The 69,921-nt window shown below is 39.0% G+C and overlaps 6 protein-coding genes, 3 long non-coding RNA genes and 1 other non-coding gene across 14 annotated transcripts in view; 3 read left to right on the forward strand and 7 right to left on the reverse strand.

Annotated features, from left to right (window-relative positions):
• The window catches only part of LOC114160768 (ankyrin repeat and SOCS box protein 13-like), a 6,444-nt gene extending 2,472 nt beyond the window's left edge, over positions 1-3,972 (reverse strand). Inside the window, exons 1-4 of one of the 2 annotated variants that reach the window (XM_028043532.1) lie at positions 3,383-3,547; positions 1,907-2,094; positions 305-461; positions 76-210 (exon numbers count right to left, since the gene is read on the reverse strand). In XM_028043532.1, coding sequence (XP_027899333.1) covers positions 76-210; positions 305-461; positions 1,907-2,094; positions 3,383-3,425 — 523 coding nt within the window. In that variant the 5' untranslated portion in view covers positions 3,426-3,547. Of the gene's footprint in view, positions 1-75; positions 211-304; positions 462-1,906; positions 2,095-3,382; positions 3,548-3,882 lie in introns of those variants that run through there. The other variant, XM_028043533.1, reaches the window with a different exon arrangement.
• A 4,772-nt stretch (positions 3,973-8,744) lies between these two features.
• On the reverse strand, positions 8,745-11,742 carry asb13a.1 (ankyrin repeat and SOCS box containing 13a, tandem duplicate 1). Its single transcript, XM_028043537.1, has 6 exons — positions 11,311-11,742; positions 10,460-10,647; positions 10,226-10,382; positions 10,023-10,157; positions 9,209-9,400; positions 8,745-9,105 (listed from the first exon to the last, which is right to left on the reverse strand). The coding sequence occupies exons 1-6, from the start codon at positions 11,351-11,353 to the stop codon at positions 8,969-8,971; spliced, it is 852 nt and encodes a 283-aa protein (XP_027899338.1). The 5' UTR covers positions 11,354-11,742; the 3' UTR covers positions 8,745-8,968.
• A 2,149-nt stretch (positions 11,743-13,891) lies between these two features.
• On the reverse strand, positions 13,892-25,556 carry gdi2 (GDP dissociation inhibitor 2). The gene is made up of 10 exons (XM_028043534.1): positions 25,401-25,556; positions 21,312-21,419; positions 20,959-21,058; positions 20,692-20,826; positions 20,411-20,609; positions 20,199-20,330; positions 18,336-18,435; positions 17,131-17,302; positions 16,818-17,017; positions 13,892-14,959 (listed from the first exon to the last, which is right to left on the reverse strand). Exons 1-10 carry the CDS (start codon positions 25,443-25,445, stop codon positions 14,807-14,809), a joined length of 1,344 nt encoding a protein of 447 aa, XP_027899335.1. The 5' UTR covers positions 25,446-25,556; the 3' UTR covers positions 13,892-14,806.
• Positions 25,557-26,845: 1,289 nt separating this feature from the next.
• ankrd16 (ankyrin repeat domain 16) lies at positions 26,846-33,303 on the reverse strand. The gene is made up of 7 exons (XM_028043535.1): positions 32,869-33,303; positions 31,409-31,629; positions 30,850-30,892; positions 30,347-30,455; positions 29,836-29,997; positions 27,696-27,774; positions 26,846-27,585 (listed from the first exon to the last, which is right to left on the reverse strand). Exons 1-7 carry the CDS (start codon positions 33,204-33,206, stop codon positions 27,410-27,412), a joined length of 1,128 nt encoding a protein of 375 aa, XP_027899336.1. The 5' UTR covers positions 33,207-33,303; the 3' UTR covers positions 26,846-27,409.
• trnay-gua (transfer RNA tyrosine (anticodon GUA)) lies at positions 32,686-32,773 on the reverse strand. The gene is given in 2 exon segments: positions 32,686-32,721; positions 32,737-32,773. It is a non-coding gene; the product is annotated as a tRNA-Tyr (tRNA).
• A 580-nt stretch (positions 33,304-33,883) lies between the features above and the next one.
• Positions 33,884-45,613, forward strand: glt8d2 (glycosyltransferase 8 domain containing 2). Of its 4 annotated transcripts, XM_028044433.1 has the most exons (10): positions 33,884-34,090; positions 37,233-37,276; positions 40,340-40,426; positions 41,063-41,261; positions 41,350-41,467; positions 41,578-41,662; positions 42,256-42,368; positions 42,980-43,146; positions 44,390-44,502; positions 44,723-45,613. In XM_028044433.1, exons 2-10 carry the CDS (start codon positions 37,258-37,260, stop codon positions 44,899-44,901), a joined length of 1,080 nt encoding a protein of 359 aa, XP_027900234.1. In that variant the 5' UTR covers positions 33,884-34,090; positions 37,233-37,257; the 3' UTR covers positions 44,902-45,613. The 4 variants fall into 4 exon arrangements, with proteins under 4 accessions (XP_027900234.1, XP_027900233.1, XP_027900231.1 ...); XM_028044432.1 differs by lacking the exons at positions 33,884-34,090; positions 37,233-37,276 and adding an exon at positions 39,592-40,158 and having other exon boundaries at positions 42,968-43,146; XM_028044430.1 differs by lacking the exons at positions 33,884-34,090; positions 37,233-37,276 and having other exon boundaries at positions 39,592-40,426; positions 42,968-43,146.
• A 932-nt stretch (positions 45,614-46,545) lies between these two features.
• LOC114161240 (uncharacterized) lies at positions 46,546-49,036 on the forward strand. Its single transcript, XR_003598968.1, has 2 exons — positions 46,546-47,453; positions 47,961-49,036. It is a non-coding gene; the product is annotated as an uncharacterized LOC114161240 (long non-coding RNA).
• LOC114161241 (uncharacterized) lies at positions 48,740-49,259 on the reverse strand. The gene is made up of 2 exons (XR_003598969.1): positions 49,059-49,259; positions 48,740-48,976 (listed from the first exon to the last, which is right to left on the reverse strand). It is a non-coding gene; the product is annotated as an uncharacterized LOC114161241 (long non-coding RNA).
• A 13,588-nt stretch (positions 49,260-62,847) lies between these two features.
• The window catches only part of adm2a (adrenomedullin 2a), an 8,749-nt gene continuing 1,675 nt past the window's right edge, over positions 62,848-69,921 (reverse strand). Inside the window, exon 2 of the mRNA XM_028044354.1 lies at positions 62,848-66,040. Coding sequence (XP_027900155.1) covers positions 65,629-66,040 — 412 coding nt within the window. The 3' untranslated portion in view covers positions 62,848-65,628. The remainder of the gene's footprint in view (positions 66,041-69,921) is intronic.
• Positions 66,047-69,921, forward strand: part of LOC114161192 (uncharacterized) — a 5,848-nt gene continuing 1,973 nt past the window's right edge. The window contains exon 1 of the long non-coding RNA XR_003598957.1: positions 66,047-69,921. This exon is cut by the window's right edge and continues 1,399 nt beyond it. This is a non-coding gene — a long non-coding RNA (uncharacterized LOC114161192).

The raw sequence follows: 69,921 nt of genomic DNA on the forward strand, positions 1-69,921 counted from the left end.
TTTTGAACATTGGCAAACATCCTAATTTGATTTTGTCCATCCCATTTAAAGAATCTGCTTTGTGGTGACACACACCTGCATTAAGCATAACTTTAACACACTCTGTGTGTGCATTAACACAGGCCACATGTAGCGGAGTTCCGTAGTAAAGATCATACGCTTCCAGGCAAGCACCCATGGCAATCAGCAGCTTCACACAGTCTGAGTTACCTGTTAGAAATATAACATTCCCCAGTTTAAAAACATCCTTCATCTGGGTTCATAAAAAAGTCTGCATTGTAAAGATTGAGAATGAAGTGCTTGCCTCCCATGCAGGCCTCATGAAGTGGGGAGGCGGTGCGGGAGGTGAGGGCCGGGTTGGCCATGGCTCCACGCTCCAGCAGCAGCTTCACACACTCCAGACTACCAGCTGAACAGGCGTCACACAGCGGCGTGCTTCCATCCACGTTCCTGGCATCCACCTGGAATCAAACATGGGACGCACAATGTCACAATCTAAAAACCTATCTTTTTCTAGAAGAACTCTAATTATTATGGCTTCAATTTTGGGGATTAGTATTTACTGTAATGGTGTGCTGACAACATTTTCACTTCAGATATGATACCGATATTCTAGCTTTGAGTATTGGACAATACCAATACAATATCAGCACCAATCATACATATTTTTATTAAATATCTTCTAGTGTGCAATGTTAGAAAAGGTTTGTTCAAGTGATGTTACTGAGCGAACAACAGTCGGCAACAATAGCAATAAGAAAAACAAATTAGTTTATTATTAACCAATGGGTCTTCACAAGCACTGCTGGATAGAAATACTGGGACAGACTAAATCCTGGAGCAGAGTGCTTCCATCAGCATGCTTATATCAGAGAATTTAGATGCAGGCCGATATAATTTGATACTTGTTTTTAGACTGATATTGAACCAATTTTCGATATCAATATCTGATCGGGACACCCTAATTTACTGTGCAAGTAAATTGTTTAAAATATATACATTAAAACACACAGGGAACGACAGCAAAAGCTTTCCACAACAGTAGACAGCAACAAAAGTTTGAAAGATTGAAATTTCACATGTATAAAATACGTCGGCCGCTCGGCTGGATGAGGACAAACTGTCGCCTCATCGGACAAGTTCCATAGGAAATTAAAGGAGAGGGACATGTCTAAACAGACTTTCAAAACAAAATGACTTCCTTTTAATCCTCCTGGAAAAATTAGAATCTGTATACATGTTTGGTTTGAGACAATGATCCATTTCATAGACATGTTTTGAAAATGTGCATACAGTAGTGGTTTTTGATACGGGTTATATGGGCATTTGCCCAGGGCGGCATCAGAAAGGGCACAAAGAATTAAAAAATAAAGTGTACCTTATCTGTCAGTTGTCCCCAGAACTAGTTCGCTGCTACTTGTAGCGTGTGCAGTAGTCTCCCTTAGTTACCTTTGAGTACAGGGAGACTACATAACCTCTTTCTGCTACCAAAAAAAAAAGAAAAATCTGATAATTGCTGGCATTTTAATTGGTTGGCATGCAGCAGAAGGAGAAGTTTGCCCTGGCCACCATTCCTGCAAGAACCACAACAATGTGCATATTTTTACTTCAAGCTTACAACGATAGTCAGAGTGACTAGTTATGATTGACCACAGCGCTGGAGTGTGACTAATCTGATTACATGTTTTAATCAACTGACAGGACTCATTAAACATATTTTTATCATTTCAATTTTTTTACGATTCTGCCCCGTTCTAATTTTGGTCTGATCTGACCAGAGCACAGATTAAAGTTTGTGGCTGTAGCATAAAAGAATCTGAAGAAACTCAAATGGTGTGAATACTGTTTTTACCTGTCATAAGATAATTGTTGTGGATATGGTTTAATGTCATTGAGGAGAGCTCACCTGGGCTCCAGCGTCCAGCAGCAGCTGCACACAGCGGGCCTGTCCCCGGAGGCAGGCCTCGTGCAGCGGAGTGATGGAGTCCACCGCCACCATGTTGACCGAAGCTCCGCCCTCTATGAGGTGCTGCAAGTGGGAGGCGTGGCCGAGAGACGCTGCCTTATGCACCTCCGTTCTCTCCGCCCAGCAGCCTGAGGGGCAGAGGTGGCAGGTGGAAGGCTCACCATGTATCCAACCGCAGGCTGCTGTCATCCATACCGAGTTAAAACTAATTCATGTAATCCAGAAACAGTCATCCATCCTACTGCTGAATTTCAATCCAAGAAGACGTCCTAAAAATCTATTATCCCTTTCATTTGACATCATAACTCTGGATGCAGTCAGCTGCTTTTCTATAGCTGATTTTCCAAAATTTAAATCTTCAGAAAATGTAAACTCTAATTGATCAAATCAATGCATCCCCAACCCTAGAGGAGCCTACATCATTTCAATATTATAACTCAACAATCTAAAGCAGAACTCTGCAACTTTTCAATCCAAGGAACTATTTTTCATCCTTCCTCCAAAAATACACATTTGGTAGTGGAACAAAATTTATTTTGCCAGCAGAAAAACACATATCAAGTTTAATAAATACACTGTTATTTTTGAAGAAAAATACGAAAAATACTATTTGTTTAGTTTGAAGAAAGCTATCTTATGTAGAATCAGGCCAATAGGGTCCTTTTCATGTTTACAAAGGAATAAAAACAAAACAAAATTTAAAAAAAAAACAAAAAAAAAACAGGTAGCTCACCTAAAAGAATATGCAAGCTCTGTAGAAAACTGGAGCCAACTAGTATAAAAGAATTTAAAAAAAAACAAACACTGAATTCATCTTGTTAAAATGATTCACTGATATTGCATAAAGCATGTAGAGAAACTTCTATATCCATGATTGTTTTTATCTTTTAATAAGATAAATTGCTTCTGTTCAGACCTGAGTGGTTCTAAGCTGCCCTGCATGTTGTAGGGCTCCCTGCTGCAGAACAGCTGATTTCAACTGATGGCTGATTAACAGGCCCAAGTCACACGGACAGCTGGATCAGGTGAGTCAAAGCAGAGAAACAACGAAACACGCAGGGACGGCGAGCTGTAGCTCGGTCTCTATTTACACTGTGCGCGTGCTCTACCACTGAGCCATGCGGCGCCCCGCTCGCGCACCCGGGTTAGGAAACACTGGGTTAAAGACTCTGATGCCTCCTACAGAGAGCTGCTGATAACAGCGATACCCAAGACGTCTGACCCAGTGTTCCTGATGTTTATGCGCTTAGCCGCCAGAGAAGGCAGCTTTGGCAGCCTACTAGCGGTGCACAACCTGACACAGTATTCCCGAGCTAGCTAGCTAGTTGGCAGCCGTGCCAAACACGTCGACGTCAAACCGGGTCGGGACTAAACAAGCGAAAGTCTCCCCGGAGCTTCTGCGTGTCTCGTACTCACCAATGTCCCCAACGTAATACGGCTGAGAAATCTCTATTTCCATCCTGGTTGTTCTCTTCCTTTCACCAGTGAAGCGGTGTTAAAAGGAGACCCAGTTATGGTTGTTTGTAAACAGCCGCGTCTTCACTGCTTGCGTGCTTCTACAGTCACGTGACATGACTGAACGCCGACGAGGAGCCTGGTACTTGTAGTTTTTGTGAATATTTCCGAAAATTAGGTATTGACGTCGGACAAAGCTATATCCAGGCGTATCGATTTAATAATTCAGATATCGGCCTTGTTACGTTGCGCCCTTTTTCAGGAGTGGACGGATCATAGCATGAATGATCCATCCATGAGAAAACAATCATTTAAGGATTAAATGATTGCTGAGCAAGTCAAATTTACTGCTGATATGACAATAAATAACAGTGTACATGTAGAGATTTCTGATCTTGGTTGGCTGGATGTAGGAAATCAGATGCATTCAAAAAGAACACAAACTCAAAAATGAGACTCACCCAATTTTTCAAGGTGTCTCATCCAGAGGTGGTCAAGCTATATAAAAAGCAGCCGCTGGTAATCATCAGATCAACTTGTCAGTCTGTACCAAATGGGCAATAAAACTTAAAGTCTACAAATATCTTAAAAGAAATTTTGACGAGTCAAAATTAAAGGTCCAGATATCTCTTATTTAGTTTTACCTAATAGTTATTTACTTTCAAGATATTTGAAATTTAATTTCCACTTGTCAGATCTATCTCCATCCTACCTAAAAGTACATTTAAGATATCTAGAATGTACTTTTAGATATCTACAGCTTTCAAGATAGCTGTAGAATTATAACTAGCAGAACAAAAAGTGAAATATTATATATGTACATTATGACTAGCGATAGTCAATTGTTGATACCTAAAATATATGCTTCAGATAGTTTGTAATTAATTGTGAATATGTTGAATTTCAGCCAACATACAAAATATTGGTAAATTTGAATAGATTTGAATATACTTTAATGATCTCCAAGGGGAAATAGCTTTCTTTTAATCACAAGCTACTCCATTAAAAATGTGTTAGTAAACACAAATATAACCATAAGGGAAACAAAATGTAGTATCAAAGATTCAAATAGGGACTTTGACTAGTTAAAATATAATCAGTGATATCTTGATTTACTAATACGTCTACTCATAAACCAATTTCAGATAACTGGAATGCAAGTGTGATGAAACCAATTTTCATGTTGAAACTGTCTGCCATTAGCTGGGTGTATGAGACATCATACATCACCAATGATGTCACATATCCCTTTGATATTTGACATATTATACATCATCAGAATTTTCTGCATTCTGCTAGTATTCCGTTCGCTCTGACATTTTGCTTCATTTTTAAACGGCAAGGAAAATTGTAAACAATTTTTAAGTTTTAGACAACAAGAACAGTTTCAAAATGTTTTCCTTTTTCAAGAGAACACAGAAGTCTGTCTCTACTGATTTTGAACAAATGCGCAAAAGGAATAATGAGGCAATCCAAGAACTCTTGGAAAAGAACCAGAAGCTTCAAAAAAAGAGAGATCTCCGAAATCCAAAAAAAGTGATGAAAGCTGAGATGGAGTTGAGCAACGAATGTGAAAGACGGATTAGGAAGTTGAATCTGGAAGCTGACAAATGGAATGCAAAGGAAGAAAAACTGATGTGTTTAGACAGAAGGAGGAATGAACTTTTCCGGACTTTGGAAAGGACGAATGAACAATTAATTGAGAAACCTGTGTTAAAATCTTACTTAAGTGGGGCTAAAGAACAGCAGAAAAGCCTCAAACGTCTTAACACTAGGTTAGCAAATCATGTTAACATCTTGACAGACCAACTTTCATATCAAACTAAAGTATTTGATAAGTACACAAAGTTTGCAGACAGTAACAAAAATTTGATGAAGATTCAAGAAAACTGCATAACAGAGATTATGGACAAGTTGGAAATATTCAACTTGGCGGCTTTGAATGACAAAAACATGGCAAAAGATGAAAACCTGGATCATTTAGACAAAAGGAACAATAGTCTTTTGCAAAAGCTCGAAAGTTTGAAACAACAACTAGTTGATGTGCCTATCAAGAGATACCACTACAGGTGTGCAACAAAAGAGTGCCAAAGGCTCGCACAACTGAACCCTAAGTTAGAAAAACTGGTCCAGGACCTGACAAACGAACTGTTATATCAAACTGCACTGGAACGTAATTACAAAGAGGCAGACGATATGATCAAAGAGCTGGAGGAGACCCAGCAAAATTACCTATACAAAATAGAGGATTTAAAATCAACGATAAAACTTGGGACCAAATCAAAGAAAAAGGACAAAGACAACATGGCAAAACGCTTAACTTCCCTTGTACGTAAACTCAATGATCTCAAGAAGGAATTTGTTTCCTTCCAACTAGACATTGAGAACATTCTTGGAAATATTCAGTCTTCTATTGCTGTGAATATACAAGATAAAATTCGTCCAGCAAAAGATCAGAAGCTTACCAAAGACCGTTGTAACTTAACAGGAGAATGGAAACAAATTTCGTTGGATTCAATATTATCTGAAGGGGAATGTGTGCCTCCTACTCGAGAAAACCAGGAACAAAATGATTTTTCAGAGTCAGAGGATGAGGCAAGTGATGAGTTGGAAGACAGCTCTTTAGAAGAAACGACAACTGAAGATGACTTATCAGGTTTAAACAACACAACTGTGAATGAGCCAGACCCTCGAGACCACCAAAGGGTAAGAATAAACAAGAAACAAGTTAATATTTCAGAGTCAGAGAACGAGACAAGTGACGAAGAGTCAGAAGACAGTACTTCGGAAGATACAACGTCTGAAGATGACTTAATAGAATCATACAGCACAGCTATAAATGAGTCATTTCCTCAAGACCTCCAAAGGCAGAGAGAAAACCAGAAAGTAGAGAAGATTTCAGAGTCGGAGGATGAAACAAGTGATGAGTTCAAAGACACAACATCTGAAGATGACTCAACAGATTTATGCAAGACTGTGACTGTGAAAGAGTCACACTCTCAAGACCTCCAAGGGTTGAGAAAAAACAAGAAACAAGAAGACTTTTCAGAGTCAGTGAACAAAGCAAGTGATAAAGAGTTAGAAGAAAGGACAATGGAAAACACAACATCTGAAAATAACTTAACAGAATCATGCAATGCAACTGTGAAAGACTCAGACCCTCAAAACCTGCAAGGGCAGAGAGAAAATGAGAAGCAATTAGATTTTTCAGAGTCGGTGGACAAGACATGTGAAAAAGAGTTTGAAGATAGAACTCTGGAAAATACAACTCAAGATAATTCAACAGATTCACGCAACCCAACTGTGAAAGAGTCAGACCCTCAAGACCTCCAATGGCTGAGAGGAAATGGGAAACAAGAAGATTTTTCAGAGTCAGAGGATAAGATGTGTGATACAGCGATAAAATATAGGACTTTGGAAAACACAACATCTGAAGATAACTTAACAAATTCATACAACACAACTGTGAAAAAGTCAGACTGTCCAGACCTTTCAACCCTGAGAGGAAATGAAAAACAGGAGGATTTTTCAGAGTCAGTTGACAAGATACATGATAAAGAGTTAGAAGACAGGACTTTGGAAGACACAAGATTTGAAGATGACTTAACAGATTCACACAACACAACTGTTAAAGAGTCAGGCTCTCCAAACCTCCAAAAGCTGGAAATGAAAGGGAAACAGGAGGACTTTGCAAAGTCAGAGGACAAGACAAGTGATAAAGAGCTAGAGGAAAGTCCTTTGGAAGACATGACATCTGAAGACAACTTAACAGATTCACACGACACAAGTTCGAAAGAGTCAGACTGTTAAGACTTCCAAAGGCTGAGACATCAAGAATCCACTTCAGAAGAGGACAACACATCTGAAGAGCGAGACCATTCAGATTAGTGGTACAACAGAGACAGACAGATGGTGGGCAGCGCATGTAAAACCCAGAAACAAGCCAGGGAAAACGATCTGGAGAGAGACTGGATCAGATTAACTTTAACGCTTGAGGTAGGAGATATATTTTCCAGCCCTGGCTGGGCTCAGCCAGAAGAGGAAACATGCGTGGAACATGTGGGAAGGGGGGATGGATGGAATTTGGGCCTGCAACTTAACAAACCAGGCAAAATAAGTCCCTGGTCTAAATTACTTGAACGTACATAAAACTAAACAATGAGTAATTTCACATACTGACAGTTCAGATTAGATTAGATTGGATTAGATTGATTGTGCTTAGTAGATTGTATTATTATTGTTTTTATGTTGTTAATGATTATGTATTTCACAGGTCTTCCTTGTAGATTAAACAAATGAGTCTCAAAATATTTTCCTGTATTGTGATTGCACATTATTTTTAGCAATATGTCATTCAACGCTTCTTGCATAGTAATTAGCACAGCAGCATCCATGCAGTCCAGGGTTCAAACCTCATGTGGGAATTGTTGTGATGTTTGCATGTGGTAACTATGCATATGTGGGTTTTCTCCAGGTGCTCTGGTTTGCCTAAAAAATCATCCAAAAATATTGATACTATATTTGCTATGGTATCAAATAAGCACATTACACTCAAAATAAAGCGTACATTATAAATAACACTTGTACATCACTATTAGTTAAAGGAGATACTAAATAATAAGGACACATTAAGCAACATTATAAAAATTTGATGTACACATGTCAAAACTATACGGAAGAGGAATAGAATCACTGAAAAAAATAGATTAAAGTCAGAATTCTTTATTTTTTTCAGAGGCCCTAATTCTCTTCCGTAACTTTCCAAACTTTATATTTCAATGATGATGTGAGTTCCTCATAACATCAACTTAAGTGGTAGTTGCAGTTTGAGAGTAAAAATAGGCTTTCACGTTTTCATGGCTGTGCTAAGTTTTCCCAGTTCCACTCTGTAAATTAAAAATGATAAATAATAGAGTAGTCTCTGTCAGGACAAAGTATATCCTCCTTAGTCTTCACAGTCACGTGATTATCTATGGAAGCCCGTTTCCGCCACTCTGTAAAAAAAAAAAAAATTATCTCATTATAATGAGATACTATCTCAAAATGAGATAATTTTTTTTTTTTTTTTTTACAGAGTGGCGGAAACGGGCTTCCATAATTATCCTTCTGCAGCCATCATTTAAATAAAGAGAGCAAACATGTTGTCATTGCTACTTCTTCATATTGAGATGAAGTCTTTTGTATACATTAAGTACTTAAAATTAAGTAATATTTAAAACTGATCTAATGAGACATCTTTAAAAAAAAGTGTTTACGTCACATTTCTAAGTTCCTAGAAACTCCCTGCACCCACCTAGAAAAGGGAATTAAAAAATCACAAAAAGCCTTCAGAACATTTTTTTTAATTGTCTCACCCAATGAATAAATTTGATTAAAATTTTGAGTTTTTAAAAATGTTTCTAGAGAGAGAAATATTGATATAAATGGTGCATTTATATTAAGTTTCTTTTGTCACACGTCTTTAACAAGAATCCCAATAAATGTACATAACACAATACAGTTATTTAAGACAATTTCTTTTTAAGTCTTTCAGTGGGTAGGAGAGATTCAGCAGTTGTCAGAGAACTGGAGGTAGTCGTAGATGCGTCGAGAGATGTTCAGCTGGTCCATGACCTCTGAGGCGTTGGTACTCAGCATCCTCCTCAACACAATCCTGCAGAGCTGCTGAAGGTTCAGAGGATTACCTGTCAGGAAGACGACGTCTCTGTTAATCCACTTTTTAGTTTTTCAGCAGACTGTAGCCAATCGAGCCTGCTGGTGCTTCTGGCAGAATTCAGTTGAAATTACTTTCATAAAACTGGAGGCAGGCGTAAGAGGGAGAGGCCGGCATCGTGTAGTCGAATGGCTTCTTTCCGAGATTGTCACTGGCGTACACGTTGGCTCCAAATTCCACCAACAGCTCGATCATGTCCACCATGTGGGATCGAGCGGCGTGGTGCAAAGCCGTCTCATGAAAATTCACTGAATTCACATTGGCACCTGCACAAAGGATGAAAACCAACCTATTCAAATCCTGGAATTAATGAGCTCACATTATTTACAATCATGAAAAAGTATTAATACTATGTTTAATGTGTTCACAAATGGAGATGACTTTGTTTTTGAGAACGTTGCAATGACTGATGCAGTTTTTGACATAATGTAACATGCCTTTATTTGAGGGTGAATAAAAGATGTGCACTGAATGATTTTAGAGGCACACTTAGGTGTTTTATGCAGAAAAGAGATAAAAGCTGTTTATTTTCCATTCACTTTACAGTTGAAGGTAATCTCTTCGGTTTCAACTATCAGCATTTCATCTCAAGGCTCATGCTAATTATTAAAACTAACAGACTAGACTCAGTTGGTTGTTTGGAGTGAGAAATCCTGGATAGCAGAACAAAGAAGGTGCAGTTGCATTCAATGGAAACTAAATGCTACTTTTTTACTTGTATTTACAAAAAATAATTGAGTACTATATATTACATGCCTTCCAATTCACTTTTCTACACTACATTGTTATGGTGGATCACATACAACCTCGATAAAGATGAGTGAAGTTTGTGGTTGCAGCTGATTCATGCATCTGTTGTAAGGCGCTGGCCTGGACTTGGTTAACAACCTGCTTTCAGCAGCACCTTGACACACTCCACTTGACCTTTAACACACGCTATGTGAAGCGGAGGACCGAAGTGGACATCGAAGGCTTCCAGCTTGGCGCCGCTGGTTATCATCAGCTTCACCACCTCAGCATTACCTGGGAGGAGACTGGAACGTTACTGAATGAACACGTTAGTTCTCCCGGTCTGTTCCCAGAGGGCGCACCCTGGATGCAGGCCTCATGGAGCGGAGATGCAGTCAGAGCCGTGAGCGATGGGTTCACTGAGGCACCATACTCTAAGAGCAGCAGGGCACACTCCAGGCTGCCAGCAGCACAGGCGTTGCAGAGAGGCGTGCTGCCATGGATGGTCCGGATGTCTACCTGGAACAGCCACACACACACCAAGCGCCGTCTCACCCCCACCTCTGCATCTTTGGTGCTGCTGAGCCTGAACTCACCTGAGCTCCGGCCTCCAGCAGGAGGCGGGCGCAGTTGGGACGGGCCTGAATGCAGGCTTCGTGGAGCGGTGTGATGTTATCCGTGGTCACGGTGTTGACAGAGGCTCCGCTCTCTATGAGCTGCTTCAACTGGAGGGCCCGGCCCTGGGACGCGGCTTCATGCAACACCGTACGGTCTGCCCAGGAACCTGACGCACACACCAGCAGAGTAACACACAGGACAACCTGACAGTACACTGGACCCAAATAATACCACAGATAGGCCATTTATCATTAACTGTGAGAAGCTTCTCACTCATCTTGATAAGAATTTTGATTTATTGTTGTCATGATAAATTCCTAATTGTGATATCAAAAAGAAAAAAACTGTATTGTCAGGATTGTTATTTTTACAATTATCTCCACTGTTTGTTCAATGAAAGTATCAATAAATATCAAGAAATTTAAAATATATGATTAAATGCAGTTACTGGGTACAGTTAAGTGATATAAATCACATTTCATTAAGTGGCTGGAGTCATAAAGAAGCGCATCACACCTGGATATGTTTTTCAAAAACAGGATTTGACAGCTGTCAACTCAGCAGTATTTCGTATGACTGTGTGGACGGTGGCATAAAATATATGTATTGAAAATTCATTTTGTTGGTCTTATGTAGCACATTTTCTGACAAAATTTTATTTTGAGAGAGATATTCAAACCCATGTGGAAAATAAAACATTTTTACTGCGTTTGTGTAGGTCCAGATTTGCAGCACTTGAACCTGACTTGCTCTGTCCACTTTTAGCCTGTATGAATCGCGCCACTGTTAAACATGCCGCAGTTTTCCGCTCATAAACAGTTTTGCTCACCAATGTCGCAAAGAAACGAGCGACGCGCCGCAGTCACCTCCATGATGATCCGGATGGCTAAATCAATCCGACCAGAACTCGCACAGCAACGTTTTGGGAGATGACGGTCCAGCAGGGAAATGTGGGAAGTGTAGTCCGCAGGTAGTTACTGTCTAGCTAGCTAGGTGCTAGCGTAATTCTCTACTCAGCAATGGTCCTAGAAAACTACCTTTACTCTAGGTAGTTTTCTAGGACCATTGCTGTCCACTGTATAAAAACAACAATATGCCCCGGGCCCCGTTTCAGAAAGCAGGGTTAACAAGCTCTGAGTAGAAGGTACTCTGAATAGACCTACCCAGCTCTAATACTCCGGGTTTTTGGTTTCAGAATATCAACTAAGTAACTCGATTCTGAGTCAAGTTACATGAGATGTTAAGCTTGAGCGCGAGAAACCGTCATCAATGGGACGGAAATAACGCTATTCATCATGGCAACGGGGGAAAAATGCGCATTTGTCGTTAATGGAATTAGAAATTTTACCATAACTAAGCTATTTGTGCTTGATACCAATAATATAGAAGATAAAAAGAATATCTTTTATCGAGAACACCTGCTGGGAATTGAACCCTAATGTCCTGTCCGACAAGTAGACATGCGCCACTCTATGAAGGGGAAGAACATTCACTCTCCTCAACGGCGCCCCCTGCTGTAAATCATCAGTGCTGCTACAGCAGGGGTGTCCAAACTTTTTGCAAAGAGGGCCAGATTTGATAAAGTCAAGATGCCTGGGGGCCAATAGTTTGTTCGGACATTTTTTAACCACAAAAGTGTCATGCAAATACACACTGTTATAAAACAATTTTCATTGTCACAATTATCTTTATTTTTCAAATGACAAAATAACCAAATATAAGCCACTCAGGCAACTCTAAAAGCAGAAATTCTACTTTTCTTTCATATCTGGAGAGTCAGATAACATTGAACAAACTGTATAAAATACCTTAAATTTACATGAGTTTAAAAATCTTTGCCTCAAGAAAATTTTAAACAGGAGTTATAAGTAATACAAAATTGTCTGTTATTAAATTTTAAAACAAGTGAATTTTGCTCTTGTCATTTACAATATCTTTCAGAAAGTAATAGTTTGTATCACATCTACAGGTTCATAACCAAATCTTACTCAAGAGTTTAATAAAAATAAGTGCCATAAATCCAAGTGCATAAATGTTCTTTTGGCTTTTCACTGCTGATAGTGACAGACGTTGCCGTTCAAAACACTCAGTTTTATGTCCTCAACTCTCAGTGCCACACTGTTACTGCCAGGCAAACATTCGCAAATTCTTGCTTCTTCTCAGGGCAAAATGTTCTCCACCATTTTCATAACACAGTTTTGATAAATGTATCTTCAGTAAAAGGTTTGCCATGTTTAGCTATTAACATTAACATCGTAACTTGCTTTGGTGGTATTTTCTTTTGACTCACAGGCCCAAAGAAATCGCTGTTGTGATGCCAGTGCAGCTTGGAGCTGCTTCACTTTTTCAGCACGGTCACTTCCTGTTAGCTTGTTGTATGTGTTAGCATGTTTAGTCTGATAGTGTCTCTTTACGTTGAAATCCTTAAACAAGGCAACAATCTCACAAATTAGACAAGCACAATTGCCTTGATTTTCAGTGAAGAAGTATTGTAATTCCCATCTCTCTTGAAAGCGGCTGCCCTCACTGTAAACTCGTTTTCTTTGCAGTGGCCATGGCAGAAATGAGTGGAGAGCGGTTCGCTGCACGGAGGCAGAGACTGATAGTATTAAAGTGGTGCTGCCACCATTTGGTGAAAGGAGGAATTACAGTTTCAAGTTTTATGATTTATTTATTCTGTTTCACAGTGCAGGCGGGCCATAAATAATACATTATAAAACCAAAGCTTTTATAATGTGATTGGCCCCCGGGCCGGACTTTGGACATGCCTGTGCTACAGTAACATTCCAGTTGGCATTAAGTCGAAGTACAACAGAAAAATACTGTAAGTCCTCGTTGTGTCATATGAATGACGTGCGGGCTAAAATGTCATTGAGATCAATTGACTGTGACGAAAAACAGTAAAGGTCGAAAACATAATCCGGGAATCAAAGGATCTAGTCGCGGTGTGATCACCATATTCACCCTGGAGAGGACACGTCATTCTGACACTTTCCTTGCGCCAGGTTTCAGCTAAGAAGTAGGAGAAACACTGGATTTGGATTGCATCTGCAGCTAAAAAAAAAAAATTAACATGTGAAAATCTGAGCCCTTTCTGCTCCATGTAAGACAGAGTAGGGCTGATCAGTTAGCTACTTTTTGGATTAATAATTGGATAGCAAAAGGTATGCATGCATGTTTCTGTGTTACATGTACAGTAATTTTGGCTTAGTTACTTCGGCGTTTGTATACTCCAGTTAATAATTGATCAAATGCTAAACTAGTTGACGATTATTTCAATAACCAACTCATCACCGTTAATCAGGTAAATCCTTTCAGTCCTAGTTGGAACACTTGATAATAATCCTCCTGTGTTAGAACACTTAAAAAAACTCAAACTAAAAATATATATTTCCATAAAAATGAACAAATACAAGTCATTTGTTTTATTTTTTTTTACTTTGCAGTACAGAAATCATTTGAGCCCAGGCCAAGTGTTTTTCTTTTACAGTTGTTCAAAACACAGACCAGGCTCTCATCAGTTCAATACTGCAGCAGTATACATTTGGTCCTTCTTAAGTAATTACAGTGAACCATATTTGCCATCCGGCATCAATGTTTGGATCGTTTTACCAGGCATAGATCCAAATGTCTGCTGCTTTCTAGGAACTCCAGCTGTTGGTAGTTTCTTCTTGAGTATGGTCATCAGCGTGACTTTGTTTACAGTAAAGCATACTGTCTTGGCAGTGTGTCAGAAGTGAGACCCCGTCTTTCGCAGGTCTTTATTTGCTGAAATTACGACACCCTGCAAAGAACAAAGTTGCTCACAAGATTTAATACAAAAAGGACAAAGCCACCTCTCTTTCAGTCAGACATGGAAAACAAACACCTGCAGAAACAACGTGGTGTTGGAGATATTGTACATCTTTTAGAACCTCAATAATGACAACAAAAAAAAAAACTTGGACCCCACCCACCCCAGAATTCATTTTTTAAGATACTGATCAATTCTCTTTTTGATTTAGGGTCTTTGGATTATGCTTCATCTAAACATGATGACTCACAATAGTATAAAGTACTGACTAATAGGCATAAACTGTATTTAGTGCAACATCCACCTGAATGAGATCTGAAAAAGCAATGCTCCCTTTCTGAACCCTATCCAACAACACTATTTCATATCTTTCTATAGATCATAAACTTCCACTTAGGGCAAACCGTATACCTGGATATCTGGTTAGCCCACCCATGAATACATATTTCTGTAGTTTATCTATTTGTTTTGTTTTTTAAGAATTCCGTAATTGCCATCTTTGATAATCTGGAGTACTGTGGATGTGTCGCCTCTACTCTGCGGCGTCGCCAAAGATGTCCTGCTTTTTGCGCTCCATTTCAGCAAAGTCAAAGTCTGAACCAGTCATTCGCTTGTAGATATCCTTGATGTCAGCACAGGTGGTCTCGAAGTGAGTCGTGGCATCATAAGAGCGGGAGATGAAGATCTGGGAGGGACAAAAGGATGAGACGATAAATATTTCTGTCTGAGCCCAGAGAGGTTATGAGAACAAAATGCCTTAATGCAATAAACTAAATCTACAATAAAACAGATGGTTTGTTTCAAGAAAATTGAATGTCTAATTCACACTTGAACATATTCTTATATTTTAAGTTATTGTGATAAACTATAATATTGTTGTTTTGAGACCATTTTCAATTAAAATAATGGTAATGGCATAATAATGCAATAATACATTCCCTGAGATCAATAAACTTTAAATTCTAATGAATATTTAACACTGGAACTGGAAGACATTATTAATATGCAAAATAAATAAAACAGAAATAAATAAAATGAATTAGAGAATCTCTCTAAACAAAATTGTCCTTTGAAAAAAGGTCTAGTTAAAACCAAAGTACCAGACTGAAGACTTCAGTCATCCAGTTTTTGGGAGAAAAAAAATAAATAAATCATTCAAATAGAAATTGAGTTTGATTTAATATTTATTGCAGCAGGCCTACTGACAGGTATTTCCAAAAAAACAAATTTCGGAGTGTGTGCACTGGATTTAAGCAGACATTAAAAATACAGAAATAGGGAAACAGTCCAACGCTAGCTGGAGGTCATTTAGGTTCTGCCACAAAAACAGCAATGAGGAAAACCACAGCCAGGAGATCAGAGCAATGTTTTCAAAGACTTTCTGGAGCTGTAGTGGTAGATTGATGACCAATAAGATTGAGCTGACTGAGCAGCCAACCCACCGGGGGACCCAAACATTTGTGTTTCTTTTCCTTTGTGGTAATCTTGTCTATGATGCAAGTTCTGTATTTTGCAGGTGATGATCAGAGTGGTGTGTCTGAATAAAATGCTAATAAAATCTCAAACTACAATTTTTACTGAAGCATGGTAACGTAAACAGACAGAATGGGGACTCCCACAGCAGAGAAGATCATGACAGTCATTGTAGGTGTTCACAGTTAATGTTATTGATTTCTGTCCCTATGTGGTCGCTTGGCTACTTGACACATTGAACTGAGTGCAACAGTGCACGCAACAACGCACCAAAGCTAATGTAGACAAAACTGGATACAAACACACACTTCTACTCTGTTACAGACGCTCACGCGCTGAGTCAGGTGCGCTTGAATGCAGACGAAAGCATTTTCCCGCCAGCAAACAAAAAAACAATTGCAACTTGCAAAACAGGCAAGGATATCAATGATTTTTAAAAAGTGCAGAATTTTGCTATAATGGCCACAGCTTGTTCTCCTCCAAGTAGCAAGAGGAGTAACTATTATTGCTGTTAGAAAGTAGGGGTGCATCGTTGTGGTTTTCTGTACAATCACAGTATTTAAAAATCCTGACTCATTTTGGCCTACACCGATTTGTTTCTGCAACAAATATAGCAAAAAAATTGCAAAGTTGACAGCAGTAGGCAGACTATTGAACACAGCACTCTCTCAGACCTTTGAGGTGGGAGAAAAGATTGGTGGATGAGATCAGTTTCACATGCAAGTATCCATAGGTCATCAATCACCCTGCCTGTCATCAATCTGCCTGCCTGCTTCTCCCCCTACCCCTCAAGCCATGTTCCTACTAGGGAAACACAATTTGGAATACACTCTCACAAGGTGATGCTGGATCAATGCTGCAACTGCACACTTGCGGACTAGAAAGCTATAACAGACTAGTCCTGCTCTGGCTTCTGTTCTACCAAATAAAAGCCTCAACAGCTTTAACCTCTCCTACTTAAAACAATACCTTATCTCATACCAACACAGTGTTTTTAATTGTCGCCTGTTTTTCCAGGACCACAATGGGAAGAAGAGTCTTCAGCAGTAGATTCACAATACTGAGCCTACCTGGCTTTCAGTGCCCATGTCAGTGGGTTCATACAGATCACTGATGCTGACAAACTTCTGCTCAATGGGCTCCAGGAGGTCCATGGCCGGCTTAATTTCTTTCTCGGGTTCGTTCGTCTCCACTGTGGTGCTGGCGATTGCGATGTATTTACCCGCTGCGGCCACGTTGTGAGCAAAAGAGATCATACAAACGTAGATGTCTGTAAAGAGAAAATCGGAAGTTAACGTTTGACAGTTTCACTGTGGAAATTAAATATTTCCTGCATTTCTGTTTTAATCTAAGTAAGTCTTTCCTCTTCACATTTGAACTCACCGTGCTTCCTGTTAACCTGATTCTGTGGGATGATGATCTGGCAAGAGTTGATGTCACCGGTGTTGGCGATGGGATGACTCAGGATGCAGATGACTCTGATCACCTGGCCAACTTTCTTCACACGATCCATGACGTAGCTGGGGTCGCAGATCAGCTGTTTGCACCTTGCAATCTGGGAGGTGGAGAGAAAATTAATAAAAAGAGCAGCTGGATTTTAGAAATAAAAATGTAGGTTTGAAAATATAAAGTTTGTAGTGGCGCTTAATTTTATTCCAAGTTTTAAGACATCTGCACTGACTGAACAGTTGCAGTCAGAATTAATGGATCCAAGACGTTTGAGCTGCACCTAGTTGTGGGTTTGACTGCTGCCAACTATTGCTTTTAATGCTGTATTAATATTAATCAGCTAGCCAACAGAACAGGCCCATTTTCCGCATGGCTGTTTTCTCCAACATGCTGACAGTCCTGCACTTTTTTCAAGAAAGCATTACCATAATCAGAGACACACTAATCATTTTTTATGTTTTTGGAAAACTGACAAGCAGATGACATTTTTTTCCCTGCTATTGTTAGCAAAATAGCAAAAAATATATGCTAAATATTTCTAATATCTTGTTTGATACATTTTTTTTTGTTAATTGTAAGTAATGTCCACCACATATCTGAGTAGAAGTTTTTCTACAAATAAAATAAAGCGGACTCACTGAACATCTGCGTCACAAGCTTGTTTACTTTGTCACCCAGAAGCATTCCTCATGTTCTCAGGCAAGATATTCAAAACATAAGTGTTACATTTAGTGTTGAAGCATATTTGAATGAATACAAATATGCTTTATAAACAGTGCAGGTTTTTTTGTTTTTATTACATAAACCATTGAGCTGTTAAGTGTCATGTGTAACTATAACAACTCTCCACACTCTACGAGTCCAAGCAGGTGGTGGTTCCAAATCAGACATGAGTGAACTGATGTATTTAAGAAAACATAGTTAATAATTCTGCATTAATGTCATTCCATGGGAAAATGACAAATGTTGGTTTTATGAAAAGAAAAGCAGGACGAGAAAACATAAATAGTAGAAGAATTCCTAACTAAGGTTAAGATTTTTATATAACATAAATACTTTTATTCCATTTCTCTGCCCAACAGTGTTTAGGCTGAAGTCACTGTGAGTAAAGACTATGATATTGATAACTGTGAGCTCACCTCTCCCTCAGACTTGACTCCCACCACCTTCCCGTTCTCCATCACGATCTCCTCTATGGGCTTGTTCAACATGTACGTCCCACCAAAGATGGCACTCAACCTGTGATAGAACCAAACAAGAAACACTGCAACACAAATTAAAGTTTCACAAAAGCTTTCACTGACATTCTGCCAGCAGGGCTAACAAACATTTTTTAGCTCTTCTTTTATTGCCTTAAGGAAGAAGCATTTTTCTCTTCGTCATGTCAGTGAAGTAACACTGACATTACTTTATGATAGTCAGTGTTTCATAGACAATTAGGACCCCGCCATCGAGACCAGCCCCTCAACTCCAATAAGATGGCTATATGTAGTAATAGAAGGTGGTCATGGTTACAGATACTACTATTGATTTTATTAGCCTAAGTAAAACCAGATCACGTCATGAGCCATTTCTGTCCCTATGTGGTCGCTCGTCTACTTTCACCTCTCAAACTCAGTTTATAGTTGATGCACTGAACTAGGTGTGACAATGAGCGCACCAAGCCACACTGCTTGCATGAGCTCATTGACAAAGCTCTCCTACTCAAGAGCTCAGTTAGGTTTCATGTTATTTTCTTTTACCTCTCCGACTGAAAGTGCTGAAACACAAAGAAAGTCAACCAGAGTGCAACCAGTAGAGGTCTGAACAATAAAGTCATTCAAGTGACTGGTGTATCTTTGATGTCAGAGAAACATCTGCAGGCCTCAGCTGATGCGCCGAATCACTGGTTAAATCGTCATGGCAGCACGCCTGTGATGAGGCTGTAGGAATTTAAATCAACAGAGGTTGATTGTTTTTGACAGACGTCACACGATGCCATTTGTTTCACAATTTCACACACTATGTGACTGCATCAAGTTTCAAGAAGTCATTTGCTTCTGAAAAAAATCACACTTGCACTGGCAATAGCTAGTTCCAATCGGGCTTTATGAGGGCAAAGGCAGCTTAAAGAGGGGCGGGGCATTACAGCCATGACAGAACTGTCTTATGATTGTTGTGCTACTTGGTACAAACAGGAAAGTTAGAGATGCACCAATCAATCGGCCAGAAATGGGAAATAATTTTCAGCTCTGATGTGACATCAGCAGACCAGTGCTGAATACTGAAAATGTTTTTTCCCCCCCTAGTTGGTCATTAAATGCAACAAAACTAAAAACTCTTGTCATTTAGGTATATAAATGCGTGTAGTGTGTTACACTTTAGACTTAGTGAAGATAAGACATACTGGTGTTTATGTAATTCCATCTTTACTATCAGATTCCAAATTCTTTTTCTATCTATGAGCTTACAGCACACTAAGCTGTGTGTCATAGCAGTTAAAAAATACTAATTAAAACCAAGTCAAAATCAAAATTGCTATCAAGACTTTAAGGAAAATCAGAAATGTATGTTGGCCAGAAAAAGGCATCTCTAGCTATGAATTCTGCTCTGCAGGAGAAAGCTCCCTCTGCTCTCACTCCTCTGCAATTATCTGGATTCGTTTCACTAACGGAATGAATAGCTGATGTATAACAGACTGCAAACAGAGTGAACTTAAAACTCATAAAGATGCCCCAAGATTCATGAAGGATTCAGATCAACTCACAGAAGGGATGATTGAAATAAAAGCCAATTCTTAATTATATAAGAATTAAGCAAATTGCAATTTAAGAAAAACAAAAAGAAAAACACAATTACAGTCAGAAATCGAATTTTGTATAATTTATGCAGAATCTCAAATAGAAAACGTGACTAAAACCCAATGTCACATTCTAAATTGCAGTTTCCCTACATACATACACACCACATACACAAATACACACATACATACACACACAGTGAACCCAGAAGGAGTGTGGTACCTGGCGAAGCCCTGCGGCAGCTCTCCCAGGCCGTACAGAGGATAGAGGTATGGGCTCTTGCCATATCTGGCCAGAGACTCGCTGTAAAGCTTTATTCTGTTTATCGAGTCCATGCAGGGTTGATCCAGGTACCTGAGGGAGGACGACGACACGTTAAGTCTCCAGAACAGTGCATAGAAGACCAGAAAATATTAACCAGAGGCAGAACTGACTCGTCTGTGCGATAGAGCGCCAGGGAGTGGCCGGTGAAGTCGATGACTTCCTGTCCCAAGCTAAACTTCTGGAAAATGGCCCTCATTGTGGTCTTTTTGGGATCCACGCCTTCCATGGTTTTAGGGTCGTTCTCGTCAAAGTTGGCGACAAAGACCAAGAACTTCCGGAAGCGTCGCTTCTCAAACAATCCCATCAGGCCTTTAGCAGAAGAGAACGAGCTGTGAGTGAAGGAGCTGCTTTAATGAGAGTAGAGATCACATCCCGAACAGGCACTACTTACTGGATGCCAGGGCCTCAGTCTCAGTGGAGGGCACTTTGTAGATCTTCCCTCCCTTGTACACATAACTGCCTTCAATCACCTTGAAATCCAGGTAGCGAGTCACCTGTGTGATCAGCAGCATGCGGACCAGCTGGCCTACAAACACACCAGCATTAAATCTGCACAATGTGCCTTTTTTTTTATCTGATTCATCGAGTAATCATCAGAATTGATAGAATACTCTATTGCTAAGACAATCGTTAGCTGCAGCCCCAGAACAACTGTTACCATTAGCCATGAGGAACTTTGGGACAAGGTCCACATTCCAGTCCCGTCCCTTTCCCATCGACTCTGGAGGGGTGCCAGGCAGGTGGAAACGCTGGTAGAGCTGCAGGGAGGAAGCAGAACCCAATGAGACCCCCAGCTTACAGGCCTGACTTCTGAAACCAACACCGTCTCTAACGATGCTGACAAAGACAAAGAACTGTCTGTCTCAATACTCTGCAGGAGAACTCACAGAAGGGATGATTGAAATAAAAGCCAATTCTTAATTATATAAAATATCATTTGCAATTTAAATGACATTTAAATGACATTTAAATTGCAAATGGGAGGTTGACACTGGTTTTAGGGCGACTTACATCTTCCAGTGGTGTGATAGAAGCGCTATCAGCTCCGTAGTATGAGTTGCGGTCCATGTGAAGAACCTTCTTCCCCTTTACTGACATGATGCCTGATAAAATGCATTCCTGAAAAACAAAATAAAAGCACACAATTAAACAACTAAAAGTCAAATGTCTTCATAAAGGTTTATTCTAATGTATCAATAAAGCTCACAGAGGCTCCATAATGAAGGAAAGTATGCATGTTCCTTTATTCTGGAATTTATGTGATTATAGAAGCACGTTTGCAGAACTAAGTGGGTGTAATGTGCATCATGTGACCAGAGACTTAAAACAAGTTTCCTACTGAGCGTGAGGTCACTTTCTACAACTTCCTGCATCATCATCATCATCATCACACAGAAAGTGGCAGGCTCTGCATGTTTCCTGTTTGTCAGGGAAAAGCTGCCCTGAAGGAAGTAGAGCAGCAAACACCTTTCTCATGTAGAAACAGGACAACTTTAAGACTCAACTGAACAGCAGCAAAACAGAAGACGGGTCAATTTGTGGATTTAAATTATTTTAAAAACTGGTGGGAAAAAAGCTGTAACAACTAACATTTGTCTCACAAACATACCGTCTGCGTTAGCTAAGATGTTACGATTTCAAACCCTGCAACCCCTAGTGACACTTTCAGCATTATAGCACAATGTTTAAAGCAGGACTGCCCCTCCTGCACCTGTTGCTACACATTGAAGGTCTCCTGGCAGGTTGCACCTTTGCTGAAAACTAGTCTGCTGCTCTGAAATAGCTTAGATCAAGAAAAACCAGCTTTCCTCTGCAGTGATCTGCAGTTGAATCCAGCCTGCCACATGAATAAAAGCAAACATGAACAGAGTGCTCATCACAGTAAATGCCACGCTGACACAGGAAAAACACACATACAGTATGCAAACATCAAAGCTAACAAAATTCACTGGAAGCACAAAGTCCATGTTCACATCTTAGCCCATTTTAGCCATTAAGCCTTGAAGCATTGACTCATTGATGTAAATGAAAATCAAACAAGCCCAATATGTGGTCTGAATAAGACAAAAGCTTTCTAAGAAATGGACACTTGGAAAAAATAAAAATCATGGACTACATATGCAGTATTTATTAGGACCGAGCAATGAAAGTACTGCTAAGTCCATTGGAATAAAACTAATTCTTCTTATTTTATTTTTTCTACCCCAAAAACCCAAACAGGTGGCCTAAGCATATTCAAAAACTCAAACTTCACCCAAAATTGTCCTCTGCGTGAAATCAAATAATTTTAATTTAATCAAAAGTGAGCATGGCCTAACGGCAGCCAATACCTTTTAGTGAATTTTGTAGAGTTCTCCTTCTACAGAATCATCAGATGGCTGGGAGGCCCAGACCCAGAGGAACGACTTCATACATCACTCTTACCGGTGAAGATGACTGATTCAGTCCATTTTTTGGGAATCTCATACATATGCATCCTGTTTAAAAGCATCATTTTTCCACAGAAACATGCTGCAGCCACTATAAGAAATGGCAACTCTACATATGTAAATCCAACCATACTCTTGCATTTTCTGGCCATCATTTTTATTGTCACTTTTTACTCACTGTATCTTTCTTTGATCCCAGTATAAGAGCCACAACTGAATGTGAAGAGCTAAAACCAACAAATCCTTGACACCTCCTCTAAAAACACTTATAATCAAACTATTTTAATTGTACAAACAATTTACCTTGATGCACATTAATACATGCAGTGGAGACTGTATCAGCACTACTGCAGTAGCTAATTTCCATGGTCTTCCTCATCTCCACTATTGGGGATACAGACAACCATGGTCAAAGGAAAAAAGACCGCTCCTGGATTGGCTGCTTTGCAAACACCAATCAAATAATAAATATATAGCAAATAATATATTTAACTAGTTGGCTGGACTTTACTGCTGATTATTTCTGTACCTAAAGACCTTAGTGATCTAGATTAAAAGCCCAGGGAGAGTGGTGGTAAGGATAAGCAGAAAAACAGCTTAGATGCAGCTGATAATCACAATATCCTACAATAATATCACTATGTGCAGCCATATTATTTTACTTTAGCACCAAGTCAAAGCTTGAATAACAATAAAAACAAAAGTGTTTGTTCTAGATTATTCAATCCAAATTTAAAGATCATCTTCAACTAGCTGAGTGGATAAGGTAGGATTTAATTAATTGAATAAACATAACAGAACAGTAAATTAAACTGTTTGGGAGACATTGTTCTGACTGGTCTAACCTGCAAAAATAAAAAAATTTAGACCACATTTTTAGTCAATGTTAATGATTATTATGGCTTTATTTTATCCAGACTTTGTCATTACTACTCATTTCTATTTATTTATAATAACTAAATGCATAAAAACTAATACTTCCTGCTTTTGCTGGTCTATAAATGCCTCTTCTTTCCTGCCTCTAGATGGACTCTCAGCTCAGTGAAAACCAGTTCAAGGTAAGTGACATTAACATGTAGAAATCAGAGGTCATCTCATAATTCCCACATTTTTATTTGGATCATCCAGGAAAGCTCTCTCTCTCTCCAGCTGGTGTTGCACATCACACAAGATAAGGTGCATGTTATTCTGCCCAGTAATTTAAACACTGAAACAAAACAGAAGTTAAGGACCCCAGCTATATTGATAACACCTGTGACACGCCATAAATTAGCTGTTTGACCCAAAAAGAGGAAGGTGGTAGATGCTGGTGAAGTCACTGATTTGAATCAGGAACTGAAACCTATGAAGCTACACCCCTCTCCCTTCATACAAACAACAGTTTTAGTCTGCGTGTGTTTTGACTGGTAGAAAGCTCTTATTGACCCGGACTTTCAGAAAATGTGCAGTGATCTTTCAGTTCCAGTCCTGTTGAGACCACACCCAAGTGAGTTTCACACTCATACATAAGTTCTATAAAAAAAATACCTCAGCAGTAACGATTTTTTTGGTTTGTTTTTGCAGTGACACTAATGTGGAAGAGTATTTTTAAAAAGCGTAGGAAGATAAAAAAAAAAAATATTAGCATTTCCTTTTACAGTTAGGTTCAGCAGGTTGAAGAGAGTGCATGAGAAGTTATGTCGCTACTCATATATAGCATAGAGCTGCTTATTGGCCTGCAATAAAGTCATCACAGGGTTTCTATGGTATGCTTCAGCCATTAAAACTGCCTGCAAGTCAGGAGGCCTTTAGGACTTTAAAGCTCTCCATAAAGTAATGGAATGGTGAATGTGGTTTTGGAAATACTATGAAAGATTTCCTTAGTGTTACAACACAACATACTCAGGAAACCTCCCAACAATAACCGAGGCAGCGACTCTGTGCGCCTCTTAAAAGTGTCAAACTTAAAACACGGAAGGGTGTGCAGTTTAAACACTTCACTAAAATAAAGTACTTAAACACTTCACTTAAATAAAGTACTTTAAGTGTAAAGAATGAGGGACTTCTGCAAAAGTTTATGATGATAAGTCTGTAAATCGAGTTTGAAAGGTTGCTTGGTTTTTACGAATGATTTCATCTAGTGATCCAGAAACTAGTCTGACTGACTGCAAAGTGGCACAGAATCAATAATTCTGTATTCAAACAAGATGCAGAAAGATTCGCGAAGGAAGCGAAATCAAGGGAAATTAGTTTGCTCAAAGTGGCCTAGCCAACGCTAGCGGACTTATCCGCCTTTTAATCTCGCCTTGGCAGAGGAAAGCTCAACTAAAGTAGCGTTGAGCTACTTCAGATATTTGGTGAAGTTTATGTTTAAAATAACGTCAGAGGAAATACATTCTGAATAAATACTAACTAGCTGAAAGGTCAACTACTCTTCTAATGCAAGTTTAGCGATACTGGATTAATCTTTCCATTGACAGCACATAGCATGATGCTAAGTGTTCGCCTTAGCTGCTCGGTTTCGGGTTTCCATTACTTTACATTACACCGCCGCTCCCCTTAGCGGCTAAGCTAGCTACTTAGCTAACTGGGCCTAGTTATCTCGAAGCCAAGCTGTCAGCCACCAACTGCGCTAGTAACAGGTTGCAAATCAAGCCTGCGCTCTGTTCCACGTCATATTCCGCTTTCTCACCGTAAGCCCGGTGCCCAGGACGATAACGTCGTACTCTTCATTCATTTTGCAACGCTTTTCGTCTTCTGGTTCTAGCTATCGGGAAATAAGAAAATGGAGATCTGTAGACTGGAAAGGAAAAGGGGCTGCAGCTCAACGTCAGGCGCGTGACGCAGGGGGCAGGGCTTCAGAGCTTGTCAATCTGTAGCGGACAGTCGCAGAGTGTGATTGGCCTCTTCAAGTGTACCTGTGGCGTAAAATATAGTGACCATGGTCCAGCACAGGTGCAGTGAGCATGCGCACTTTTGTTCTGTTCCTTCAAAAGCAACACTATCCATTGGGGGGACGAAATATATCAGGTTATATTTTCATATATATTGAAAATGATTCAATCTGTATTATGTTTAAAAGGATTTAAATCTATTCTCAATCGTGGAAAACACAACATCAGTTGTTGGCAAGCACTGTTACGCCACTTCATTTGCTTTTGCCGCAACTCTGTAAATTGGCATGTTATTATTTAGCACTTAGCATGTTTATTGTTCCATATAATGACAACATTTTGAAAAAGTATGGGTTGCTTTGATTGGTTGCCAGGAGTAATGACTAAGTCTCTATGGAAGCACAATATAGATTTGCAAAGTTGCATTAATGAGCAATTAATGAGTCTTGATGAGCGATGTTTTCCTAGTTTTGACCAAACTAGATTTGTTCAGTCATAATGTACATCACTGGTGAAAATTAAACAGCAAATCAGCACAAACTCCTCAAACTAACCAATAGCCGTGGTGTAAGACAGCTTTTGACTTGGGCTTTTTTATTGCCAATAGAACCTGACAGTCAGTAAGTATTGTATCAGGCTGACATCTAAAGTCTAACTAGATTATATTGAGGAAAATCTTCCTAAGTACAACAGCAGATTTACAAGAGAAAGGCTGCAAAAAATTAGTTAATTTTTGCATTTTCCCAGTCAAAGTCCAGATTGTGACCTTTTTGAAATGCTGAGGTGAGTCATTTTAAGAGCTGTGCAGAAACAAAACTCAATCATCTGACGTAAAAAAATATAGAAAAGTGGGTGAAATGTAAATGGTAGGCAGAAAACAAAACGTTAATGGTTCTACAAGATGTTCAATCATTAGGGGCACTTAGTTCTTATCATTCCCCACATTGGCTTAACCTTTAATTAATAAAAATAGTGCAGAATCTGTTTTCATTTTGAAAATCTGAGATTAGAACATTTAGAACCTTGATGGGATTAGATTATTTTTTACTATTTACTAACATATAAAAGTCAAGAATTGAAAGAGCCTGTTAAAACGTTACTGTCCTTACAAAAAATGTAAATTATGTTTTAGAACTTAACTCTGGTTTAAACATCTAACAGTGTTCTATCTGACCTGTCTGCTGGGTTCATGCCAGAAACAGGACAGCTGCATTTATACTGACATTAAACTAAACAAGTGGACTGTATTTTACTAATTACAGACAATTTATTGAACAAGACTTGGCATATCTCTAGTAAATGGGGTTGAATATAAAATGATTGATACATTTTGGAGGTTTTTATTTGCAAAAGCAACCAAGTATAATTTTTATTTAACTGTACCCCCTTGTGTCAGTTTAAATTGGTAAAATTCATTAACTTTGTGATGTGACAAAGTGTGAAATATGTATAAAAATCTTTACTCAGTGTATGAAAACCTCTTTTAAAAAAAAAAAAAAAAAAAAAGATTTATTGAGCAGATTTTTACAAAAAGTATACACAGCCATCTGGCAGGGAAAAAAACTCATAGCAAACCTCTAAATAAATATTTTCATCTCATATTTCCACTTTCCAAGGAACGGCATGAGCAAAATAGAAGGTCATGATATCATCAGGATGCTGTCAGATAAGGGAGCGCGCTGAGACACAACCTGATCTCACAGCATCTGCTCATATTTAAAGTGAATTCCACAAAACTGTCTCATAATAGCTTCCGTCTCTGAAGTGTCAAAGCTTCACAGCGACAGTGAAAAACGTGTGTTTGTTTTCACGACGGCCCTGTGTGTGTTTCTGGCGTGTCATGCTCAAACATTCGCAGTACATTCTGCTTCTTGGCCAGCTGCTGGGCTGTTGCACCAGATCCGTCCTCAGAGTCCTGCAGTCCGAGTAGCAGCAGTGTCCGGACTGCTTCTGCATACTGTCCAATGCAGGCCATGTGGAGAGCTCAGAGAGGGAGGACAAATGAAGAGCACATGGAGTAAAAGTTATTGTTCTTCGCAAAGTTACATGTATCCAGCTGCAAATGAGAACACGATGTCTGACACACTGCTTACCGGTGCGTCCTTTTTTGTCCCGCGCGTGAAGATCTGCTCCAAGTTCCACTAATGTTTTAATTACGGCAGTGTGGCCCTCCTGAAAAACACCCAGCCTTATTAGTCTCAGATTGCACTGCTACCGCCGCCAAAAAGCTTTTTATAAAGGATTTTGTAACATTTTTAAACATTTTTTTAAGTCACAGTTTTTAGAGGGATTCTGTAGAGCAGCTTAAGTAGTCAGTAACTTCCCTGCTGTAGATATGTTTCCTAGTGTATTTATTTCTTTTCTAGAGGCTGGATACTATGGTTGACTAATCAACTTTAATTTCACTTAATTTTAAGTCCAAAAGACGATTTTTATGCACAAACTTTTGACCAGCATAATAGATGATAATATTCATAGAAATCTGTGGCTCTTTTAAAAGAAGAAAAGTTTGTCTGTGATACAAAACAATTGCCCTCTAATGTCAAACATGCAAGATCTTAAACTGTACCTGTCTGTCACAAGACAGTTTTAAAGTTTTTTCGCAAATGTTCTGTTGGGTCTCGACTTTAACTGGTCCATTCCCCCATAGGTCAGGCTCTCATTGCTGTTGCTGGAAGGACAGCCCTCACCATTCATTCCCTCAATTCTTCTACAACCTCTAATAGTTTTATTTTCCAGGATTCAGTTTCTTTTAGCTTCATATCGCCTAGTTGGGGGATTCCACTAACAGCATTTGAGAAAACTCAGATTTCACAGCGCCTGTAGATTTGGATATAATAAAGGAATTTAGTGTTTAGTTCATTTAAAAATTACCTGAGAAAAAACCAACAGCTGCTGCATTGTAGATGCATTCTCAATAGAACTTATACACACAGTTAGCCAGAGATGGGAGTTGAGCATTTTACCTCCAGTCAGCTCTCATCTGTTGGTAATTTCAAAGGATATTTTATCAATGCGTGACATACATCAAAACTAAGATATTTCACAATTTTAGATTTGTAACTGCACCAACAAACAGCATGTCCTTACACACAGTTTTATAAAATTCAGATAAAGTTTTCTGACCTGCTTTAAAGTGAAGGTTGTGATAATCTTAAATAGTTTTTTTCATGAATGAATGAATTTATTTTTAACATGTCATGTTTGGCAGTGTGGCTCTCAGGATTGATTTCTGAGTCCCAACAAGTGGAGGATCATGGATTTCGTTGTAATTCTCCACTGGAGATGTATATAAAAAACTTAATTAGAAATTGCTGAGTTTATTAAATGTAATGGACACGGAGATGGAAAAGAAAGCAAAAATGAGAAAAGAAAATAAGTGAGAGCAGTGGAGCAAAAGTATTTAAAGGGAAATGAGATGAGAGTAGAAGAGAAAAGGAGGAATAAAGAGAGTACGCCTTAGAAGTCTGCTTCTACACCTGCAGAAAGAGAGAAAAACAGAACCGAGAAACAAGGTATGTATATGCAATAACATCAACGTCACTGCATGCTATAAATTAATACTAGATGTATTTAGTTGCAACAACAGCCCAATATAGAATATCTGAATCGTAACACCTGTGTGTGTGTGATTCCTGTATTAGCTGTTGGTTTCTGTAGCACAGCTCGTTTCCTTTTATGGGTTTAGTTCTGACACATCACAATTGGTAGAAATTGCTTTTTGCCAGGAAAAGCCTGCTTGACTTGATTTAGAAGTGAGCTAAAAAACTTCTTCAACAGGATGTCTGGTGGTAAAAAAAAAAATGAACCAGTGATATAAAACCATGTGGTGATAATGTTTGCAACGTACCTACATTTAAACTTTGTTTTTTCCTAAAGTTCACTGTTAATTTTCAGGAAGAAAACAAATCAAATGTACTGAGAGGGAACAGGTTCGGATGGTTTGAAAGCCTCTTGTCACAGACTCGTCTTTAAATGGAGTTTCCATCTGCAGTCACACGCAGCAATACAACGGCTCAGTGAGGAAGTAGGAAACCAGCTGTGGTCAGCCAGTGAACAAAACAATGACTCAAACGCAAGTCACAGCAGCGATGCTAAAGCAGAAGTGAACATGCTAACTACAAATGCTCCCAGCTCATCTGTTTTTTAAACATTTATTCTTTCTGTAAGTTCCTACTCAAGACCTAAAGTGCAAATATGCAAGAACCTCAAACTGATAGCTGCTGCTCTAACCTTTGCAGCATAATGCAGCGCAGTGATTTGGATGTCAGTGGCTCTCTGGTTTACGTCCACAGCCAGGTCCAGCACCAGAAAACGGAGTGCCTCCTCCTGGCCAGTGACGGCCACCTGGTGCACCGGCTGAGCCCCGAGAACATCAGCAGCCACTGGAGATGCCTGCCAAACAATCACAGATACTGGTTGGTCATATTTGGAAAAGAGAACTACACCAACTTTAACCTTCTAGGAGGAACTTTCAGGAGGTTTTTTTTAGTGTATGCAACGTTTTGTAATAAATGTTCCTTCTGTGTTTTCATCCAACCATGCGTGTGATAGTAAAAACAAACAGACTCTAAGGTCCTTGATGAGCATCACTCTGCTTATACATGGAAAACATGGGGATGTGCACGACTGGCTGAAACATCAGGAACTGGTGAACAGTGGACTGGTGAACTGAAACAACAGGCAGACTCAACCAATGCAGAATCAAAATATATATTTATATCCCTTCAACACTTAGATCCACCTGGTGTTTCTCTATGAGCAGCCTGGCCACAGGGAGGTGTCCGTTCCTGACAGCATCCATGAATGGCGTGACTCCACAGCTGTCAGCGCTGTCTGGATCGTAGCCACATCTGGAAGAGATGCAGCAGAGCTGAATATTAGTCAGAGCAGGTCAGCGTATGGGCTCATAGTCTGGCTGCAATAGGTTGTTACACATTTTGAACCTTTTGATCCTATGACACATAGTTCATCTAAAATGCATTGCCACATTATGATGCATTATCCACTGCGATGCTTCCCAGTGGGGATGAAGCCTTCAGGATGATGTGGAGTGCTAACTGTCTTCCAGAGAGGAGGATCGGTTCAGTTCTGGTCTCCTGCAGAGCATTTACTGCCACATGTTTGTGGACTTGTCTTACAGTGATTGTCATGAATACTGTAGGAAGATTCTGGCTTTGCACAGTATGGGTTCCAATGCGTCACGTGATTTAAAAGATGAACCATACCGTTACATTTCCCCCTTACCTTTCCAGCAGGATGCTAACCACCTCCTCACAGCCGTGCATAGCTAGAGGAAGAGCAGAGAAGATGTTAGTAGTCTGCTATATCGTGATAATGCTGGATTTAGTCTTAAAGGGGCAGCATTATGTGTGTTCCAGGCAGTTTATAGCATAATCAAGTAACTATGTTAATTTCTGTTGTGATAAAAATGCTGTATGTATATCACATATGATTTAAAAGAAATTTTACTTTGTAATTTAGCGCCTTGAAATTGGGTCTCTGTATGTTTAAAAACTCCTGCTCTTTGTGATGACTTTCTGAAACTCCGCCTTCAGGAAGCCATCACAACATCTCTCCTCTATTAACTCCTTAACAATGTTTTTACCAGCGTTAAACTGAGAAGTAGCTCCTATAGTGAACTCAGCAGATGAGCAGTTCCACCAGGTGTTTGCTAATTGCTGCTGGCTAGTTTGAAGGAGCTAAGTGGGAAAGACGTGGGGCTCCCGAGGGAATAACATTATAACAAGTCTATTTTACGTAATACTGCCCCTTTAATGAATTTGCGGATAGAAGCATGCTCCACCTGCAGTGTGCAGCGGTGTTCTGCCCGTCGTGCTCTCGCTCCTCCAAACGTCTGGTGCAGCTCGAAGCAGCAGCTCCACGACCTGAGGGTCACCCTCCCTGCAGGCGATGTGGAAGGAGTTCCAGCCGTCCTTGTTTCTCAGTGTGGGGTCTGCGCCGTGGGACAGCAGCTTCTTTATCACCTCCAGGTTCTTTCTGGTGCACGCCATCATGAGGGGAGTCCTGTGAGAGAGGAGTCACAAAACATGGCTACAGGCTGACACAGCAATCGTTTTCATTGTTTTATGATGTAATTGTTGTAATATTTGTAACACTGGAGTGTGGGATACAACAGGGAAAAATCAAGTTATGTAAAATTATTGTTCCATACAATACACATACATTAAAAATGGTAAATTCTACAACATAAAGGCTCTGGGTTCAAAAGTCTGCTGCATCTTTCTTTGTGGATGTTCTCTTTATGCATTCATTGGTTTTCTCTGAGTGCCCTGAATAAAAACACACATTCCTTTTTTGACCTTCCCAAGCTGCCCTTACATTCCCTTACAAACACACTGACTCCATTTAACCTTTTCTCCAATTACAACTACAAACTGCAATGTTCTATTGGGATTTTTTGTGACAGACTAACAAAGATTAGTAAACTACTGTGAATTGGAGGGTAGATGATACATGGTTTTCAAATATTTATTTTTACAAATAAATGTCCTAAAACAAAAGTGAGTTGTATTTGTAATACCTTGCCTTCACCTTAAATAAAATCCACGTAGGTTGTGTGTGACTTATAACTAGCTTAAACTAGACTGAAAACTACAATAAACAGATGTACAAATGACAAAAATGTGTTTAGTCATAAACCAAATGAATTGTTCTAACTAAATACTAAATCAAACGAATGCTTGCCCAATAAGATAATTATACCTATTAATTTAACATCATGTTCTTAACATATTTCCAGGGCTCAACAAATGCAACTAAACCTAAAATGCTTTTTATTATATGGTTATCAGCTACAATAACTCTTTAAAGAATCTGAATTAATATAAGCTACACCAACAACTAAAATGTCTAAAACAATTAGTTATCTACTTTTACAGATCAAAATGATGAGAATGAATGAATAAAAGGAAACACGGTTTTTAATAAAGGTGTAAAGTGTAAAATATGAGTCACTGTTCACTTTATCTGTTATAAAATATATACAGATATATCCGCGCTAAAATCAAAGCTGAACAAATATGTTTTAAATACATCTAATGAAATTAAACAAAAAGTCGTTCCTTCGAGCCGGATTCGAACCAGCGACCTAAGGATTTCAGCGTCAAGCCTCTACAGTCCTCCGCTCTACCAACTGAGCTATCGAAGGGAACTGCGTAACCTCCCTCAACATTGAGTTTTTAATCCAACAATGGGAGTTCTACGTCATGCTGGTATTTATAACGATTTTCATTCGCCTCTTACCAGTCTGCCCTCTTCAGGCTGTCCACGTTAGCTCCTTCCTGGAGCAAGAAGTCGACACACTCCTCATGGCCCATGGAGGCAGCCTCATGCAGCGGTCTCTTGTAGTCCTTATTGAACACTTCCACGTCTGCGCCAAGCTGCTGTGTTAGGAACTTCATAACGTCCAAGTGTCCGTGTCTCGCTGCGTAGTGCAGCAGAGTGTCTCCTGAGCGTCCAAAGTGTTTGCCTCTGATAGAAGCAGTAGCTTCAGAGCTCCATGATGCGATGTGTTTCTGCAGACAGGTCAACCGTCCCTCCTGAGTTAGCTTCACAAGCAGTTTTAAACCACCTTCATCCATGCTCACTTATAAGACAAAACTAACTAAACTCCGGGAATAGACATGTTGGGAGAAGTATTTTCTTACAGGGGCTTTCTCAGAGGCTGTAAAATTAGATGGCCAAGCATATATATTTACGGAGATTGTCTATATCCAGCGATCTTTATATTATCCAATTTTTCGCTAACTCTTTCTAACTTCATTCGAACTAAGCGTTCAATGTGAATAAGTGAAAACTTGTGTAACAGCACAAAATACCTTACTTTAGAATATGGTTGCAGAACTAACAGACATCAAAGCTATTTCTTTGCAATAACTTCTAGCATTTCAAACTAGCTCTTTAATGCAAATTTTATAAATTATTGAAAATATATAACAAATTAAACAGCTCATCAACCGTTGAAAAATAAAACAACCTTTGGAGTAAAATGTGCAAACAAAACTGTCTGACGCGAGGATCGGGCTACGCATTTATTGTCCTTTAAATCAAAACGAAACACTAAGAGTTATGGGAAATGTAGTTTTAAAGTGTAAAGTATGATTCTCCGCTCACTGATAAAACATAAATAAATAAATCAGTTATTTATTTCAAGAATATAAGACACATTTAAATATCCTATTTAGAAAACACAGTTTTGTTTGCAGATTTTATTCCTTCACCATCAATGTGGCTGAGGTGCAACACTGCTGGCAACACGAAGCAGAAAGCCATGATCCAGCCTTCTCTGCAGCAGAGAGCGATTAGATAAAGGCGCTGGTGAACAAGACGAGTTAGACGGTGAGAAGAGGAAGATGAATAATAGAGAAGTTTAAGAAAAAGGAACAAAGGAATACATTTCTCCTTGATTTGTTTTACAACATGAACTGCGAAATCCAGGGATGAGACTGTCAACATCTCTTTAATGGTGAGTGTAGTATATTTCAGAAAGAATATTCAAAATGCTTACGATTTGTCTAACACACAATGACTAACACAAGCATTGTGCAAAAGTATTCATATTTTCTATACTTATTCACATTTTAAGTTACATCCACAAACTTTAATGTCTTTTGTTGGGATTTAATGTTATACAAGAACACAAAACAGTGCCGAATTATGAAGTGGAAATTAAAATGATATTGTGTGGGGTTTTTTTCTTTTTCATATTAAGATGTGCAAAATACTGTGTGCATTTGCATTCATTCAGTTCAGTCAGTTATTTATGGAGCTGCCTTTCACTGCACCACCTTTGCACATCCAGAGACTGACACATTTGCCCGTTCTTCCTTGCAAAAAAGCTCGGCTGGATTGGATGAAGGGTGTCCGTTAACAGCAAGTTAAGTTAATTCTCAGTGAGATTTAAGTCTGGATTTTGACAAATGGACATGCTTCCCATATGGCATGATTACTTTTCTATAACACAGAAAAGTAATCTGTGTTTTCATCAGTTGTGGCAGATGGCTGCTAACACCGAGCCAGGTTCTGGTTCTGCTGGAAGTTTCCTCCTGTTAAATGGGAGTTTCTTTTTACACAGTCGCTACACGCTGGTCCAGGAGGACTGAATGCTGCCAGTCACTGATTGGATGGAATCTTCTGGATTTCCTTTGACAGAAAACCTTTTAATCAATTGGAACAGTAAACTGAACTTGACTCCATTCTTTGATAACAGGATCAATTGGAATAAATATATTTGACTTGGAATTTTCATGATTCAATTGAATGGACTTTTTTGTTGTTGTGAATTGGCACTATATACATAGACTGAATTGAATTTAAATTAAAGGTTTTCCACACATAACATTTTGCAGATAGGACAAATATGTCAATTTTAGTTTCAGCTGATCCATAGCACCACATAAAATCCAAATGAAATATGCGTGTGATCGTAATAGGGCGAAATAGTAGAAAGTTTAAGATTATAAGAATACTTGTGGAAGTCTTTGTGATGTACAGTATAATGTGATCTAGAAAGATTTGAACTCATCACAATGGAGCGGTGCATGCAGTCTGATAGAATACCAGCAGCATGACTTGCTCAAAAGTAAAGAACATCCTGTTTTTACCCAGTTTATCCAGTCTGTGTGTTCCTGGGGCTGCTGCAGAAAGTCTATGACCCAGCAAATATTAATCTGGTATAAAAAGAAAAAAAAAAGAAGAAGATATGGGTGGAGGAATGATGTGGATGAAAGATGTAACTCATAGTCTCCAGAGTGGACTTCTAATTGTTCAAATCTAGAACAGAAATGATGGAAGTAGATCTTTTTTCTGGGAAAAAGTGTGTCTGCAGCAAAATGATTCCAGATGTGTGGAGGTTCTCCAAACAGTGACAAACAAACCTGAAACAAATGTGCTGTGAGAAGCGGACATTTTGTTTAATTTCTGCTGACATCAGGCTGAGTCATGAAAACGCTCTGCAAAATTAAAGCAGACAGAGGAGAAAGAAGCAGGCCTGTATGTTTACCTTTGGTTATTTCATAAACTCACATTATTGTCAGAGTTCCTATGAAGAATCACACCCATCATTCAGCAACATCAGCTACAGTGGGGGAAGAAAGGCTTTAAATTAATAGAAATCTGTGTTTGTTTAGTCCACCAGTGGAATAAGTTTGACTTTAGAGAGCTGGAATGCAAACTGAGTTTTTTCTTTAAGCCTGGCACCAGGAAGGAAGGGAGCCGTGGAAAACAAAATCAGCCACATGTGCTGGCCGGTTTCTCTTGGCTTTAGGCGACCGTGAATTTCCTGCAGGTCAAATCACAGGAGCAGTTTGTCCGAGTCAGAGGGTGACGCTCCCAAAAACATAAGAGACAAAATTCTTGTGAAACAAATAAAACACATTTAATGTCAGAAAAAATAGCCTTAATAAATACAAAAAACAATTTTCAATTTATTGTTTTATTTCATAAAGAAATATAAGGTGGAAAAGGTATGCAAGTCAATCTGGCCCTATATGAGAAAAAGCAATTGATCACTAAACTTAATAAATAGATGTGGTAGCTAACTGCCAAGGCGTAACTAGTAAGTTTTTAACATCGCGGTAGGAGCTATTTATCTATTTTCAGTTAAATCTTAGAATTTAGATTATTTAGTTTATTTGTATTTTTTGCTTATTTTGTAGCTGATTTATAATTAGAATTTTTGTTTAATTTGTTATTTAGAATAGGTTTTTGGCTAGTGATTCACTTAATTAGTTAATTAATTTCAGTTTGGGAAGTGGGTGTTTCATGGTATAAATAGGTAGGTCTTAGGTAGCTCATTATGCACATGAGTGGTCATATGGTTTTTTACCAGTGCCAGTACAGTATCAGTCAGTTCCAGTCACTTCAGTCTATAACTTGTTTTGCCTGAACTGGAATAAAAGTAACTAGAACTGCATTTTGACTGTTTTGATCCCTTTTTTGAACTGCGTAAACCAGAACCCACGATGCATCAGGTGACTATTTGCGTTTAATTCACTTTGCTTTGATCACTTTTGATCAAAGTCTTGCGTTTTTTGGGGGGGGTTTTTATTTGAGTTTGAGACAAATAGTCACTACAATCGCCATGGAGAAATTCTGGTCCACTTTTCTCTGCAGAATTCAGTGGAACTGAGTGGGATTTATAGTTCTATCAATTATGACCAAATGTCCAAGTCCTGAAGCAGCAAGGCCTCCCCTGACCATCACACCACCTCTTCCGTGTGTGACTGTGAGTCTGCTGTTGTTTGTGTAAAATGCTGTGTTAGCTCCACACATGTCAGATGTTTCTTTTTGTTTTGCAATGATTTTGTGCTTTAAACACTCCTAGGGATTCCATTTCTTGTCCAGAATCTTTCATATTGTTGAATCATGATCATTTACTTTAACAGTGAGTTGAGGTCATTCTGGGGTCAACTACGACTGCCTGGATGTGCTGTCTTGAACTTCAATAACCTGTTCATTGTTCCTTTTTCAAATTTTTTTCATGCAGTATTTGTTTTTGGAGAGCTTTACTTCCAGTAATATGCAGTCCATCCCAATAAAGTCCACAATGACAAAGTGTCAATATAACTGACAGTCTTTATTTCTCTTTTATTTTGTGTGTTTTGCAGATACTACTTGGAGGAATTATAAAATATGCCTCTCCTAAAAAAAAGTAAGTGCTAAGTAAGATCCAATCAATGCAGAGGAAACAATTATAAATGACAATGTTTAGTTTGTCATGCATGTGCACATAGTTTTTAAAATGGAAGTCTATCAGAAGCAGCTGTTGCCAGTGACAGACTCTTAAGTTTTCCTCCAGGGAAAGGAAGCAGGAACTGTGTGAGCTGTGATGAAGTAACCAGATGGTACAAGTCTGTACAGAGTTATGTTTTATGAGTTTATTCACATAGAGAATTGGATTGCACAAACATCTGAGAGCTGCTCCAAAAGAGTAATCAGGATCAGCACTAAACATTATTCTCCCCATGTCTTTTCTAAGATTTGTTTCAACCAAGTGTATCATGTGTGGTGCTTGTTAGCAAACTGTGAGGCAGCATAAATCACATTCTCCCGTTCAGCAGTAGTGAAATCCTGCCAACTTTCTATGCGGACAAAAAAGAAATCCACCTACCTTTGTCAGGTAAAACAGAACAGAACTTCAAAAGCTCATGATTTGGTATTTAAAGGGCTTCTTACCTGTCAGCATTTTATGGAAAAGAATTAGGGTGTCATGTTCTGTGTTTTTCTGTGTATTTATTTAGAGTTTTCTGTGTCCCTGAGTCTTCGTGTTGTCCTGTTCTCCCCTCCATTACTCCCAGGTGTTTCTCATTCCCTAATGACCCCCCTGTGTATTTAGTGTCACCTGTGTGTCTGTGTCTTTGTTGGGTCCTTGTCTAATGTGCGCTCAGTCCTTCGTGTTGTCCATTGGTAAACCAGTTGCTACCGGCGTTGAGCCCTGGCTTCCGCTCAGTTGTGCTGCCTGTGTTTTTGGATTGTTTTGGATTTCTTTTGTTCATTAAATCATCATTATTCACTGCATCCTGGGTCTGCTGCGTCTGCCTCACCACCGCATTTCATGACATAGGGCCACTGAAAAAAAAAAGGAATTCAGACATTCTGACTTCAATCTTAGAATTCTGAGAATAAAAGTCAGAATGAATTATATATTTATTTATATTTTTTATTAGCCCTAATAATTATTAGCCCCTGGGCGTGCTGTGGCAGGGGGTTAGCACACCCCACACTTGGAGGCCTTAGACCCGCGGACGTCACGAGTTCGACTCCCTGTCCCGACGACCTTTGCCGCATGTCCTCCTTCAAAAATGGCGCCGGCTCAGCTGGCTGCCTGCAGACGCAGCTCCCGTCGTGTGTGTGTTAATCTGTGTATAAAAAATTCTTGCTGTAACTGCAAAATAATTTCCCTGCTGGGATGAATAAAGTAATTCTTCTTCTTCTTAATTCTCTTACAAAGCATTTTGTTTCTTTTTGGTACTGATAGTAGATTGTGGAAGCAATGCATAAAGACAAAACCACATAGACTCCTATAAACTTATAAAGGGGGGTCACAGAGTTTATTTCAAATAATTTGGGATCCTATTTCTTTCAGATTTCCGATTTGGTGGCCTTAGGATCTCATCTCTGCTTTTTGTAGATGATGTGGTCCTTTTGGCTTCATCAGATCGTGATCTGTAGCTCTCGCTGGAGCGGTTCGCAGCCGAGTGTGAAGCGGCCGGGATGGGGATCAGTGCCTCCAAATCCGACGCCAGCCGGAAAAGGGTAGAGTGCCTTCTCCGGGTCAAGGGGGGTGTCCTGCCCCAAGTGGAGGAGTTCAAGTATCTCGGGATCTTGTTCACGAATGAGGGAAGAAGGGAGCGGGAGATCGACAGGCGGATTGGCGCAGCGTCTGCTGCCAACAGGCGCTGTACCGGTCCGTCGTGGTGAAGAGAGAGCTGAGCCAAAAAGCAAAGCTCTCGATTTACCGGTCGATCTACGTTCCCACCCTCATCTATGGTCATGAGCTTTGGGTCATGACCGAAAGAACGAGATCGCGGATACAAGCGGCCGAAATGGGTTTTCTCCGTAGGGTGGCTGGGCTCTCCCTTAGAGATAGGGTGAGAAGCTCAGTCATCCGGGAGGGACTCAGAGTAGAGCCGCTGCTCCTTCACATCGAGAGGAGCCAGTTGAGGTGGCTCGGGCATCTGGTCAGGATGCCTCCTGGACGCCTCACTGGTGAGGTGTTCCGGGCACGTCCCACCGGGAGGAGGCCCCGGGGAAGACCCAGGACATGCTGGAGGGACTATGTCTCTCGGCTGGCCTGGGAACGCCTCGGGATTCCCCCGGAAGAGCTAGAAGAAGTGGCCGGGGAGAGGGAAGTCTGGGCCTCCCTTCTGAAGTTGCTACCCCCGCGACCCGACCTCGGATAAGCGCAAGAAGATGGATGGATGGATGGATGGATGGATGGATGGATGGATGGATGGATGGATTTCTTTCAGTGTGCCTGGAACATGAGATTTTTTTGCCAGAGGTGTTCTGCATTCTGAAAGCATTCTGAAATAATCGTTCGACTGAAGAGGCCAGAAGTGAGATGGTCTGAGGCAAAATAATGCCAAAATAAACAAACTGTCAACATTTGCACAGAATCCTAAAGATAGGACGGTATATAACCTGTTTAGGTTTATCAGCAAAACAAGTTGATTTGGTGGCGAGTGTCACTTTAAGCAGAGCAGTTCAGGTCTGTCAGTCTTACATTTTGTATTAAACCAAAGCAGGAGAACAGTGGGGGATTTAAAGTAGCCTCTTCTGTTATCCAGATGTGTTGCTGGTGAGTGACAAATACACCCTTTCAGCTCCTTCAGGGTTACATCACTTGTTGTGTTCAGTGTCACTACGAGTTTTCAATGTCTGGATTTGAAATGGCACAACAAAAAGCAGCATAACATATATATTTTTTGTGGTTTATTTAAATATAAGGGCAACTGAACTGGAACTGAATTAAATCAAATAATTGAGATAAAATATTATAGGATGACAACTCAGTCTACAATGAAATGAAAGGTATAGTACTTCAAGAATCACTTGTTTTTTCTTTTTTTATCTTTGCATTTTACATTTCCTTCCATTGTTTTTTTCAGGTCCCTGAATTGTTTGTCTTTGATTAATTTACCTCTTGTTACAGAATGAAACCTTAGATGTTCTTCCTAGTAAATGTTGACTCTCAACTCTTTCCATGTGTCAGTCAACCAGGTTCTTATTGTGCTGCTGTTGCTGCTGGCATGTTTGCTTCTCCATAGTTCACTGAAACCCTCCACTCAACTAAAAAAAGGTATGGCAGCTCAGATATCTGATTTTCTGCTCTGAGCATTAAAGAGGCATTATTATGTGTTTTCCAAGCACTTAGTGCCACTTTATAGCACAGTCAACCAACTATGTTACCTCCAGTTGTTATAAAAATGATATATATATATATATATATATATATATATATATATCTATATATATATATAATATTACATAAAAGAAATTTAGCATGAAATTGGGCATCTGCCTCTTTAAGAAACTCCTGCTCTTTCTGAAGCTCCGCCTTCATGAAGTCATCACATGGCTCCTCTATTAACCCTTTAACAACATTTTTACCAGCGTTACACTGAGAAGTAATTTGTATAATAAGCTCAGCAGATGTCCAGTTCCACTTCTTCTACCCTCAAAGGCAGGGCTAGGTCCACCCAGGTGTTTAGCATAGCTGAGTGGTTGCCATGGAGATTAAAGGATTTCTTAAACATGCATAAAAAAAAAATCAAGGCAACACTCCAGGTATGTTTTAGATGAGGGAATAACATTATTACATGATGTAAAGCTCAAAAAAGTTGATTTTGCACAAGACTGCCCCTTTAACAATCCCACTCAGTGTATCCCAACCAAATCTAACTCATCTCCACTTTCCATTCTCGGTGCCTCTCAGCATACAGGCAGAGCCATGGTTTAACAGCTGACCTCCCAGCAGAAGAGGCTAAAACAGATGATGTTGTTCCTGTTATCATCTGTGCCTCCGAGGAGCGTACTGGGGCAACCATGGCAACCATCAACAGCATCATTAGTAACACAGATTCCAGTGTTTTCTTCTACATTGTTACTCTGCGTGATGCAGTCAAAATAGCAAGGTTTGTCACCGTCTTCAGCTTCAAATCAAGAATGAAGGTTTCCCTCACACCTTTCAGAATCCAGGTATCACTGTCCATTTCTCTCAAGGAGGTATATAGAGAAGACCAAGCTGAAAGTCATCCAGTATAAGATTTTAGAATTTAACCCTATGGTTCTAAGAGGAAAGGTGAAGCCAGATTCTTCTCGTCCTGATCTCCTTCATCCAGTGAGTTCTCAATTTTTACTCCTAAACTATGTTGTGAGTACATATGCTAATCTACAGTCAGCGAAGCTTCTGTTTCAGACACATGGAATAACTTCAACTATGTTTTACAGCTTAATTTTGTCAGATTTTACCTACCTCTACTAGGGATCAGCCACAGGAGAGTCATATATGTGGACGACGATGTCATTGTGCAAGGTATGTGTTTAAAAACTGAATCTGGGTAGAGTTTAGATGTTGCTGTCTCACTGCTGATACATTTCACCATTTTAGTATCATTAGAAAATATAATGAATTACACACACAGACAGACAGACAGAAGACAGACAGATACATACATACGTTTGTGGATGGATGGACGAACGGACGGATAGAAAGATAGATAATGTTTGGTTTTGTTTTTACCTTCTCAGATTTTTGCAAATTCTTAAAATCTTTTCCAACATCCTGGACTGCCTATTTTAAATAAGCTATTGCAATGTCATTTACATTTTTTAGAACAAAGTGCTGCACTAATTAAGTTTAAATAAAGCTTTTGACAGAAGCTAATTAAATTATATATATATATATATGTTAAAAAAAACTTTTGAAAATGTACAAAACAAATTTTTGAAAATAGTTGTGAAACAGTTGTCAGTGTTTTGCTGTATGCATAACTAAACTTTCATTGGAGATTCAGTGTTGGTGAAAGTTCTTTATTGATTCAGCAACAATAATAATCTATAAATGAAGCACTGTTCTTACGTTATATTATACGGCTCTATGGTTGATTAAATGATTCTTATTTTCAGGTGACATTAAGGACCTTTATAATATAAAGCTGAAAGCAGGACATGCTGCTGCTTTTGCCTCTGACTGTGACTTACCCTCCACACATGAGATGGTTCGAAGCATTGGCATGCAGGTGCATTTCTATGGGTTTTAATTAAAGTCACATTACACTGTGTCATGGCCATTTATGTAAAAGTTTTGTAGTTTATAATTTCTACCAATTTTGTTTTGTTCTTTGGGTAGTGGAAATATATTTAAGTTAATTTAGATTCAAAATTTGTAATTAATTTTTATATTTGGAATTATTTAGATTACGTTATTAATTGTTAGACCCGCCCACCAATTTGAGCAATTAAGAACACACCGGGTGCTGGGTGGATTGTTTGGTAAATGTCTGGTGTGGACGGGAGGTTTTTGGAGAATGATTTTTTGACCACTTGAACACTTGAACATTAAATTGAGAGTAATTTTCATTTCAACTAAGTTACAAGACCTTTTATTTCAACTTTAACAATAAATGAATCAGTAAAGGTGCGTACAAATCCCAAACCACCCGTTACCACCCACAGCCTTTATTGGAGTTTTTTTTGCTTTTTTGGAACCGAAGGCTGCGACACACTGGATTGATTATGTAAATACACATTTATATAAACTATCCAATATTATATTTTCTGGGTTGTAGAGTGTAAGACAGATGATGGAGTTTATGTTGATAGTCTGTTGTTTTCTGAGCTTGTTCCTCAGACCACCTACATGGGCTTCCTGGACTACAGAAAGCAAGAAGTGAAAGACTTGGCCATCAACCCCAACCACTGCTCCTTTAACCCCGGAGTATTTGTCGCAGAAATCAAAGAGTGGAAGAAGCAGAAGATCACCAAACAGCTGGAGAGATGGATGGAGAAGAATTTTAGGTGAATGGGAAACATTGTTTGTACAACAATGTTGTAAGAAAGTTAATAAAAAATCCAGTCCTACAGTGGAGACATTCTGCTCATCTCCTTTTTGTTCCATTGGAGTCTCTGGTGCAGCTGAGATAACCAGAACCCAAACAGAGAATCATCACTGGTCAACACTAACTTGGCAGGCAGGTGCAGGGTGGGGTTGCTAACCACAAGCATGGTATTGTGAGTGCCAGCAAATTCATCAGAAACTGGGTTGGCCTTCTCTGCTGTTGGAACCACATGGAGCAGGAGGCATGTAGAGTTGAATGAACCTTCAAGGGTAGAAAGAGTGTCTGCATAGCACAGCAGGAGATTAAATAATTGTCGTGTTCTGTGTTTTCTGTGTGTTAATTTCGAGTTTTCAGTGTCTCCGTGTTGTCCTGTTCTCCCCTCGATTAGTTCCCAGGTGTTTCTTGTTCCCTGATTACCCCCAGTGTATTTAGTGTCACCTGTGTGTCTGTTCTTTGTCGGGTCCTCGTCTTATGTGCGTTCAGTCCTTCGTGTTGTCCAGTCAATTTACCAGTTGCTACCGGCGTTGAGCCCTGGCTTCTGCTCAGTCGTGCTGCCTGGTTGTTTGTGGACTTATTTATCATTAAAACCATCATTTCTCACGTTACCTGGGTCTGCTGCGTCTGCCTCACCACCTCACACCCGCAAATCGTGACAATAATGTTATTATCTGGACAATGCTGTGACATTTGGGTAAACACTGTAATAGTTCACATATGTGGAAAACTTATAGCATCTCATAACTGTGATGCTGATGCCACAGAATTATTCTGTGTCAGTCTGGTTGATCTGGAGATAGAAATATATATGATATAATTTCAGGTGTCTTAAAAAGGCAGTGATGGTTTGTTATTTACTTTAAGATGTGTAGAATATTCACATTTCATACAGTATATATTGGATGTGTTTTTCTTTAGTTCATTGTATCATTTAGGCTTCTTAAGGATCATTTATAGATACAAAACATGAATTTGGCTCTGTTGGACATTACAGAAACATTCAAGTCCTTTTCTTCTGTTAGCACAACCGATCCACTTGGAGCAGTAAACATGTAGAGATGGAGTGAACTGATGAATGCTAGAGGTTTTTTAACATAATGATGGAAACTTCTATCAACAGTTGGTGCATCTGGTGAGATGCAGCATCTACTTTAGTGCTTCTGTTTGGATGTGCCTGATCAGTAACCCATCCCTCTCTCCAACAGGCAGAACATTTACAGCAGTGCTATGGCAGGAGGCGTGGCCACTCCGCCCATGCTTATAGTGTTTCATGACAAATACACAGCGCTGGATCCTCTTTGGCATGTCAGACACCTGGGTAAGATTCTAACTAACCTTTCAAACATGGCAGCGCCATGAGAAGAGAGAAAATCCAGATCAGAACTAATATTGCTAACTACAATGCCTGAAATCCAGACCAAAACTAGTGAGAAGCAAGTAAGAATATGTAGTTTTATGGAAGGAAGCATTTTAGTGATTAAGAATAGTTTTACACATGGTGCCACCACATCTGACTAAAGGATTTGTTTTGTCTTCAGGCTGGAGCCCCGATGCACGCTATGCAGAGAGCTTCCTGCAGGGGGCACACCTGCTGCACTGGAATGGCCCATTCAAACCATGGAATGACCCAGCTGTCCACTCGGATCTGTGGGAAAGGTGGTTCATACCTGACCCGTCTGGAAGATTCACTTTGACTCGGCCTGGCAGTGACAGCTAAGGCCCAGCGCTGCAGGAACTGATCCACACTTTTAAAAAAGGAAGCCTAGTCTGCTGCTCCACTAAAAGGCTGCCTTTGTGTTCTAACTAAGGGGGCTTCTTTTAACTCCTCCTCTCATTTTGTCCTCATCTTATAAGTTTGTCTTATGTTAAAATGTGAACTTAATATGTGGAATCAAGGTGATAATAATCTCTGAATTATTGGTCCATAAATTATAAATAGGGAATGCAGCTTTTCAGGTGATAAGTTTGATGTGTTAGGAGTTAACTATTAAATAAACTCACACAAACGATTCATGGCAGATTTAAGTTTTATGCATTTATATCTGTTTGATTTTCTTTAGGAACTCATATTGTATACATACAGTATATGCCTATAAAGTAATTATTTTCTACATTATCTTCTGATTTCTATGTATTGAATATAATTAGTTAGTATATACTAACAGAATTTAAATAATTAAAGTTGTAAAAGAAACAAGATTCTGGTATTTAAATTTTATGTGATTTGTTTTTATTGAAGTTATGAGAAGTGAAATAGGGAATTGTGTAGAATATTCATATTTCTTGTGGTGTATATACATATATTTTTAATTCTCAGTATTATTTAGGCTTATTAATGATCATTTAGAGATATAAAAACATAGATTTGGCTCAGATAATTGAAATTCATTTAAAAATACCCAATAAAAAAAAAAAAGTCTTATACTTTTTCACCATTTTCTATATATTTTAATATATACAATAATATTATTTATGATACTGGTGTGTGGGGTTGCCAAGAGATACCTGCATAAAAGATCTTTTTTTTTGGTATTATTTATTGTTAACATTTTCTGAAACTAAATTTTGTGCTTCCTTTAGCTGAAAGCATAATCATTACAATTAATGGAAAAACCACTTGGAACACATGATCCTGGGTGTAATGACGCAAGTTAATATATCTTTTATTTCCTGTCTTTATGGGTGACCTGTATACCATCTGGCAAAACTGTCTTGTAACTAGAACAACAAACTTTGTTTTTTTATGCCAGTTTACAGCTGAGCTCAACGATGCTGTGTGTAAGCCCCCAAATTTACTTGGAGGTCAAACTAAAAATGACGAATATTTTTGGGATGACTGGTTCTGATGATACTGCCAGATCATTCATGAGTTCAACCCACATACTCAACTGATAGATGAGGTAACATTGAAAGAGAAATAAGTCGTTTTTTCCAACACTGTTTTTAACAACAAACAGAACACACATTGTCTTACTTTTTGTTTAGTTTATGTTGTTAGTCTGTAGACTAAACCGGGTCAATGTCATGATAAAAACGATCAGATGATGTGTTTTCACCTCGGACTGAAATGTTGTAGCACTGAGGTCATCCTGTGCTGGTAGTTCTGGTTAAAACCGGCTCTCCAGCGTTCTGGCTCCGTTTTTATCCTCACCGACTGATAAAAGTGTCTAAATCTCACTCCCATTTTTTTCTTGGTCTGATTAATATTCTATTCGTAAGTGTGACACTTTCATCAGCTTTAAGCAGAAAATATATCCTTAAAGCATTTGGGGGCTTACACACAGTGTTGTTGAGCTCAGCTGTAAACTGTCATAAAAAACATATATATATACATATGTGTACATATATATATATATATATACTGTATATATATGCTGGTTTTGCCTTCCTTTCAGATGCTGATATGACCCATCGTCTGTGACTCCCTGATAGCCCTCCTGTTTCACCACTTGTTGACTGGTTTTCATTCACTCATCTGGACTTTTAAATATTTATCTGAACTGTTAATTTTCTTGTGTATATGGGTGAATGTGGATTTTCACTGTTTCACACAATAACATTATTCACATCTGCACTAATGTTTGTTTTAAATGTTCCTTTAGGAAGTTGGACCTCAACACGCTTTCTGTAGCCATCAATAATTTCTATCCCAATACCAGCTTCATGTTTAATCACTATTCTAATCAGCAGAATTAAAATGAGAGTATTTAAGGACTCAAATTTTTTGCAAAATGTTTGGTACTTTGTAATCTATTCTAAAACCAGTTTTGGTGTTCTTTGAGGATGTCTGTCCTGTTTCTGCTGTTAATCTTGGAATCTGCAAGAATTTTGAGAATGTGGCTGTAAAATAGTTCCCAGGCTTATGTAGACATTCTTAGATCTTCAGTGAATTTCTTTCACTTTTCAACTTTTCTGGCTATTAGCCAATCAAATGTGTGCTCTCAAACAAGTTACTACATCCTCAACCTGGTCAGGATGGAATATATTCTATGACCTTCAGCACCACTTAGTAATACAATGAGGATTTTCACTGACTGGTTAAAGTCAGTTAAAAAAACTAAAAAGAGGAGGTCTTATCAGCTGATCCTGCACAGCTGATTACACAGAGCAAATTCAGGCAGGAGTTTATTGTAAATCACATGCTTGACAGGAAATGAAAGCAAAATCATCAGAGCCTCAGCTGTCTGAGTCTGCAGACAACATCCAAGATCGACAACGATTTTATGTTTTGTTTTCACATCCTGCCAGGCCTTTGTGAGCCATCATCAGGTGAGTACAGCTCTTTGTGTTTAGAAAGTGGACAAAGGGAATTGAAATGCAGCAAGTATGAAACAATTACTGCCGTCTTTGTTTTAATTTCTGAAAGCTGGAAGCTCTTGCATCACTAAAGGTTTGACTTTCACTACCTACTGGCTTCCGTCCTTATTATACAGTAAATACACATTTAAAGCAGAAATAAAAAGCTTGTTGCTCACATCGATCCTAACTTCCTGGAAATATTGGAACGCTGAATCTTGAACAGTGACACAGAGTGCAGTGCAGTCGTCCACTGCACTGCACTGTTGCTGCATTGCTGCAGCAACATCCTCTTTGTGGTTTTAAAAAGCGTTATTAAACTTTTTTTAAAATTTGAAACATATAATCATGACAAATAGGAGAAAAGTATATGTAAGACGCATTGCATGCATCTGCAAAGCATTGTAAATGCCACAAGGCTTCAGGGTTCACCTGTACTTTAACCTTTACTTTAATATAAATATGTTTTCATTTCTTTAGGATCTTTGTAAAGGCTTGTGTTTGCTGAAACTTGTCACCGGTTCCATTGTCAGACATGGCAGCTGCTGGGCTCTCTGAGGATCATCCACTCTGCTGCATCTGCCTGGATGTGTTCACCCGGCCGGTGGCTCTGCCGTGTCAGCACCACTTCTGCTGGACCTGCATCACCAAACACTGGGACAACGCTGACAGATGGCAGTGTCCCCTGTGTAACAGGGGCTTCACCAGCAGACCAGAGCTTCAGGTTAACACAAGAATGTCTAAACTAAGTGATCAGTTGGAGCTGCCGGCTCAGCAGACTGCCTGCTGCAGCTTGGAACCACGGCCTGATGCAGGACAGGTTGTGTGTTGCGTCTGCTCCGAGGAGGCCCAGATGTCCTGCCTGGTGTGTCTCAGCTCCTACTGCGAGACCCATCAGGTTTTCCATCAGAGGATCCCAGGCCTGAGGAGACACACTCTGCTGGACCCTGTGGACGGACTGGAGGACAAAATGTGCAACAAGTATCAAAAAGCTTCAGAGAAGCTTATGTGCCATCGTGGCCTTTTTGTGTTGCTTGCATGTTTTATTTTAATAATTGCTGTTTGTTATTTTGTATTTATTTAATTTTGTTGTTTTTACTGAACTATTTGGATTCATCTGGGTTTGTTGATTAACTTCTTTTTTTTGCATATTTTTCTGTCCACCGTCCAGAAGCTCCCTGCCTCTCCGGAGACAGAAACTTGCCATGATGTTCGTCATTCACTCCAATTTTTATCTTATGGAAAACTGTTAGCCTCGCGGAAAGTGCTCTTTAATTTAATTTTTAGAAGGTTAAGTTTTGATTCTGCTGAGCAGGTTAGACCACTAGAGGGCAGGATGTTCTTGGGAATCTTTTAAACTATAAATTATGTATAATATGAGCAGCCTTGCAATTCTTTTACATTTATAAACTTAAACTATTTTCTAGCTGGTTACTGATATGATCTAGTACCTCACAGCAACAAGAGGCCAAATCAGGAGAAGTAGTGTGTTACGTCTGCGCTGAAACCAAATCAAAATCTAGGAAGTGTGTGTGTACTTCAGGGACAAAAGAAAATACAGGAAGAGTGTTGGGGAACTTTTTGGGGCAATTCTTTACAGACTCTGATCAGTTCCAGCATCTGGCTCAACCCTCAAGCTTGTTCATGTTTTTGCAGCAGTGTCCAAATGGTCGGCCATGTTGGCCAAAATCCTCAAGCTGAAAATGTAGAAACTAACTCTGATGTGAATTCTAAATATAAAGTGCTCAGTAAACATGGAGAGTTTTAAATGAAAATTATAATATATGTAGGGCAGTGGCTTAAATATGTCAGCAGATACCACCAAAATGTTAGATTTGTTCTTTGAGTTGTGGAAGTCAGTGAAGTGTGTCCGTTGAAGAACACCGTACTTGGCGTCTGTTACGGTGCGCTGGCAGTACAACGGTCAGTATTTGCTGTGAATTCTGAAGGTAAGCAATGCTGACCGCCAGCTCCTCAATGTAGCCAAATGTTACTTTTAATGTCCAAGTAGTTAGTTTTCTATCGTTTTGTCTTTTTCTTCTTTTTTTTTAATATATGCTGTATCTGTTAAACAAAAAAAAGAAAAGAATGATAATAATAAATGCGTTAATGAGACTTATATTGACACGTAGTATTTGCTGTGAATTCTGAAGGTGAAGCCGCTGCGCTGTCAGTTGGTCCGAATAAACGGTCTGAACCACGATCTCAACCGCCGTGTGTGTCCGATTTATGCCTCAAGTTTCCTTCCGACAACCACCATTAAAGAAAACACAACGCAGAGTCTAAGGAACAGCGAGGTGTCGTCTCACACGGACAGGGTTACATATACATACATATGTGTTTTTACAAGAAATGTGTACATGTATGTAGATTCCCAACATTTAACTAGTGTCTGGTGTATTTCCCTATTAATAACAATTACCACATTTCTAATGTTAAATATTTTTGGAATTTTTTTTTTCAAATAGAAAAATAAACATTATCCATAAGAACAAGGCATATGTCTTTCTTTCTTATGTGTATTTGAATAAAAGTTGCTGCACTTTGGGTTCCTTCTTCCTATGAAATTAAAATTAAGGCATAAAATGTGATTGATAAATAAGAAAAACCACACATTTCGAATCTTTTGAATAAATTTTCATCTGACAATGAAAATCTCTTCCTGAAAGATTTAAAAACAGTGTGTTCTTTATTACCACTTCATACAAAGCCTTAATAAATACATCAAAGCTTGTAACCGCAATGAGACAAATAGGGAAAAGATTGAAGCATCAAGAATTTTGAAGCATTTTTTTCAGTTGTAATGCATCATGTAAAGTTAAAAAGAAAAATTACAAATGTGTTTGAGGGAACTCAACACAGAACTCAAAGTAAGAACATTAGTGTTTGGTTGGTTACTTTTTGTAACAAAGCTTCCTGGTAATATATCTCTTTAATTCGTGCCACACTTGTAAGTAAAATGGCTCAGTGTTTAAATGACTGTTTTGACCTTTACATCATGTTATAATGTTATTCCCTCATCAAAAACATAGCTGGAGTGTTGCTTTGATTCTTTCGTGCATGTTTGAGAAACCCTCTAATCTCCATGGCAACCATTTAGCTGTTCAAACTGCTTGGATGAAAACTTTGGAGCTGCAGTCTCCAAGCTTCTGAGGTTCCGCCTCACAGAGCCTCCAAGCCCCATGGCTTCCCCCCTCAGCTCCTTCAGACTAGCCAGCAGCAATTAGCAAACACCTGGTGGAACTGAGGGTCTGCTGAGCTCATTATATGATTTGGAGTTAGTTCTTGGCTCACTCCAAAAAAGGAGCAGAGTGCTTCTATCCACATGCTTTTATCAGAGATTTTAGATGTTGGCCGTTATAATCTCATTCCTGTGTTTTGACTGATATCAGACCAATTTGTGATATTAATATCAGACATGACAAAAATAAAGAAAGCATCAGCTGATGACAAGGTCTATTGTTAAGAGCAGTTCAAAATCAAAGTTTGAATCTAAGTTTTCAGTGGTAGCGTCCCACATCCTCTCCTCTGCTGCCAAGGCCACATTAGGTTCTTTTACTGATGCTGCACTATACGAAGGGAAATAAACAGGCTTTCCAAAAAATATAAGCTTTACTGCCAAGAAGTCCTGTTATAATAGAAATAATCAACCAAGTGTAAATGTAATAACTTTTCTTGCTAAATGTAAAATATAAAAACATGTAATGACTGTTGTTTATGTTCCTGAACCCTTAAAACAACACTTTGCACATATTTCTTCCATTTCATCTTTCTGTCTTCTTCAGTGGGAGTCTATCAGCCTCCCACGCCTCTTACAATGCTCGCAATTTCAAAAATGTGGATAAAACATTTTGTAGCGCTTGCTGTGTCAATAAGACGACCGAAACCTGCCCTGCCTGCGTCAGCAAGGCCAGTGTGCGGTGTTTCCCATCAGAAGGTCAGAGTTCAGCTTCAGGCTCCTGTGGCGTTGTTAGACCTTTAACTGTTTAGGAAGAGGCGAAGCCCCCCCAAGGCAAAGGTTGAAAGAGAAGCCCGGGGGGGGCAAGTGGTGTCTGGAAAAAAATAAGAAAGTTAAAAACCTTTTAAGATGCTAATTGGAAGCACGGGGATTGAAGTTCATTGATGTGATTGTAATGTAAAAGGATTAGAATGCTCCACATCAGCAGCAGGGATCAGCAGAAAATCCTGCTGGTCTGCTGTGAGAGAAAGGCTGTGAGGAGACGATGTGTGAAACGGCACGTATGCTGCTCACAGCTGGCAGCCAGGAGGGGGGGGAGCACAGCCTCGGTGTGTGTGAGTGTGTGTCTGGGGTGGGAGTGTGAGCATAGAAGTGTAGGCAATACAACAGACGCATGCTGGAGGATGTAGGTAACAGGTCATCTAGGATTATCAGTTTTAGGTGTCATTAGTATAGATGTGTATGGGTGTGGGTGTGTGGGTGTGTGTGTGTGTGTGAGTGGAGTCACGTTTAGCTTTGAGGTGGTTGTGTCATCATCGTCTGATGACTACCTCAGCCCAGCTCAGTTTTCCCTCCTCCTGAAGTTTCAGTCAGAGGAAGTGAAGAAAGTTTTTTTGTTTTTAAATACTGTATGTGACTAAGAGGTTTGTGAAATAACAACGTTAAGTCAAGATGTCTCCAAATTCTGTTTTTGTCTAAAGTCTATTAGCAAAACAAAAGAAACGCAGAAAACATTAGCAGCGTGAAAATGTTCAAATGAGCGAGCCAACTGAACCAACCTTCATTTGGACAAAGTTCAGCTTTCACTTTTATTTTCTGGCCTGATCAGGATGGACCTTATCTGTCTGACCTGAAGAAGCAGTTCAAAAGTATTCACCACTTTTCCACAGTATAATCACAACCTGTGTGTAATTAGCATTTTATGTGACAAACTGACACAAAATAATTGTTGTGAGGAAAGAAAATGGTAAATGTTTAAGAAAAAAAATATTAGAAGAAGAAAAATTAGGAAAGTTTAGAAATAAAATGATGAACAAAAGCCTTACAAAAAGAATTTAAGGGAAAGCAGGGAGCCAGAGGAGAACAGGTTCGGCCCAGGTTCAAAATCCCAGGTTCGAATCCCGTCCTCGGTGCCTTTGCTGCATGTCTTTCCCATGACCCCTGTCTGTTGGGTTGACATCAAAAATAAAGGTCAGTAGGGCCAAAAGGTGTTTAATAAAGAAACTGTAGCTGTCATGGTTACATGTAACCTGGGCTTGGGATGCACATGGAGTAGGACAAAGAGGTACATTTTCAGACTTTTAATGAAGATTAAAAATAAACATACAGGCAGGCAAGGAATGAATAACCAGACAAGGAACAGGCAGAAAACACAGGAAGAAACAGAGAGTGGCAAGAATGAACAGGACAATCCAGGACTGAACTGGAGAAAGTTTAATACGGGAAGCTTGATTACTGGAACAGAAACAAAATTATGATCAGGGAGCAGCTGAGAGGAGAGACCTCAGGCAGACTGAGGAGGAAATGCATAATGATCAAGTTAAAAAGCAAAGAATCAAAAAACTCAGCAGAAAACAACAAAGTGAACTAATGAGAAATAGGCTGAGCATTAATGTAAAAAATCAAACTCACAAAAAATCAAAACATCCCCAGGATATGATGGTAACTTCCACTAAGCCAACATTTCTATATCAAATGCTTTCATTTATTGGTCTGGTGTAATATTTTAATCTTACATGTAATGTTAGCATCAGATGTGAGCAGAAATAGACCTGAACACATTCTGCGTGGAATTAATCTCTAGGATTCACTTAGTGATGGAGTTACTGAAATAAATGATATCCTAATTAATGAAAAACACTGCATGGCTGAAGGAACACGACCACTCTCTGGTACCTCAGGAACTTTCTGAAAGTCTAAATTTAGTGAGCATTGTTTCAGTTAGTCGGACTCCACCTGCTGCGATGTGGGGCAGCAGGTCAACGCCGCAGACGTGCAGATCGGTCTGGTTTTCTCCAGCCCCAGTCGCCCCAGGGGGATCACTGATTGGAAAGGGAAACTGTTTTTTTGTGCTCGATTCCACCCACACATCTGAGTTTGAAACAGAAACCAGCTCAGGTCTAAACACAGACTCAGGTAGCGTTTTCTAGCAGCCTTTGTGTAAATTACACAGCTGAGGGGGTTTCTCTGCATGTTCCCGACTATATTCATGTTTAAACTTTTCAAACCCGCTTTCTAAATCCTCTTGTCTGCATATAGCGACTTGCTCTTGCTCAAATCAGTTTTATTTCTGTCTCAGCAAGAACTTAGCAAGAGCAGATTAAAAAAAAGCAGGACATGATTTTTGAAAGCAGTCAGAATTTAACTAGGCCAAAGGGCACAAAGGCTTTTGAAAGGTGATGAATAGAAATGAGGTTAAGTGTGGAGATTTTTTTTCACCTCTGTTTACTGTTTCAGACCATTTGAGGAAATGTTTAATTTCACAGATTATATCTACTAAAAACTGAAATGCAGGTGTTTTTGTTTTATTTGACTAAAACTTTTTGTTTGCCCAGAAACAAACTGGACAATCAGCTTTTGCAGTTTGGGCAAAGAAAACTGGAGAAAATCAAAGTGCCAACTTTGCATTAAAGTGTCACTATTTACAAAATAATGCCAAGTTGGCACTTTTACTGGACTTTCAAGGCAACTTTTAGAGCAACTTTGCATTAAAAGTGTTATTATGTACTGAATGACACTTCATGACTCCTTCATAATTATGACAGGTGTCATGTCAGTCTTATTCACACCCCGTCAAGTAAAGTGTTACCAGTTTATTTGTAAAGCACATTTCAGCTACCAGGCAGTTCAAGGTGCTTTACATAAAAAATTTTTTTTTAAAAACCATCATAAACATATCATATAGCCAACAGTTGTGAAAACCAGTAATAGATATTATATGTTGTCATTAAAATCATCAACTTTGATTTTCACAGACAATCTCTCTGAACAATCTGAGTTTGAGCTGTTAATTCTGCAAAGAGGAATGTGCAAAATGTTCAGTCTTTGGAAATGCAAAGCTGCTAGACAAAAAATTGACATTAAAAAAATCGTCATACAATTTCCACATCTTTAGTTAAATTTAAAAAAAAAAGTCAGTCATTTTCATTCAACTTAATTAGCTGCTGCTTTGTGTTCTCTAAGTGATTTGTCGAACCAAATTTCATCAAAATTGTAATTGTAAGATGACAGTATGTGGAAAAACCTCATGGAATATGAATAATGTACAATGTAGCAATATAGAAACTTGAATAGGCATTTAGTAGAATAGACTTTATGGAATGTAAAGGCTCTGTGAGCTCAAGCAAAGGGTCCAGTCCAAGTTTTACATCACATGAACTGGAGGCTGAGAATGCAGAGATCAGTCTGAAAGCCTTGACACAATCTCTTATCATGTGACAGCCCAAACTGTTTTCAGCTTGCAGATATCTGCATGCTGTTCTGCATATCTAACATGAGTGGGTCGGTGACGTGTGGTGCAGAGAAATGTGTCAAACAGCAGAACCGCTGCCAGGATGCAAGTTTCTCTCATTAGATCATCCACAGACCACCAAACTCAACGTCTGAACTTTAAATTCATCTGTTAATCAGGACAAATACTCAATTCTAGAGGTCATTTGATTTCCTCCTGGAACTGTGGTGATTTCAGTCTGATGTGAATGGATGAACAATTTACTTGTCTTAATATCACCGCTTAATCCATCAGAAATAGGAAAACATTAAAAATAAATAACAGAGGATAAAGTTTATTCAAAATTTCTAACCTCTAAATTTATTCCAGTGTGGCCCTTTATAGCGAGCTCCACATGCAACATGAACTTTTAAATCAACATATTCTTTCCATGAATACCAGCCTTGACTTCAGTCCTCATGACACTTTATATAAGAGCTATTCATTCATTTTTCACGCAATTTTAGCCATTAAACTATATCTCTCTTTTTCCATCCAATATACGCAAATTATAGATTAACTGTACAAAAAAGGAAACATCTTCATGTAACATAAAAAAAATGATCGAAAATGGAAGTGTAATCAAAACTGCTTTTGAAATGGGGGAATATTAACAAGGGACACAGATTGTTCTGTTTAGCTGGAAAGTCATTTTTAAAAACTGCTGAAGAAAAATAAAATTGAGAAAATATAATATTCCCCTCAAAATTATATTACTGGCTATGTATGCATCAACACAGCCAAAACTAATTAAAAGAAACACGCACAGAAAATGTCTAAGCACCCAGAGGAGTTGATGGAGCTTCCTTTGTACTCAGTAGACAGATTTTCAGATTTCCTGTTCAGAAGTACAACAACAGCGCCCCCTACAGTCAGAACTCTGAAGGAGAAAGTCAGGGGTTGCAGAACAGTCCTGAGTTCAGGGCTCAGTTTTTTTGTGTAATATGGCTGTGATGTTATAAATAATAAAATAATGCTAGTTCAAATACAGTAATAACAATAATAAAATAACTAACACAAATACAAGGAATAATTATGAAGACCAAACAATCAACATATACAGATAGGAATAAAGGAAGAGATATTTCAGCAACAGTTATTATTATTATTATTATTATTATTATTATTATTATTATTATTATTATTATTATTTCTATGGAAGCAGTTGTCTCTGGATCCCAGCAGCCAGGTAAGCAATCTAGGTCTTTTTCTCATTCCCTTAATCTTCCAGCCTTTAACTAATGTTCTAAGAATGTTAAACCCATCAAAAAACATTTTACAATTTCTTTAATGTGAACATTTTCAATGCAATAATGTCAATGTTCCAAAATATTCTATGTATAAAAAATCCTAATCCTATGTATTCAAAGGCAGCATATTCAGTGTAAAGTGTGACACAATCATTTATAATCACAGTAGAATATGTAGCACTCTTGCTAAAAAAAAACCCAAACAGATTAACAGGTCTGTTGGTAAATCAGGCTTCTGATCTGGAGCCCTCCAGGCTTCACTGTCACTAAAATTCCCTGCATAGATGGAATTGGAAATGACAGCCTGGTTGTCCTGAAGAGCATACGAAGAGTTAAAAATGTTACGTAACTGAGTGTAGGACAGCTGAGGCACATAAAAACGTGAGAAACGTTGCTGGTGTAAACTATTTACAAACATGACAATTATTGATTTGTTGCTTTAGTGTTTGGACAGAAAAAAAGGTGTGGAGGGTATTGCTAACATAGTACTGAAACATTATATCTAACTTGGACCCAGACTATGATATTGAGAAGGTCAGGTGTGATGTCATTCCCTTTTATTGTAAAAGTTATAAACAAGGCGGCATAACAATGACCCTATTTGGACAGGTAAGATTCTAACCTTTGGTACTCAGATATAGTTGTTGGTAGTCATGACCTCATGCTATAAATCAACAGTGATAAGTCATTTTGAGTTTTTTTCATTTTGTTTACATAGGCTGACAAAGAAAGCATGTGGTTACCTTTCCAAAAAAACAGCTAAAGAATGGGTCAAAGAAAACAACAGAGATTCTGAAATGTAAACAGCTTCCAGATTTCACAGATAATAATTATCTGACACCCGGTGGCATTTCTGGGAACCACACCCCACATCCTAACATCCAGATCCCAACTGTTCCAGTCCACATTCAGTTCCAATGCTTCCCACAGAGGCTGGATAACCCAGCTCACCCCTACCTTCAGATCACTAAACATAACTGTTAACCAATTCTGCTGTCAGCATGCAGCTCATTTGGATATGATGTCATTTACATGTATTTGAGCTCAAAATCCTATTTTGGCAGCAGGATAATTTATTTTCCACTGAATCATTTTTTCATTTTGTTAGACTACATTCACAAACTTCAATGTCTTCACTGGAACTGTCTGTCATGGACAAACACAAAGAAATGCATCACTGTGAGGTGGAAGGAAAATTATATCTGGTAGTCAATTCTTCTAGCAATGAAAAATTTGAAAATTGTGTGATGCATGTATATATTCAGCCCCTTAACTCTGTTTATCCATCCATCCATCCATTTTCTGTTCACCCTTTGTCCCTAATGGGGTCGGGAGGGGTTGCCGGTGCCTATCTCCAGCTACGTTCCAGGCGGGAGGCGGGGTACACCCTGGACAGGTCGCCAGTCTGTCGCAGGGCTAACTCCGTTTAACCTAAATAAAATTCAATACACTAAATGCCTTCAGAAGTCCACCTCGGTGTCTTTTAGCCTCAGAATTAATCCAGCTGTTTAGTGCAGGTGAGTCAGAGAATGAGGGTATGGAAAGGTTTGAAGCAAGGCTAGGAAAAAAAATCTCCCAGAGCACCAATTTATCATCTTGAAATAGAATAGTTATGACACAACTGCAAACAAAATTTAAGAGCTTTCCTGTCCTAAAAGGCTGGAGTCCATATGTTTATTTGGATGACCTTGAATTTTAAACTTTGTTGTTCTTGCTTTTGCTTCGGTTTTACATAAAACAGAGGTTCGTCAGTGATCGTTTGAGCCTTTGTTAAATTTATGGTGTGTTTATGGAGCGAAGAAAGATAAATTACAGTTCTGGTCTTCTTTCATTCGTTATTGTGGTTAGGTGAGGATGTGATTTAGACTTTCCTACTTGACTTTATCTTTTCTCTGTAGTCTGATGGTGACTTCAGGTTGGAGACTTTTCACACTCAGATCAAAGAGTGACCCAGCTCCCAGGTGTGTGTGAGGAAGACGCCATGTTCACTTTTAAGACTACTCTTTAATTTTTTGAAAAAGCTTATAGTTGAAGTGACTTTTGTTGTCTGCCTTTGTTCTCCTCCCCTTTGCAACTGTTGCTGATCCGTTGATTTGGAACGCGCAGTATTTGAACCTAGCTGTCTCCGTCTTCTGGGTCGCCTTCGGCATCTGCTCTGCCTCTTGGCGCTTGTGGTACTCTGCTTCCAGGCCTCAGCTTCCTTCCTCTTGCACATTTGAGTTTGTCTTTGATTTTGCACCTCAACACTTCCGTATTCACTCGTACAATCCATCTAAGCATTTGCATTATGCCACTAATCCCAACTTTCACAATTCATTGTAGTTTTTGTTAATAAATATTCCTTTTTCTGCACCTTAACCACTGCATGGTTTTCCATTTTTGTTATGACCTTCAGCCAGATGTAACAACATATCATAGGCAGGTTAACAGATACATCTGTTAATTGGAGGAGAAAACAAGTCACCCAGAAAAGGCTGATTATCAGGGATCATCCAGCGGCTCCTTAAAACCCCAGCAGGTGATCAGGTGATTGCAACCAGGTGTAACAGACTTTGACATTGCTGATGTGCTGGAGTGCATCTTGCTTGAGATATGCACTCATGTTGAAAACCTTACTTGCACTAAATTGGAAATAACTTAGAAAAATGCACTTAATTACAAGACTTTACAGAACAATGTGCTATGGTTAACTTTACATGTAAGATTATAATTACATGATTATGGTAATAATAGGTGGTTATCTAAAGCAGGCTAGCCTGAGGCGTGAACTGAGTCTTACTCCATTCCTGGTGTTGCATCAGTTGGAAGACAGAGCTGGTGGAAAAACCTGCCGAGTTCAACCTGTAAGAAAATGAGAAAAAAACGTGGCTGTACTGAAGGGATCAGTTTAATGATAAGTAAAAAAGTCAACAGCTTTATCATACAGTGCACAGACTTGTATCAATAGGTTTGCAGGTAAGTCAAACTCCTTCTGTTTGCAGATGGCATCCCAAGCAGAACGTTGTGAGCCTCAGACATTCTTTACAACCTGACTGAGCTTTAAACTGTCCCACAGCTTTATCCCTGATTGGTTCTTGGTTTTCATGACTCTGTTTGTCTCTAACAAATCTTTGAGTCCTTCAAGGAATAATTGCATCTATACTCAGATTCAATTAGACACAGTGCAATGTGTTTCTGCAAACATGACTGTGACTTAATGGAAAAAATTGCTTCTTTGGATTCATGTGTTTAAAAACCTTGTTCCAGAAGTCTTGTGGTTGGCTGAGATATAACTTTCCACACCAAAGTAATGCTGTCATTTTCTTCTTAGAGAAGAGACAATCATCCTGGGATCCGTTCCAGACAAGCAGCCACCATGCAAGTCACACGGGTGTACTTACTTTTTGCACATTCTTATTCCATTGTGGCTTCCTCTTTGTTTTATTAAATCTGGCGTGTATTTTTACATACTTGAGGTTTCATTTAAATAACTTTAGCTACTGGTAAATCACTTTTATGGTGTGTCAGCATATGACTTTGGTTTTTGGGTAAATGTTGGTTAAAATGATTACTTTGTTCCAGGGAAATATAAAAACATTTTCCAATTCCTACAGCTCCTTAGTGTTGAAGTATTTCCCCTGAGGAAATACTTCAGCAAGCATTTCCAGCTAGAAACAGAAACAAGTTCAGCGTGGTGTGTGATTGTGTTCCAGAATATATTACTTCCAAGACACAATCAGAGCAAAAACTAGTTTAATATAGTTTTTTTAAATAGAATAGAATAGAATAGATCTCATTTGTCAAACTTCAATGCTTCAGATTGTTAAACACATTTTAATCTCAGGCAAAGATAACCTGAGGAAAAATAAATTCACTTTTCAAATGAGAATTTCTATTAAATTAGCTTTTCCAAAACAACCTGGCCCTTCACAGAACAGTAACTGTTGTCATTGTTAAAACATTAACTAACTATAACTAACAATTTTTTTTAGAAATCTGAGTGCAATTTCATTAACTACTCAGATGTTTAGTGTAAGAAAAACCCAATTAAATAGAACCTGTCTAACAACATGAAGTAGGTTAAAAGATTTCAAAAAGCTTTATACTAGACTTAAAGAAACAAGAACAGATAAGAAATAAAACAATTGACATCAATCAGTCTGTGTTATTGCTCTGTGATTTCAACCTTCTTCATGAACTAAGTGCAAAGTAACAAAATCGAAGACAGCTTGACAGTTTTTGAGAATATCTTCAAATTCACTTGTTTGCTTTCAAGAAGAACCTCTGCATGCTTTAATCAGCTAACTGCTGTGGAAACTTAAAAGGAGTAAACCTTGTGCAAATCTACCATGTGTCAAATACTGTTTGGTTTCCATTAGGCAGCCAGAACTCCTAGCTGTGAGTTTCCAGTGGGCTGGAAATCCACTGGGTATATGTGAGCCCATATACATGGGATCACAAGACCTGACCAAACCCTTCAATGACAGACAGTCATTCAGCTGGGGGTTTGAACTGTTTTCCTGCCTGGCATCACCTGCTAAGACAGGAATTCAGCCCGTTTTATTACTTTCCGCTTTTTAAAGTTTAAATGGTAAAAGAAAGTCTCATTTTAAGACCAAGGAGAGAATTGGTATTTTCTACAGTTGTTTTTGCTGGCAGACATGCATCCAGGGTGGACAGCATGACAGACTGCTAGGTGGACAGACTGCTGTCAGTCTCTTTGGTTTTCAGTATTTATGAAGTGATAAAACTTCAGAGCCAGTGCTTTTAATTTGAACTGGCATATGAAGCTGCCTATTTTCGTAAGAAGCAGTGTTGCCCAGATGACTATGGGCATGGTGCCTTCCGCTTGATATTTTTAGATGATGGATTGACCAGAGCTCTGTGAGATGTCCAAAGCTTGGGTGTTGTTTCTGTCCTAACTAAGCCTTAAACCTGTCCAGAATGTTCTCCCTAACTAGACTTGCTTAAGGAGTGAGTGTGTCACTCTATGGTTGTTTGTCTCATGTGTCTGTCCTTTGCCAAATGAGAGACCAGGGTGTTCCTTGACTCCTGTATTATAAGCACTGGAGATAGGCACCTTTGTGTGTGGTTTTATTTTTTGGATGGTAATAAAAATGATTGAAATAAATGAACTGTTCCTCAATCTGCAGCTGTGCAGCAGCCACCATCCAAATCTCTTGAAGATCCTGAACATGATTCCTTCTTCATACAACATGGCTGTTCTTAGATTTTTTTAAGAAACAGAAAAAATTTACAGTAGCATCAGTTGATCTTCATTGCATCCTCACACTTAGGGACTTACTTTAAGGTCAAAACCATATTTTCTATCTTCCACATTGGGTTGAATGTGGGAGTCTCCATTGGGGTTACAGCAAAGTGTGAGTGGGTACTTCCTGCTGCAGGTTTCTATCAAAGAAATGTCTTGTTCAAAATTCATCGTGTCCAAATTTACAGTTGAAGTGGATACCAGCTCAGCTTCAACACTACAGGGGCTAAAGGAATTAAAAGTAATTCTTCCAACAAGAAGAACACTTCATTTGCTGTGGAACTTGAAAGATCAAGTTTGATTTACAATCTATTTAAAATATTTAGAACGTACATAACTTTAATAAGAATCATGGGAGCCAAACGTTGCAAACATGGGATGTGCGGTACAGTAAGGCAGGGAGTTGACCTCTTGTCAGGAATTAACTGGACTTCATGGAAAGTGACATCCACCTTCCGAAGCATTTGGCTCCAAGAAATAAGTCAAAAATTACCCTTTCAAAGACCTATCAAGGGTTGACAAATTCATTCGTCCCCTTTTACTCTTCAGCACTCTTCCCCTGAACTCCGCCCCCTCTGGAGACCAAATCCTGGTCTTGCTTTTGGTCAGACTCCCTCCATCACTCATTAACCCTGTTCCGTCAGACGTACTGATGTGACAGCTATCAGATCATGTCCTGATCCCTCCATGTATCATTCACAATGTCCAATGCCCTCCATCAGCCTTTATCATGTAATGATTGACTTTAGTTGCAACATTTGAGACGTTGTGTCCAGGTCAAAGGAGAAGAGGGATCACATCCTGTATGAAGTGATAGTGCCTTTCAAAATCAGTCACAACTCTTAAGCTTCCATTAGATTAAATGGTGATAATAGGTACTTTGGTCAAAATAACATATAGCCCTGAACACCCTATCCCACTGTGAAACATGGTGGTGGCTGTACCATGCTGTGGGCAGACTTTTCTTCTGCAGGAACACGGATGCTGGTTAGTTGATGAAAAGATGGATGGAGCTAAGGGGCAACCCTAGAACAAAACCTGCTAGATACTGAAGAAGAGTTGAGGCTTCAGCTTCCAGCAGAACCACCACCCTAAACCTACAGCTATAGCAGATAGCTAATGGCTATCAGAACCTAATTATATCTCAGTATGGCCCTGTCAGAATTCAGACCTAAAACTAACTGAGAATCTGGAGCAAAACCTTAGAGCATAAGTTTACTGTCACTCCTCATTCAGTCTGACGGAGCTTGAGCTATTTTGCAGAAGAATGGGCAAAAATGTCAACTTTTAGATGGGCAGAGGGATTTCATTCATAAACTCTTCAAATAAAACTTTTCTTTAAACTTAATAAGGTTTTGGTTGTAACATGAAAAAATTATGAAAAGTTTTGCACAAACATTTAGCATACACTCAGCACTCTGTCACTATACACAGTATGGTTCTTTATTTTAAAGACTGAAGAACATGGTCAAACAGTAACATTTAACAAACTTAATTCCCACTATGATAAGGAACAATGGAAAAGACAAGATAAATAGTTCTCGGTGACATTCAGGCATTATCATACAAGATAAGTTAAATACTTAAATACATAACTTTTTTTAAATACAAAAGTATAACATATATTCACGGGAGCACTCAGCACTCCCTCACAGGGAGCGCACGTACATCTTCACAGACAATAAGACAACTTTTACAGGAAGCACCTCATCCTACCGTCACTAGCTCTTCAACATTGAAATTCAAGTTGTAGAAAAAACTGTCAACATGATTGCATTAAAGTGCTTTCCTGTGACCATAAAGAAGAACACGTGACACTCAAATGTGAAAACAAGAAAACAAGTCTGCTGAAAAACTAACACGAACATCACTGAAGTCCTATGAATCTTAGTCATGGATAGCCTTGAAACACTGTCCGTGGTCTCTAACCGGAAGCCATCGACTGTGGTAGGGTTTGCTAACGCAACTCCGTATGACGCAATGTGTGACGTCCCAAAAACATACTGTGAAAGCAAACCAGTGATAAGGCAAAACTCATCCAAAACACATAGAATGGTTGACAAGTTACATTTCGAGAAAGTAGAGAGATGTTTTTGTTTGTCAGTTTAAAAGTTATTTAATGATTTGTCACGGGACATTGATAAGTTCCGTTACAGCAGAGAGAAAGGCACAATTTACTTTAGTGAGGCTTTGAACACATTAGAGTTAAGACCAAGGAATTGCTGGCTACCATGACTTGATCTCTGGTCTAAAAGGATTATAGCCAGGGTGGGAAAAAAAATAGATGGGAGAAATAAAAACAGCGGAAAATACATTAAGAACATGGTACCATATCATGTGGGTCACATACTGCAAGGCCACTCAGTCAGTCAAGTATTTCCAGGTATTTGGTGAGATTTAACTAATGCTGTTTCAAGATTACAGAAAACAATAGGAAATAAATATCACACAATAATAATAATAATAATAATAATAATAATAATGATGATGTGAATAATAATAAAATGAAGTGACTCACTTTCCAACTCAAATAGTACTCCAACACTACTACATATGAAGGTCTATTAAAAAGTTTACATCTAATTCTAATACTAAAGATGCACCAATCAGAGTTTTGCTGGCCAACACTGATTTCTGGTTTTGATTGAAGTCTGACCTGTTGGTTCAAATTTTAACTGATTCTAATTTTGATTCAAGCTGCATCTAAACCTTATGATTTAGGTTATATGGTGGGTGTGGAAACATTAGGATTATAATCTTGCCTTTATGATGGACTGGTGACTTCTCCAGATTGTTTCGCGCTACTTGCCCAGTAATAGCTGGCATAGAGATTACACTCTATGCCAGCTCTTTGACATAACCCACTCGCTTGATGGTGGTTTCCTTAAACAGGATTAAATGGGTATAGAAAATGGAAGGCTGGATGGATGAGAACTTTAAGACCCAAACAAATTATACCTTGTTTCCCAGCAATTCCTGGTCTATCATCCACCCACCATTTCAGAGGCAGGAATAAATAGAAGACAACAAAATGTTGGGGCATGCATTTTGCTGGTGCCTGGCTATTTGTGTTCACATTTGAAACTGGGCACTGTTACAGCTAGCATTTTGGTCAGCGTGGTTTTCGTTTCAAACCCACATCGTAACACCATATTACATAGTTGGAAGTAAAAATGAAAGTAAATGTGTTTAACCTATTTCTGATTTGTCTACGTTCGGATCTTTGCTGTAGACTCAACTTGGATGACATAAGAGACTCAGGAGTTTAACTTTTAAGTTGTTGAAACCAGGAAGCCTAACAACATCTGCTAGTCCACTAAATAAAGAAGCTTGTTGATCAATTTTAAGTTATTTTTCTGATTTGATCTAACTGCTAAAATACTTTTTAAAATTATTTCTAGAGATTTAACAAGGATCCACTCAAACAATGAAATGCTAATCTGACTATAGTGTTCACTTTTATTTTCAACTGTGTGAAGCACAAAATTGAAACAGAACTTTTCTTGACTCAGTAACTAATCCCTGCATGCTGACTCTTATTTTCCTTTTCATGGTGTCTTAAATCACAATGTTTGCTGTAAGCCGTGGCTGTGGATGACCTCAGATTAAGTTCAGCTACAAACTCAAGGACTGTTGTGGTGATCTCCGAGTTCATGTTAGACACAGTGTATGAACTTCAAAGCTGATGGAGAGGTAAAAGGGTTCACTTGACTGTTGAAAAGGTATTCAGAAACACATTGATTTTGACAGGTCTCCAGTTCATGGTGCAGCTTCTAATCCACATTAGAGGTTTAGGGTGTGATCAGTGAACAGCAAAAGATCCAAAGCTATGAAGTTCAGTTGGCAACAAGAAGTACTCCACTGAATGGCACTGAAGACACAGCTCAATTCTTACTTTATCCAGATTAAAATGTGCCAATGTCAGCTTTTGGCTTCCTTTTAGCATTTAAGCTGAAGAGTCCATAATGTTTTAATGTCCATATTTTCCTGTGACGGAGATGGTCGATCCCTGGAGTTGATTTGGTCTGTTGTGATCTTAAAATGTAACTTTAAAATCCACCAATAAAGTACAAACAGTAAAAGCAGGAGACTTGTAAAATAAGTCAAAGCTGACTGTGCACTAGATAAATCCTAAATGCAAAAACGATAATCAAGACATTAAAAGACAAATACTGACAGACCTGCTATAGGGGCAACCTAGCTCATCCATAACTATGAGGGCTCCTAGGGTTAATGGGGGATGATTCTTCCCTGCCGTTCTGACCGATGAGCTGATACAGACGGTGGCTGAGGTTCTGTACTTGACAGGTTCCCAGGACACACCCCACTCTCTTAAACTGGGGATGCTGGTGGTGGTTTCTGCCCCCTTTCGAGTGTCCATGGCCACGAGATCTCTTAGCCCTTCTCTTGATCTGAAAAGCCTCATCAGGTTGTGCCCATGTCAGGCCAGGAGATGCCGTCCTCAAACTGGACGCTGGTGGGTGCCTCACGAGGCTTAACATCCATTTGCGGAATTTGTTTGCAGCTGGAGATGCTGGGACAGTGTTGGACTGACCTTCTGAGGGAGTGGAAAGCTCCTGTTCCTGGTCGATTGGTTCTTTGAGATGATTCAAGCTGGAAAGAAAAAAAAGCCGGTAAAAAGGTGTTCTTTTAGGTTTTTGAGATATAAGTGGATTAAGCAAACAGTAGTGGATGAACAGAAGATACAATGCAAAAATAAGCAGGTAACACATCATATGCAAGAAAAATTTGCATATTTAAGAATCAGAATCTTAAATGGCCAAAATCACAACACTTTAATGCAGTGCTGGCAAACCTTGAGTTATATGAAAGTGTTATATTCATGTAACACTTGCCCTCAACTTGAACATTTCAACGAACTAAGCACAATCCACTGCACCACGCCAGCAGTAGAAGTCTCCTCAAGCATTATGGTGCATCATGTCAAACCACAAAAAATGCTAAGGAATATTTTGAGGAACATTACAAAACTTCAAAAGCTCCTCAGACACGGAAAACGCCTCTTTATGGGTGGTTAAATTGCTGCCCATTTTCTATGCTTGCTAAGTCCTGCTAGCTACACTGGGGAGATGGCACTGCCATCAAGGAAGGTACAACCTCTAAGCATGATGCCAGTCTGTTAGAGACCCAGAACAGAAACCCCTTTCATTGTGTGATGTTCTTTACATGGTGTGATCAACTGGAAGGTCCTCAAACAGAATGAGGAGTTGAAGTCGTCCCACTAATATCAGTCCACCGAGACACCTCGAAAAGTAGTCACAAGCGAGTAACAATTACAAACTGTAAGGGATAGTAACAGATTTTTGAATGACGTGATGTATACCGTTAGAATACAAAGCAAAACATTCTAGCACACACTGAGGGTCATGGTCCAAAGATACACACAGAAGCACATCATCAAACCAAAGGAAAGGAGACCCTGAGATTCCCAAACCAGTCACCCTCCTTTCTGCAACTCCAAATCCTGTCCACAAACAGACCAATCACACTAGAAACTGCTTTAGTCTTGTGCTGAATTACAAACACAGCTCATAAGATCAGTATATCTTCCAAACTACATAATATTTTTTATCACTGAGTAATATGAATCGGTTTCTTTTGAAAGAAGTAAAAATTTTAGTGAGGCATTTATCTCCTATTGTTTTCTTTTAAGGGTTAGGATCAGCTAATACTGTGAAACTTTTAGTAAGAGTACCAACATCTGTTTATCTTTTGCATGTGAGCACAACTTTGTGCATTTCAACATGCCTGTCTCTTAATTGGGGCATAAAAGTAAATAGCCTTTTGATGCCTTGAATAGCATATTCCTGAGTCAGCCTTGGTTGCTACCTTTTTTACGTCGCCACCTGATTAGTGTTGGCTTTTTGTTAAGCAGGCACGGGATCTCATTATCAAGAAGCCTGATGAGACTTGTTTCAGTTTTGCTGAATGGTTCCTGGGGAAACAGAACAAATATAAAGCAAACCAGTGGAGTTTTAGTGAATCTGTGTACAGTAACGAGTTTCTTCAAGTTAAGAAGGGTATGTTTTTTATTTGGAGACTGTTTGACGTTTCGTTGATCCATGCATAAAACGCATTGTCTGGAACATGGACCTTGGGACAATTTCTCTGCTGGAAAGGACACGGTCAGCAAAGCAAGCAGAATGTACTGGCCTCTGAGTAAACAGTAGCAACATCTCTACCATCTGTTCGTTGTTTGAACAACGGGTATCGTTCTTACAACTTGACCTGGTAGCTCATCAGTAAGAGTCAAGCAGCTGAGTGTCTAACTTAGCACCACCAATGGAAAAAGGGTTGCAAAAAAATGACTACACCTGGCAGACGAGAAGTAAACCTTTATAATTCTGTTGGAACACTACATCTGAGCAATGCATCATATGTTTGCTTTTCCAACTACAAGAAAAAAATTGCACCAAGTTGTCTGTGGCAGACACCACAGCTGCTCCAAATATACTCAGTAAAACGCTGACTCAACACAAGCACTCAGACTTTACTCCCACTGAGTGGCTGAAAACTGTGTACCATTGAGATCTTGTTCAGTAATCTGGCACAAAATGGAAGGTCAATGGTATTCAAACAGGTATGGTAGCCTGACGAGGACTCAGTTGCCAAAGACGAGGCTGTTGCTGGAAAGACAGTTGCATAACGGGATGCCGCTTACTATTTTCAGATCAGGCTTGGTGCGCCATGGTGCCACATCACCCATCTAAACAATGGGACTAGTATTTAACTTACTGGACGCATGTCTTGTTTCTCTCTAACTGCAGTCACCATGGCATCTTGACACTGAAATTCATTGTGGATTTAAATTGGTAATATTTTGCATGACTCATACACTGACTCCACTATTGCACAACACAGAACTATAATCTGCGGTGCTGATGATTCTAGCCCTGTGGTTTTGATAGTTGAAGTCAAAAGTTTAAATAGGAACTAGCATCTGAAACCCTGTGATCAATAGACAAAACATTCAACCACATCATCAGATTAGTGCTGCTCCTCACAGCACATACACAGCACATGTAAAGTCACACCTCTGCAAAATTGGTTTCCATGTGGAAAGCAGCTCTTTACGGATGCCAGAGTTGGATTTTGGTCTAAGACGATAATCCAGAGTGGAATTCTCCCCGTTTGGTCACTGCTTTCACCCTGCTCAACTGTAACTGTTCAATCCCAAGAAAACATGCACAGAAACCTGAAATACCTAACTTAAAATCCTTATATTGTTATTATAATTACTAATTGTATAATAATTACTATACTAATAGTAATTATTATAATTAATAGTTATAATAATAATAATAGCACTATTATTATTATTATTATTATTACACATACCCTGTGTGAGATTAAATCTGTCTGTTTCTAAAGGTTGTCTGTAGCTCACTCTTGTTTTTCTCCATTAATGATTTAATTGGAAAAAAAAACATGACATCATGTGACCTCATACTGCTTAAACAAACCTGGACTACAACATAAGCACCCAGACTGAACTGTCATGTGATGCAAACTGATGCGAACACAGTGGGGCTCGAAAGGGGTCCAAGTACAAATCTGTTTGGCATGCCCTTCATCTCAAAACAATGAATTGTTTAATAGGTAATCTGTTTTGTAAAGTGCTCAACAACCAAAACAACAATTTAGTTTTGGTGGCACACCACCAAAGATATGTACTGATGCTAAATGTGGGTGAAAGGTCATTGTTCTTAGCTAGAAATATTAGCTAAAACGTCCGGGTTTTGACATATTTTATTGAGGTAAATAAAGATAAAAACTGGTTAACCTAAAAAAAAAACATAAAAGAAAAAATCTAGCAGAAAATGAAGGGTATTTGCTGCATGTGATCAGAAAAGCATGCAATCGCTCCTAGTTTGGCAAGCGGCAGTTCTGCATCTTAAGGACTTCTTTAGCATTACCTTATCAGGTTACAGAGACAGAATGTGGACAGAAACAGAACATGGAAGGAATGACAGAAATCCACCCAGCGTCTAAGAGGCGAAAGAAATGTAGAATAGTTATGTCTGCTGTTATTCTTCAGTCAGCATGTCATGGTAACAGGACATGATGTGCTCATTGGAACTGGGAGTAAGAGTTTAGTGTCATAAGAAGAAAGCAATGGAACATTTACGACCAATTATGCTCGAAAGGGGAAGTGGCAGACTGAATCAAACTGGGAAAAAGACACGTCTTTAGGGACAGTGGAGGGATTAGGACTCTCTTGTTAAGCGGAGACGAGATGGACTGAGGGGATTAAGGTGCTGGGCAGGTGAAGGTTTCAGCAGCAGGTGTTCAGCGCTTGCTCACACACATCAATAGGCAATGAGATGAGATGGTGCTGTGTGATAATGCTCTGCCTCCAACAGTGTTAGATTATCAGCACAGATGTTTGCTTTATTATTCTTCCAAACCCTCTTGCTTAATTGTGTCGGGCATTTGACGTATGCATAGTGATGAGGGAATTTTTCTCCAACTTT

This window comes from Xiphophorus couchianus, chromosome 17 (genome assembly GCF_001444195.1).
Source record: "Xiphophorus couchianus chromosome 17, X_couchianus-1.0, whole genome shotgun sequence".
Lineage (NCBI taxonomy): Eukaryota > Metazoa > Chordata > Actinopteri > Cyprinodontiformes > Poeciliidae > Xiphophorus > Xiphophorus couchianus.

Excerpts from the sequence above, each read along its gene's own strand:
- asb13a.1 (XM_028043537.1), bottom strand. The coding sequence starts at position 11,353 with ATGGAGGTGACTGCGGCGCGTCGCTCGTTTCTTTGCGACATTG. Across the intron at positions 10,383-10,459 it reads TGCTGGAGGCCGGAGCTCAG|GTAGACATCCGGACCATCCA; the intron begins GTGAGTTCAGGC and ends TGGCTGTTCCAG. Across the intron at positions 9,106-9,208 it reads CTGCCTCCAGTTTTATGAAA|GTAATCCTCTGAACCTTCAG; the intron begins GTAATTTCAACT and ends TCTTCCTGACAG.
- gdi2 (XM_028043534.1), bottom strand. The coding sequence starts at position 25,445 with ATGAATGAAGAGTACGACGTTATCGTCCTGGGCACCGGGCTTACG. Across the intron at positions 21,059-21,311 it reads CTATCACACCACTGGAAGAT|CTCTACCAGCGTTTCCACCT; the intron begins GTAAGTCGCCCT and ends TCCTCCCTGCAG. Across the intron at positions 17,018-17,130 it reads TCAGGTTAACAGGAAGCACG|ACATCTACGTTTGTATGATC; the intron begins GTGAGTTCAAAT and ends TTCTCTTTACAG.
- ankrd16 (XM_028043535.1), bottom strand. The coding sequence starts at position 33,206 with ATGGATGAAGGTGGTTTAAAACTGCTTGTGAAGCTAACTCAGGAGGGA. Across the intron at positions 30,893-31,408 it reads AACACCGCTGCACACTGCAG|CTATGCACGGCTGTGAGGAG; the intron begins GTGGAGCATGCT and ends CTCTTCCTCTAG. Across the intron at positions 27,586-27,695 it reads GGACAAAAAAGGACGCACCG|CTCTCCACATGGCCTGCATT; the intron begins GTAAGCAGTGTG and ends TCCCTCTCTGAG.
- glt8d2 (XM_028044430.1), top strand. The coding sequence starts at position 40,309 with ATGTTGACTCTCAACTCTTTCCATGTGTCAGTCAACCAGGTTCTTATT. Across the intron at positions 41,468-41,577 it reads GTCCTGATCTCCTTCATCCA|CTTAATTTTGTCAGATTTTA; the intron begins GTGAGTTCTCAA and ends TATGTTTTACAG. Across the intron at positions 42,369-42,967 it reads TTCGAAGCATTGGCATGCAG|CTTGTTCCTCAGACCACCTA; the intron begins GTGCATTTCTAT and ends TTGTTTTCTGAG.